Source organism: Meleagris gallopavo, chromosome 3 (genome assembly GCF_000146605.3).
Source record: "Meleagris gallopavo isolate NT-WF06-2002-E0010 breed Aviagen turkey brand Nicholas breeding stock chromosome 3, Turkey_5.1, whole genome shotgun sequence".
Taxonomy (NCBI): Eukaryota; Metazoa; Chordata; class Aves; order Galliformes; family Phasianidae; genus Meleagris; species Meleagris gallopavo.
Genome location: NC_015013.2, coordinates 68,628,563 through 68,688,011, shown reverse-complemented (window position 1 = coordinate 68,688,011; position 59,449 = coordinate 68,628,563). Strand labels below are relative to the sequence as shown.

Sequence of the window (59,449 nt, the reverse complement as noted above, 5' to 3'; positions counted from 1 at the left end):
GAGGGTGACGGAGCACTGGAACAGGCTGCCCAGGGAGGTTGTGGAGTCTCCTTCTCTGGAGATATTCAAGTCTCGCCTGGACGCCTGCCTGTGCGACCTGGTGTAGGGAACCTGCTTTGGCAGGGGGGTTGGTCTCGATGATCTCTAGAGGTCCCTTCCAACCCCTACAATTCTGTGATTCTGTGATTCTGTGATCTTTGTGGCCCTCCACTGGTCTCTTTCCAAGAGATCCCTGTCTTTTTTGAACTGGGGAGCCCAGAACTGGACACAGTACTCCAGATGAGGCCTTACCAGGGCAGAGTAGAGGGGGAGGATCACCTCCCTCGACCTGCTGGACACGCTCTTCTTAATGCACCCCAGAATGCCATTGGCCTTTTTGGCCACGAGGGCACACTGCTGGCTCATGGCCAACCTGTCGTCCACCAGGACGCCCAGGTCCCTCCCTTTCAACCCAGACCAGTCTATGATTCTGACAGGAGGCCAACTGACTAGGAACAATTTTATAGAAAAAGACCTAAGGTCTGAAGGAGAGAAAAGCAGACCAAACACGAGTCAGTAAAGATGTCCAATGTGGTAAGGAGTATCTACTTGCTTTTATCACACATCTAATAAAAATTTATAGAGAAAATAAAACCAGTCTCTTCTCAGAAGTACACAAACAAGTGCATGCACAACAAATTACAGTAAGAGAAATTCTGACCAGATATAATTAAAAAAAAAAAATTGCAACTATAGCCAAAAGTGCTGAAAAATAAATGTGATCTTGACTTCATCTGCAGTTAGAGAACTGACTAAATTAACCCAATATGAGGTGGAAAATAAGGAAGCAGAGATGAAACTTGTTATGCAACTGTTTTTACACTTTTGAAAACACATTCGGTGCAGGAGACCAGAGGTTGATAGAAACCCCTGGGACAATCAGTAATTGCCTTAGATATGCAGAAAGTCAAAGAGATTGGCCTGGGGCTGTATGATTAGCAAGGTCATTAGCAGCTTGTGTTGACAATCTAATTTAGGAAGCAATGAACAGTTAAGGCAATAGCCCCTAGCATCTAGGAAGAGAGGGAAACACCAGGAATTGATGTCTAGACATGTAAAAGGCAGAGCTTCAGACAGAATGGTTGTGAGCAAATGCCAAGGAAAGTCAGAATTTCATGGACTGAGGGGTCACAGTGAGTGTCCTGTTCCCTCAGGCTTATGGTGCAGATCTGTACTGACTGGCCAAGAGCTGATTTGCAAGTGTGTGATGTGAATGCTTGTAGAAAGTTTGTGCCTTTTTGGAACACAATTCACTGGATATGAATTCCTGGGGTCCAGGAAAGCTAATTGCTCCTCAAGAAGGAAGTCTTAAAGGCAGAGGACCAGGCTGTTCCCTGTGTCATAAGATGACAAAGATGGCAAAAGTCCAGCTTGAAATCGGCTTGGTAATTATTTTACTCCACTAGGCTAAAAGAGGGAAAGTTTACCCACTAGGGTAAAAGAGTTCAAAATACTTTTTTACAAATAGATTAACAGTAAGAGGAGAGCTAAAGGCAATCTCTATCCTCTACTGGATGGAGCAGGGAATGTGACCACTAAAGATACAGAAAAGACTGAGGTTCTCAATGCCTTCTTCACATCTATCTTTAAATGTCAGAACAATTATCTTTGGAGTATACTCTCCCCTCAGCTGGAGGTATGGGAGAAGGAGCAGAATAAACCCCCCAGGATTCAAGTGGAAACAGTTAGAGACCTATTACTCCACCTGAACTTTCACAAGTCCATGAAGCTAAATGGGATCCACTTGAGGGTACTGAGGGAATTGGTGGAGATGATTACCAACCTACTTTTCATCATCTATCAGCATTCCTGGTCAATTGGACAGCTTCCAGAGGATTGGAGGCTTGCCAAAGTGACTCCCATCTAAAAGAAGAGTCATAAGGAGGATTTGGGGAACTACAGGCTTGTCAACATGACCTCCTTGCCAGGAAAGGTTATGGAGGGAGATCACACAGCATGTGTGGGACAACCAGGGTATCAGACCCAACCAGGATGGGTCCTGTTTATGAAAGGTCCTGTTGACCACCTTACCTCCTTCTATGATTGAGTGACCCACCTGGTGGATGAGGGAAAGACTGTTGATGTAGTCTACCTAGATTTCAACAAAATCTTTCGACGCTATCTCCCACAGTATTCTCTTGGAGAAGTTGGCAGCCCAACTGTCTGAAGGTCTGTGCCCAGAGTGGAGGTGAATGGAGTTAAATCTAGCTGGCAACAGTCACAAGCGGTGTTCTCCAGGGATCGATATGGGGCCTATCCTGTTCAATATATTTATTGATGACCTGGATGAAGGGATTGAGTTCATCCTCGGTAAGTCTGCAGATGACACCAAGTTGGCTGGAAGGCTGCTCTGCCTAGGAAGCAGAGCAATCTGGGCAGGCTGGATTACTGGGCTGAGGCCAATGGGATAAAGTCCAGCAAGACCAAATGCCAGGTCCTGCTCTTTTGCCACAACAACCCTAGGTAATGCTACATTTCACGTTTGTCAGGCTTAGTGCTTATATACAACTGACTCATGTTCAATGAATCCAGCAAAATCTGGACATGAGATGGGGAGTAGAAACAGGTATATGAATAGCTATTCTTGTAGGATTTCTGGTGATGCTGAGGCACCAAATGCTGTAGTTTGAAGAATCTGGCTATTTCCAACAGTAGAAATCCTCTTCTTTTCTGTTCAGACAAAATTTCCAGATGGAAATGCAGAATTTTGACAAGGACCTTGGATGAAGACTTGTACATCTGTAACAAAATATTTGAAGTTCATTATTTAGGACCACAAAAATGATTCAAGGGATGGAATGCCTCTTCTACAAAGACAGGCTGAGAGAACTAGGGCTGTTCAGCTTGGAGAAGAGAAGGCTGGGAGGTGACTGAATAGTGGCATTTCAATATCCTAAAGGCACAACAAGAAGGAAAGGCACAGACTCTTTAGCAAAGTCTGTGGTGATAGGACAAGGGCAAATGGTTTCAAACTAAAAGAAGGTAGATAAATACTGGACAGAAGGAAAAGGTCTTTTACTTGAGGGTAGTGAGGCACTAAAATAGATTGCCTGGAGAATGATGGAAGGCCTGTACTTGGAGACATACAAGGCCAGGCTGGGCCAGGCTCTGAGCAACCTAATCTAGCTGTAGGTGTCTCTGTTCGTTATAGGAAAGCTAGATTATATGAACTTTAAAGGCTCCTTCCAGCTCTAAGGATTCTATGATTCTATGACTGCAGACAAATCTGATCAGTATTAGACACATTTTTACTCTGTCATCTACAGTGACTTCCCCAGAAGAAGGAGCTCTAAAGCAATGATATAATTTTAACAGTGATGTAGTTAATTTTTGTGATTTTTTTTTCACCTAAACTGGCTACCATGCTTCACACCTTATTTTAGAACATAACACATAACTCTCTTTATTTTACCTATATTTAATAATGATTGATTGACAATAAGCATCTGGCAAGAAGAGACCTAGGAAAGGAAAAATAGGTAATTTCTGTTCTGTCTTGGTTATAGCTGATCAGAAAATAAGGGAAGAAATGAAAACTAGAAAATAGGAGCAATATGGATGATATTCTTTTCTTGTTAGATCAATCCCTCTGCATTTGAGGAGATCAAAAAACTCTTTAGGAGGTGATGTCTAGGATATTTCATGAATGATAATGAAAGGATGTGGAAGATTATCTGTTCAGGACAGAGTTGAACTCAACAGTAACCTTACATTCTTTCAGTGTTATAGTTTCCTTGGTCCCATGAAGCTATGAGTGACGGTTTGCCACATTGCATATCTTGAAATGACATTAACATACAGAAGAAAAAGTCATATAACAATATGTGCCATAAAAACATTTCTGAGTAGCCTGTAAATTTCTAACCTTATTATAAATTCTTACACAGCTGTATTCTAATTGACTTAGAGCTCAGAACATCTGTCACCTTTAATCTGCTCTTTCTATGTCCTGGGCAAATCACTTTGTGCTTTGAAGTATTCACTAACAGAAGTGAAGAAAGCTTGTGTGACTGAAATATCTTGATGAAGAAAGTGAGTTTAAGGAAAATTTAAGGTGATTTATATCTAATGAGTTTTGATATGAATGAAGTTTTTATGAAAGAAGCTAGAGACCTGGGATGATAAAACATCACAACTGGTAAAAGAAATGTAAAGATTTCATAGAAAAACAGTTTGTATTTGTGGGGTAGATTGTACAGCAGGCATGCATTTTAGAGGGAAATGCTGACAGTGCATTTGAAGTTTCTTAATTTCAAATATTAATTCTAACTTGCACTTTCCTATCATTTAATGTATTCTGCTTCTTTTCTTTCTTTCACATTCCTATGGGCTTTTTATATCTGTCAGTTAATTCATTACAAATGTTATCCTCCCCTACAGTTTAGGTTAAGATGGAGTTTATTTTGCATTAAAGATGCCATTAGGTGTCTATGTTTTCCAAAATCCTAGAAGATAAATTTGCTTCCTCTATCGGTGATTTACAAGGACAGGAACAGCTACAGCTCTGGAATTCAAAAGGGAAGTGGCTGGACTAGAAAACAAGAATTACCTTAAACTCTATGCACATTAATATTCAGCAAAGCAAAATGCCATACGTGGAAGTTTCCAAATAAGTAATCTGAATCTAATATTAAAGATTTTAACTGCAGTCTATTTTAAAAAGTCTCTATTGTTCAGTCAGTTGCTTTACAGAAAAATCACCAATTGCTAGTCCTAATTAAGTCCAAGTACTGAAACACTGCTGCCTGTGAGATAAAAGTGTCTTGTTATTAGAAAATCTACCCACTGTGAATGATTTGATTTTATGCTCCTGAAACCATCTTAAATTATGTTGTTCATATGAAAGTGACAGCAGACAGAGGGTTATTATTTGGACAAGCCTCTATGAATGAAAATTCAATGGCCAGACTCATTTGTCTGCCTAAAGATGCCGTTATATTTTAGGTTCACTTGATTTTTGGAAAGTTTGATGATTATGCAGGAAGACAGCCTGAGCTGCTGTTTGCCTGGTGTATGGAGATCCGGCTTCCATCTCTCTCAGCTAGTGAGTGCCTAACAGAAAAAAAATGCTAAATACTGCTGAACAATGGCAATTCAAGGCTTCCTTGTAGAGAAACCTTAAGTCAGTCTTCACAAAATTTTAATGGAAATGTCTTATGCCTGACTGGTATTCAACTGCTACTCAGGCTGCTGGCATGGACCTGATTTTGATTCCTGCATCTTCCTTTCCTACTGTGGCAAGGAAACCCTTCAAAAAGACTTAGGGGAAGTGTTTCTAAAAAGAGTTAGGTAGGTTGTACGTGGAGAATCAAACACCACTGATTATGAAAAACACGGCCCTGAAAATTCATTGGATTGAGAAAACACAGCTGTGCAGACACCAGTTCCTCAGGCTGCACCGGAGATTATCAAGAAACATTCTAATGGCAAACAGCCATGTGAAGCACTCATCGTGGAATATGAAGTTTTGAGCAGTTGTTACAGATAGAAACTGATAATTGGAGACTAGTTTTCTCCAGATCAATAGTATGTGTTGACTGAGATATGCTGGCCGTGTTGGGATGCCATTTGTCTTTTGAGTGAAAAGAAAAAAAATACGCATGCTCCTTAAATTTTAGATATGATTTATTAGAGAACATTAAGAAATCGAGAAATTACAACTTCTTTCTATGTCTTCTACAAAAAAGATAATTTGGAGCACTTGGATGAAAGTAATAATTATGATTTAAACATTATGTGGCAGTGCATAGTTCAGCATGAGTAATATGATGTAAAAATAATGAGTAATATGTGTAGAAAAGCAATAACATTTGGTTTTCTGAGATGCACTGAATCAGTTAAACCTCTAGAGATGGTTATAACTAACAATTCAGCCTGGACAACTCTAAACAGTGGATGACTTCTTCTGGCCTGCTAGATTGCCTCAAAAGGGCAGATTGCTGCCAGAACCAGAACAGTGGGAAATGGGTACTAGCAGTGCTAGGTTGCTGCTGAAAGCAGAAGTAGTTGATGACACTGACAATTCGCCATCAGCTTGGCTTTGTCTTAAAACACCATGAGTGAGAGTGCAGTAATATTTTGCAAATATGAAATAAGAATATTTCACTGAAGAATCAATGTTCTTCCTGACTAATTCTGTTAGCAGATTTATGTTGTCTGACGTTATGCTACTGCATATTAAAAATTGCATTGTTATGGTTTTTCAGTATCTGGGATAGTCAAAGTAAACCTAACATTATAATTCCTATATTCCATATATTCCATATATTCTCTTTCAACAAGAACACTGAGCATTCTGGTCTTCTGTATTTCTGTGTATTAAATATTACATCATCATTTGTCTTCTTTTTTCTTCCCAGAACAGAAGCCTACAAACCAATCATAAGTAGTTTTAAACAGAAAAGAAGACCATTTATTCTTGATGTGGCCTAATTTAAGAAATTTCATCAAAATTCCTTCATTCACCTCTCCTGGCTCTTCAAAGCAAATCCTAATTGGAATGTACGTGACATTCATCACACAGTGATGCAGATGCAGTATCTGGGTCTCTGGAACATGTGACTCCTGTGAACATGGTACGGGTCAGTTGCCATTTAATTTCTGTTCCACTAATAATCATAAAGAATGCCATAGGGGCTTTTAACAGGCAGTAACAAAACAGTGGCTTTCGAAACACCACTCTCAAGTCTGAATGAAAGTGTCAGATAATTGTATTTAGCTATGTCAAATCTTGGCTTGGGTTTCCTGTGTTTTCATAGTGGCATTCCTCCATGCTTCCAGCAACATGGCAATTTCTATAGAGAGTGTTTGTGTGTGTAGGCAGGCAGCTCCCTGACAACACTTCTCTTTTGTCCCTGCAGTACAAAGCGGGATATATTACTCTGTCGAATACAAAGGACTAATTCTACTAAATCAGCTTCTGTGCTCATTAGTGGGCAGCAGTTTGCAAAACTTAATTAGCAAAGATTCACAATCACATTGCTAAATTTTAAGACTTATTAGTTTTCTTTATTGCATAAGCCATTTTACATAATCAGAATAATTGCTACAGATGGCTGTATATATAGAGCATGTTTTTCATTGCGATGACTTTCTTGTGCAGGACATGATGTTGGTAGAACATGCTAGTAATTTTTCAAAATCATTTCCTTGCATGTAAATTCACAAGAGTTGAATTCACCATTCACTGAGATTTTTTTTACAAGCACAATGCAAACATAGACACAGAAATGTTACTTACACATTTTAATCTGTTATCCTTATATAAGATTATGAATAGCTAATATTAAGTAGCTCATTACAAATGTGTGAAAGAAAACGTGATAATGAAATACTTCTGGTATCTCTAGTGCAGCTAGTGCATTGATAAACTATTTCAGATCCATGATATTCCAACCCTAGTTACTGCCTGGTATTTCCAAATACTGGTGTACACACTGAATCCTAAAAAAGTGATATCAGAAGTGAGATAAATGCTACTAAGCATGCTGCTATGCAGCATACCGGAGGTCCTAGCTCTGTACAAAATAAAGTGCTTTAAATATTTTGAATATTTGAAAAAAACCTGTTTGCAAGTGCTTAGAAACTGCACAAGAGCTTGGAATAGGCAAGACACAGCATCAGTTTGAGGTAGAGAAATTTTAAACATCGACATACTTGCAATATATCTAGAGTTTTTTTTTAATGTACGAAAACTACAGAGTTTTCAAAGTGTGCTCACACTTTGCACATCCAATTTTGGAAACACCTGGGCTACTTGAATCAGAAATGGAGCTCCTAAATAGATTTCTGACTAGAAGCTCAGATGCACTGCAGAGTAGGAGCTCCTCAACAAAACTTTTGCACTATTTTCCTGCCTATAGCATTGTTTTCTCTCAATGTCTGGCTCTGCAAAGTGAGATCTATGGATATTTTTAATGAACCTTTTTCTTATTTATGTTGTCTAGAGTAAACACTTCTGAAACTGTGCTGACCAAGGATAAAATTTGTGAATGACTTTCAATTTTTGAATTATTTTGAATATATCCTGTTAGATCTGTTAGCCTTTTTTATTTATCATTTAATCCTCTATATTAATTCTTATCTTTTAAAATGCTTTTCTATTAGGGTAACTACATGCTTGCCTGATTATGAAGTTCAAAGCACAAACAGCATTTTCATTTGAATAAGGCCTCACAAAAACGTGCAGAAGCACACTGAAGTCTGCACCTGGATATCATCAATACCCAAATGTACATGGAAGCCGAGATCCAGATTGTTTTCTGGAGGGTGGCAGAGAGTAAAAATAATTTTATCAAAATTCTTTTATCTCCTACATTATAATTGCATAAGTATGATAAATGTTCTTCATCACAGAGTAGGCTTTAGGGCATATTCTTGCTACCGCTGCCAAACAGTTTGGCATAGTCCCAGCTCCAGTTTCTTGATAACGATATTTCTGCTCTGAACATTGCCGGTTATTTTTTTTCCTTTATGGAAGCACTACCAGAACATAAAAGTTTTCCTCAGCAAACATTCTCTGTTAATAATTTCATATTAAATATAAGGCATTGTCAATGTCAATTTGTTAATAGGAAGTGCATACTTTTTGCTGCTACAAAAAGAGCTGTTTTAGTTAGTTTTGTGTGTGTGTGTATGTGTGGATTTCTTTGGTTTTGTTTTTAGGGTTTTGCTGGGATTTATTTTTATTTTTTGTTTTGCTTGTTTGTTTTCTCTAAGGGTTATTCTTTGTTTTCCTAATATATTTTTACATTTTCAATATTATTATATTAAAATTGTATTTCATATTAAGAGATTACATGTGCATATATATTCCGTTTACTTCTTTCTCAAGTCAAGGACAACAATTAAACAAGAATTAGAAATGGAATAAAATAAAGTCACTACTGAAAATACTTAAAATACTTAAAAACCCCAGCTCTTCCTCTGCTATGAGGACAGACTGAGAGAGTTGGGGCTCTTCAGCCTGGAGAAGAGAAGGCTGTGGGGTGACCTTATAGCAGCCTTCCAGTATCTGAAGGGGGCCTACAGGAAAGCTGGGGAGGGACTTTTATAAGGGCAGGTAGTGACAGGACGAGGGGTAATGGTTTTAAACTGGAAGAGTGTAGATTTAGACTAGATATTAGGAAGAAATTCTTTACTGAGAGGGTGGTGAGACACTGGCACAGGTTGCCCAGCTAGGCTTATTAACATATATATTACAAATAAGTTAGTTCTGACTCCATCTTCTTAGGCAAAAAAGAACATTGAAAGGACCCAGTAAATCAGAAAGATGGAAGAATGTCAGCTTATCCTTTCATTGTTGTTTTTGTGTTTTTAAATGGTGATTTGTTAGCAAGTAATTAAAAATCTAGCATACTGCACTAATATTTTCACAGAACCGTAGAATGGTTGGGGTTGGAAAGGACCTTTCAGATCATCTAGTTCCCAACACCTGTTTATAGGCAGGGATAGCTCCCAGCCAGATCAGGTTGCTCAAAGCCCCATCCAGCCTGGTCTTGAATGCTTCCAGGGAGGTAATTTCCATTAATTATAAAATGTTCAGTAATATCACACATTAAGCATGTATTCTTGTGAAATATCTTTTACATACTTTTTACATACATGGTATGAAAAGAATATGGTGAACAAAGTTTGTTGACAATCAGGAAATGTTTATTTGCATAATACTGATTTTTTGATATGCTATATCACGGACTATTCTTTCAGCCATGAAGTTTATTGAAAAGTACTACCCAAGCTATCATGGAGAAAAATTCATGAAAAAAAATTGTATTCCCTCAGTGCCAAGTCTTCCTGAGCCAACAAGAAAGCCTACAGAGGAAAACACAAAATAGGGGTAAACACCCACAAATCCTCCTCCACAGGTGGCTTGCTGAAAAGGCAGCCAGCCTGTGCTCCTGTTTGTAAGAAGTTGTACAGACAGCACTGTTGGGAGTAGTAGAAAGTTGCTCGTGCCTGGAAGGGATTGAAACCAACTCTCATGAGCATGACTCACTGCTTCTCATTGCTCACACTCAAGTAAAATGCTCTTGCTTTACTTGGGTATTGTTTTGCATCCACCCACTCCACTTGAAGTACAAATGACTGTATAAAAGGTTATTCCTATAAGTTTGTGTATAGACTATTTCACAAGCTGTGTGCTTGTGAAAAAGTCTTGAAACATAATTAAAAATATGTCATTATATTTATATAATGATATTTATATTTATATTATATTTTCATATATACTATATTTATATTATATTTATATAATTTATATAATATAATAATTTATATATATATATATAATATATATTATATAATAACTCTATATCCAGGGTTTTTTCTTGTTGTTCAAAAGAAATAATTCATCTATGCCAAAGTTTTAATTCTGACCACTGTCTTTGACTAGCAGTACACCATTTCACTGTGAGTGAGAGTTATTATTATAATGATATTAAGATGAAATAATAAAAAGCTTGGAGAAAAATATGTGAGCATCAGTCATGATGGCAGTAGGTGGGATGAGATAAACTGCAGAACATGCAGGATGCGAAGAAGTTCTGTCTGTGCTTCTTCTGTGTAACAACTGCAGTGGTGGCATTGGTGGCAAAACTGTTTTGTTAGTTTTGTGATTTTTATACTGCTCTTCTTTCTCTGGCAATGGGAAAAGACATCAACCCTGTTGCATGCTATTCCAGTACTATATTCATGCCGCACCAATGGAACAGTGTGTTGTATGTACTTTGTTGTTTCTACTTGGGTGCAAGATCATGAACAAATACAGGGAAACACTGGACTTCAGTACAAGGTGATCAAATACTTGAATTCTGCCTCTGATAGAAACAGTGGCTGCTCAGGTCAGTCACAGTAACCCTCTTGTGCAGTAAAATTCTCTCGTACTGTATTTGGATTTTAAATCAATAACTGCCCTGTAGCCAAGGTTACAATGACGCATCACCAAAGCTGGGGGAGAAACAACAGCAGAGCTGAAGTTGGTTAGAAAGTGGATAGATTTGCGACTCATTGGCTACCATAAGATATAATCAAGAACATGATTATTTTCTTGGATATGTGTCTATAAAATAAATAGGGATGAAAATATGATACTGTAGATGCAGATATATATAGGAACGGATAGGACTGTTTTTTACTTTCAGAATTTTTTATTTCTTTCTCCTTACATTTGCTTCCTGCAGTGCTCATCTTCTGTTTTATGTCCCTTCTTCCTTGCCAATTCACAAGACTACCTTAGATTTTACTGCTTTCAGTGTTTCATAGTTGAACCTCTCAAGACTGCATTCTCTGATGCTTTTTGGCAACAGAAACAAGAGCTGCTGTTCAGATTACCCTCTAGCTCTTGGTAGTACCACAACCATTTTTGTTGCCAGAGTTCCAGAGTGGACCCCTAAGTATTTCTGATTCTCTCCCACTCTTGCATTTAAGCGAGCCAGTGGTGGCATTCTTGTTCAAACAGTTTATCAGCCTTAAATGCTTGAAAATCTTCTTGCATTTCTTCCTCCTCGGGAGAAAGAGATGGAGATTTTTCTGTGTCCACTGAGATATTCTTTTCACAGACTTCATTTCATACAGAATTGAGAAAAACTGTGCTGGTTTTCAGATTGGGATATTTAAAACAGCTCTCAGTAACTTTTCAATGTGACATTTCTGTTCAGTACTTATATTTTTTGGAAAGCAGAAGCAGATTTCTCTGGGGGTAGTGTGTTATGTGTTAGAAGAGTTTGGAAGAGGTTTTTTTTTCTAAAAAAGAGGAACATGTGGTGCAAAACTATTCAACAGATTTTAGAAATATGATGAAGATAGTTTTGCTTCTTCTTTTCCTTCAGAGTTATTGGAAGAGCATCTTATTTTCTATGAAACAACTTCTACATGCTACCTGGACCTAATTTACAGTATTTCCTATATTGTTGTGTTGTCTTAAAGATACACTTAGAACATGTTTTTCACCTGATTCTTGGAGAGTGCGGGGGGAAGGATAATGCAAAAAGACCAGTGCATCGGATGCCTCCATATTGCATGAGGTAGAAAGAGGTAATACATGTCTTTGGGCTTGACTGAATAGAGGCTGTCACCCAAAAGAACTGCTTCAGTGCCAAATGTAGACAGTAGAAATAACCAGCCTTCAATTATATCTGAATTTGAGATCTATCTTCAGCTGTAGTAATTTCTACCTGAATTCTTTCAGCAGATGTCAATAGATGATACTAACAATGATTATCTGTTGTGTTTTTTTTTTTTTTAATTTAATTCTCATTTTCTATAGCTGTTGAAAAGTAGAGAGACCCTGTACCCAAGATACTGTAAAAGCAGCAGGGGTTTTTTTGGGAGGGAGGGTTTGTTCTCTTTTTTTAGTTTATTTTCTTCATTTTACCAAAGACACACAAAAAGAATATGTCTGTATCCAAACCAAAAAGAGCTCTTCATTATTTCCATAATCCTGAAAGGCTGCAGGATTCGAATAATCTGTAAAGGCTTTATGATACCAGGAGAAAAAACCTGGTAAAAGGCAGAATGCATCTGACTGTAGCAATGTGGCTGATGTTGCTTCAGTTTATTTCCAGAGGATGTTTTTTAGAAATTCTGATTTACAGTTGCCCCAATTTTTCAAAGCCATCACTATCATGGGGTATGTTGTCCGTATCTGTTAGTAGGTAACATGTGAAGGTGCATTTTGGAGCAGACCAATGTGAATGAATTTCTCTCCGTTATTTCCCCCTTTGAACAGAAGGGAATATTTAGCTTTTCATAGATTAGTTTTAATTTTATACAAGAGTGTCATTCAGACAGGTAGATATTAAGTATACTATTCTACAAGATAAAGCAACAAATTTATTTGTTTTGTCTGCTGTGACACAGATGTTCCCAGACCTGGAATTGTGTGACTCCAAAACAAGCCATGCAGCGGTGTGGAAAGCACAATGACTATTCCTTCCCCAACCACTGAGGAAGGGCAAAAAAAAAAAAAAAAGTGAATTCAGCTTTTCCTTGATATTTCTAAGGGCTTCTTTGCAAATCTCTCCCAGACACCAAGACAGTAATGACCTATTTCCTATTCCCATCAGCAAATTAGGAAATTTTATTCAGAGACCTATGGAGATAAGTAATTTGGCTTAACAGGTAACGCTTCATCGATGGTGTTGTTCATATCATGAATTCAGTGACATTTAATTTTTATCAATTAAAATCTTTTTTTTTCTTTTGTCACAAAAAAACACACAAATCAGTCAGCTGAGCTGATTCAAATTTCAATTCCTTGATCCAAGTTAAAATATCTCCAACTTTAAGATTGAATTGTATACGTAAAAATTTAAGGGCTTTTTATCTGTATTTTTTTTTGTGATTTTTTTTCTCATGTTATAAATCTGAATTGCATTCAATATCTTTTTCAAGTTAGGCTATTGAGAGAAATGCTGAGTACATACATAAAAATGTATGAGGAAACAAGGTAGTGGTGATGACAGTTCTTCTTGTCAAGAGGTCATACACTGAATTTTGTATGCAATATGTTCTCTGAAAGTAATGATTTCTATGCTATTATGTTGGCCCACAATGTCAGAGGCAGATGTTGGTGGTATTGCAGCAGAGCAAATTCCCGCCAATATTCTGTTACATTTCGTTGCCATGTGACAGATGGCAACAGAAGGGGCACTCTGACAATGAGGGTCTGCTGTGAAAGCGCAGACGAAGCAAAGATGTGTCACTGAATTCCTCCATGCAGAAAACATGGCACCCAGTGACATTCATCAACACTTACTGAATGTTTATGAAGACCGAACAGTGGATGTGAGCACACTGAGAGGTTTCGACTGTGGTGACAGCAATGTGGAAGACAAGCCATGTTCTGGATGGCCATGAACAGCTGTCAACCACAAAATGAAGAAAGTCAATGAAGAATTATCAAATCTCATCTGTGCAAATCAGCTAAGGATGGTGAATGTGTTGAAAAATAGCATCTTGTAGCTGAGAATTTGCTCTATCAAATAGTGCTATTCTGCTCTGTATATGTTGTTGTTTCCATGGAAATAAATAGGAGGCATTACTTTTAGAGAGACCTGAATATATAATAAGACACTCAGAAATAGGTATCAGAGAAAAGAAAGATGCTGTACCTCTGTAGTTCAAATGTAGCCATCACCTAACCTTTGAAAGTTTTCTCTCATAGGAGTTATCTATCTGTGCTGTTCCATTCAGTTATAAGTGTAATTATTTTAAACTAGACGAATTATTTTCTGTACTGTTGTCTTCTCAGATGGAAGTTCAGTGAGTAAATACTGAAATTCAACTACAAAGCAGAAAATGACTGAGCACCCCCTTCTGTTGCAAAACAGTTCATATCAGGTTCACTTTAACTACTGTGGGAGCAGGAAACTCAGCTGGCCGACAGAGATGTCTCAAGTCCCCTTGTTATGACAAGAAGCATTTGTCACATCATATACAGTATATGCAGCTTTATCTTTTACAGGATGTGAACTCCAAATTAAATTCAGTTGGGATGAACAAAACCGTCACATCTAATATGGAGAACATCATTATTTTAGTTTTGATTTGGCATATTTTCAAGAAAGCATGTGAAGTATATAAAATGCATAAAAGTGAAGTACATAAATAGCATATGGTGGGATACAGGAAAAAAAAAAGGTTTATTTTTTTTGGAACCACATAACCCACATATTCAAATCTGTAGATTTTTATTATGTGGGCCATTCCATGCTCTTGTAAAGTATACATACGCACTTGAAAGAAAAAGAAAAGTAATTCAATACTTTTGAACATCACCAAATTTTGGTGCAAGATTGATAATTCTCTTCATATATGAGCCAAAATTTCTCTTTGAGTTATTCTATACAGTCAGCCCTCTTCAGACACCCATGATAAATATGTTCATGTTAGCAATTGCTTGTCAGCCATATCTCTGTAAATTCAGACTTAATATACATGTAATAAACCACTGACAAAACACAAGTAGATTTGGTAGATGAAAGTCTGATTCAAGACCTTCATATTTAACTCGGAATCTTCAGGCTCCTTCATTAGCTCTTCAGTGATGCTGTTCCGAGAAACCTTTATTCTGTTTATTATTTTGCATTCCCCTGCTCTCATTATTATCCTCAGGAACTAGAAAGTCTTCCAGCTTTCAAGGAGCTAGGAAACACAGTTATAACTGAAGTGGTTCAGTGTGCTGCCACCCCCATTTCACAAAACCTGCTTGCAATAAATCTATTTTAGGAGATACCAGTTCCTAATGGAATAAGAAGGATTCTCCTCTTCTCTCCTCTCCTCTCCTCTCCTCTCCTCTCCTCTCCTCTCCTTTTTCTCCCTGACTTAGGATGACACAACACTAACAGGAATGGAAGAAAAAAACAACTACATCTACATTACAATGTGAGTGAACCGGGATGGCCATATCAGGAATAACTCAGCTGAAGGAGAAGGGAATACAAGCCAGGGCTTTTCTGTCTCATATAAAATATTGTGTAGAAATGGAGTTCAAGAACAAAAAGAACAAAGAAATAGATATAGAAACCAGTTTTACAGCAATAATTTTAGTGTCATCGACCACTAACTGGTCAATATTCAATATTCAACTGTGCTGCTAGGAAGTGCACGTAGAATTATTTACAGAGTGCCAAGTCCAAAAAAGTAACATGATGGGTGATATGTTGATACACACACACACATATGTATACAGCAATATGTAAGTATGTACGTAGATAAAAAACAGAGCTAACTGTATGCACAAGTAACTGTTAAAACCATAAACATGATCTGCTTAGTGATGCATTCTATGAAAGATCAGTGCTTTTGAAGTGACTTTCTATAACTGGAAATTTCTCTGCGGCTACAAATGAAAACCCATGAATCTGATATAGCTCAAAAAATTAAGGTGCTGTTTTCTCCTATCCACTTCCTAATCTTTCCTGATGTAGCCTGAAAAGGACTGTACCAGAACCGCTTTTGCTTTTAAGACTGCATAATGGTGCCATCATCCAGCTTGAGATACTCACTGCAAAGCCACTAGATGGCAATTTTCAGCCACTTTACTTGGCTACTTCTCCGTGCAGAAATGGTGTACGAAAGATATGTTGATTAGTGAAAAGAGGTGCTAACATATCAATGAAAATATTTTAAAAAGTTTTTTTTTTTTTTTTTATCTTTTGCACTTAACGTTCTAATTGGACCCATCATGGAATGCTGAGGTCTGAAAACAGGATTTTTTATCCTCACATGAAAAATTTCCTTCAGTTTCTACACAAATGGAAATGCAAAAAGCCTCCTAAAGTGCATATAAATATCTAAATATCGTTTTCTTTCCACTTTGTTAAACAGATTGCATCATCATTTATACCTTACCAGTGTCCTTCTATTTGGTGTATGACAGTTTTTCCATACAAGAAATCTGCTGATGATTTACAACCAACGCTCTCAGCTGGAAAAATCACTTTGAAGTACAGAATAGCAAAGCAATTATTTCTGCACTGTAAACAATTATAGTGACATGTTCTTATGTATTTGAAAATAGTTTAATGCAACGTATTTTCAGAGGCAAAGGTACATTTTGTTCCTAGTTCTAATTAGAACTGTGTGCATGAGATGTTGAATCTATAACAATCTCCTCTGTGGAAAAGTGTTGGGGGTTGTTAAATGTCAATTTTTATTTTTAGAAAGTCAGGAATACTATGTTTTCACATTGATTCAAATGTTCAAAGTTGGAGTCCTGTAACAAAATAGATTCTCTTTTATGTTGTTTGTTAAAAAAAAAAAAAGAGCTTATTAAAATATAATCCTAGTGAAGCTAATATTAAGAAGCACTGGTTTCTAAATCCTTGTCGTTATACTTGCATAAATATTCTCTATTACATGCAAATTACTTAGATAATTTCCAAATAATATGCTGCCAAGTACTGATTGTTTCTATGTAGCCCACTAGAAGCATTCTCTAAACTGCAATATTTTGTAAAGGTTAAACCCAAGATGAAGTTAAACAGACTCAGTGTTCACCCCATTTCTTCCAAGTTCATCCTGCTTCCACAGGATATCTTCACTACAGGATATCCGGCACTGTGTTGGAAAACTAATTTTATATTTAAGAATGATGATTTTTCATCTTAGAGAGTTGGGATTTCCTGAATGAAAGCACCAAAACTATTGAGAAAGGTACCACTCCATCCTTCCTACAGAGTAAAATTGGTATTGTAATATCATGACTTTCCTATGATTCAAGAACCAATAGCTAAATATGACTCCCATCCTTTTATCATACTGCTTGACGGGAAGTAATGTGACCCCTCAAGCAGGGACCACGTACCAGATGTTGGAAGTATTGACTTCTCAGTGCTATCACTCTCCTGCAGGGTTAATAGGACTTCACAGGATATTTTCGGAAATCGGGTTCTATATTAAAATTGCTTCAAGAAGGAAAAAACACAAATCTACAATAGGCTAGGAAATGCTTCATAGGTCTTACTGGAAAGTATGAGTGAGTTAAGTATGGTGACTTCAGCCTGATACTGCAGTACCTATGCTAGATTCTAATCAGCAGTGCTGGGTACCTGTATGAGTTCTGCAGCAGTAGTTATACCCGTTAGTGAGTTCCATGTAAACTTGTCACTGAGATATTATGAGGTAACCTCCCAGTTGGAATACAGAAAATAATTTGCATTAGCATCTGAACCCGCAAAGTCACTCAGTTTCAGTTTGCCTTTGTTATTTCACTCACTTCAGTATATTTTAACAAATAGAACATTTATCACTGAATTTTCTTTCATTTTAATTTCATTTCATTACCTTCTTATTCAGTAGGTAAAATTGAGATCTTGGAATGAATCATAGAATCATAGAATGGTTTGGGTCAGAAGAGAACTTTAAGATCATCTATTTCCAAGCCCTGCTATAGGAAGGGACACCTCCCTCCAGACCAGGTTGTTCAAAGCCCCTCCCAGCCTTGCCTTGAATACTTACAGGGATAGGGCATCCACAACATCACTGGGCAACCTGTTCCAGTGTCAAGATAACTGAACTTTTATAAATAATATGATTTAAAATCTTAAAGAATAAGCATTCTTCACAGAAGGAACATAGCACCTCTGAGCTGCTTCTCGTTCTGAAGGAAGACATGAAGCACCTTCAGGGGATGAATCTAGAAATAAAAAGTTTTAATTCTGATGGGCTTTAAAATCAGGGAGCAGAGTTATTGTATTATTGTACCTCTTAGCCTTACCACCTTTATCTGCCAACAAACTCCTCGAGGTTCTGTTGTTCTTTATCTTTTCTCTCCCTGACTCATCCAGGCCTTCCCTTCTTAAACTCTCCTGTTCTCTACAGATATCAATATCTTTTAGAATGTCTACATCACTAATATAATCCAGAATTAAACTCACTGCTATTTTTTTCGATCTGTGCTACATGTAAGTTTATAGCATCATACAAATATTCTGCATTTACCATCATCTTTCCCTGTTTTTCAGGTTTTCTCTCATACCTGAGAAAGTATCTCATGTCCATTCTTTGTTTGTCAGATAAGAGAAACTTGTCTTAACCTTCTTGGACATCTTTCATTTCACTCCTCAGAGCATTTGCAGAGAGGGAGAAGGGCAAAGACAAATACGTAAACGTGTAAGTACGACTTGGCACAAGAAGTGTGTTGTAAATGCCACCCTTTGCCGAAGTTCATAGTTGTGAAACAGGGTGTGTAAACTTTTATGGGAGCTATGTCTTTTCTGCTCTTAACGCACCACTCTCCCACATCTTTAGTACACATGGGCCTAAAGCATGGATTTTACAGCAAGAACTGAGACTCTCTCATTGCACTCATCTTCTGTGAGCAATGAGCTCAAATATTTGCAGACTTCTACGAATAAAATATGCATATGCCAAAAGAGTTTCTCTTTTTTTTTTTTCCATTACTAAAATCAGTCAGCAGTCAGCTAATGGATACATTTGAACCAACTGTATCATGCTTGATGTGAGGATATTTTTTAATAAAATTTTCTTTTGTGGAAATATTTTTAATCCTCCTTAATGATTTGCCAACAGGAAGGCTAAACTCAGAAATTATTCTATTCTGATCTACTGTGCGCTCCTTCCTTCCTTTCTCCCTCTGATTCTTTTGACTATCTTTATTTTTAACAGCAGGAACCCGATATTGAGCTGTACTACCTTCTGCTTTTTCATAAGTACAACAAAAATTGTCAGTGGGCTTTAAGCTCTGTATGTACAGCAGGTTTTCAGCATGATTCATACCTGTCTGCCAACTAAATGTATAAAAGATATCTAAAATGTGGTAAGATACTGCTTAATATCTTCTAGACTGCAGTTTTCAAGACTATCTCTTCTACAATAGAGGTGAAGCATGGAAGACAATCTCAATTTTAATCTTCCAAGGCTACTGGTGAGTATTAATGTTCTCAGTGACAAAATTAATTTTTACTGAACACAAACTACCGAAACAGTTGACAATTTCTTCAAAGACTTCATGTCTTAGACTGATATCCACTTCTCCCAGTGAAACTGCACGTGCATCGATTGAGCTGATTTAAACTGAACTGTAACGACTTTCTTGCAATATTGCAATCCTCCAGGCAGTTAATTTCATGGGATGCTTGAGAATGATGTAGGTTAGGTATTGTTCAAAGGATTTAGTGTTAAAAATTAGTGTTTACAGCGCTCTGCTCTATGACGAGGGGTCACTGTAGGCATATTGTGGCCAGAAGGCAAGAACATACTATTTAACTGGTATCTATATCTAATAACCCCAGAGATTAGAGCATAATTATTTTAAATAAGAAAAAAAAAGTAATCATTTCTATGAGATCGTCTGGTATGCTCTCATTAGGCTGAAAGAAGAAAGGAAAAAAAGAGGGTGCAGGGAATCTCTTTGCATGTATTTATTCTCTGGCACTATCAGGTTGACTGGGCACTGCTGCCTGCTTTCAGGAGAAGGCACACCAGGGAACCAGGGAGCAAGCACAATCTTGTCCAGCTCTGCTGCTAGGGCAGCACACAAGTAATAAGGTTCTTGAATTATGAATTAAGGAAACAAAGCCAGTGTTTCAAGTGTCTTTCAGGCTGCACCTGCAGGAGTGCACATGGTTAATAGTAAGCATGTATTGCCTGTTAATATTTTCTTTAAAATCTTGTTGTCTGGTTACAGCCACCATTAAGAAGATCTGTGTGAGTTTGTTGCTGTAATTCCTAGGCCTAAAGCAAGCCTTTCTGAGAGTTATCTTACATGTTTGCTGTTTAAATGATGACAGTTTTTACTAATTACAACAAAATGAGATTAATATTCCATTAGGGAGAAAACTACACAACTTAGACAAGTGATAGGAAGGTTAGAAGGTGACCCACTCTTGCAGTAATGTAGTCAAACTAGCTATGTTTGTTTTCCCTAAGTTATCATTTGTATTTGGGCTTGTGTTTTAACCCAAACCCTTGTTCTGACTGGCTTTTCACTCCTTATCATGTACTCTCAAGTCTCCTCCCTTTCCCTGGCTGACACTGATTGGTTCAGTTCTCTCTAAGGCTGGAGTGTTTACACTTGAAATTACTTTGTTTACTAATCATATCCAAAGTGCATGCAATTTAGTGCGAAGAGTGATAGAGCAAGGAATTAGTAAGTTAATTCAGACAATTGCATTGTCCAGTCTGGAGAAAAGGAGCCTAAGTGACCTCATTGCTCTCTGCAGCCTTATGAGGAGGAGAAGCATAGAGGATGGTGCCAGGCTCTGCTTCTGGGAAATGACGGTAGGAGATGTGGGAACAGTACAGAAGTATACCAGGGGAGGTTCAGACTGGACGTTGGGTAAAATTTTCAGTATGGATAGTCAAACCTTGGAATAGGCTTCCTAGACAAGTGGTTGATGCCCCAAGGTTAAGTGTTCAAGCCACTTGGACAATGCCCTGGTTAATATGCTTTTACTTCTGTTAACCCTGAAGGGGTCAGGCAATTGGAGTAGATGATCTTTGTAGGTCTCTTCCAACTGAACTATTCTAGTCTAGTCTAGTCTAAATAATATCTTAGTCTACTATAACTCTGTAGCATATAGAAATTCGCAGCTTAATGAGAGAAGAATGCAACCATAGCAAAGACTCTATTAAATTGCTCTATAAAATAGTCTCCTGGTAAAAATTGTTGTTTTGCTTATTGAAACTTAATGAAGACAGACTTCTTAGAGGAGATCTGCTGGAATCTCACTGAAGATCACCAAACTCAGAGTGAAAATGCAAAACCACCTTTGGAAATGACAAAGAAAATGCATCAGTTGTGGCTGGATGTGCTAATTTGTATTTTACCAAACCCTGAAAATGCATGTTTCACAATCCAGCTTCCTTCTTTTGGACGCTAGCTATGGGAAAAGCCATGCCTGTCTCCTGCAGTGCTAGTTTCTAGGCAGTATAGCCTAAAACATCTTAGGTCTATATTTTTGATGATAAAGAGGATGGAGCTCTTTTCATGATGAAAATGAAAATTCATGATGAATCAGAGAAGCAGATTTTGATAATTGAAAAGTGGCAACTTTCACAAGCCATAAATCTGTCCCCTTCTTTCCTGTAGATCCCCTTTAGACATTGAAATGCCACTATGAGGTCACCTCACACCCTTCTATTCTCCAGGATGAAAAGCCCCATCTCTCTCAGTTTGTTCTCGTAGGGGAGGTGTTCCATCCCCTGGATCATTTTTGTGGCTTTCCTCTGGATGTACTCCAACAGGTCTGTATTTCCTGTACTAAGGACTTCACATCTGGATGCAGTAGTCCAGGCGAGGCCTCACCAGTGCAGAGTAGAGGGGCAGGATCATCTCCCTTGACCAGCTGGCCAAACTTATTGTGATGCAAGCCAGGAAACAGTGGGCTTTCTGAGCTGCAAAGGCACACTGCTGACTCATGTCCAGCTTCTTATCCACCAGTACCCCCCCAAATCCTTTTCAGCAGGGCTTTCATCCTCCAGCTTGTACTGGTAGTGAGGGTTGCCTTGACCCAGGTACAAAATCTTTTGTATTTGGATTTGTTGAACCTCATGAATTTCACCTGGGACCTCTGCTCAAGCTGTCTAGGTCCTTCTGAATGGCATTTCATTCCTCTGATATGTCAACTGCATCTCACAGCTTGTTGTCATCAGCAAACTTGCTGAGGGTGCAACTCGACCCACTGCCAGTGTCACTGATGAAGGTATTAAAGAGTATCAATCCCAGCACTGACCCCTAGTGAACACCACTCATCACCTATCTCCATCCAGACATCAAGCCATTAACTTCCACTCTCTGAACTCAATCCTGCAGCCAGCTCTTTGTCCATTGAACAGTCCACACATCAAATCCATACCTTTCCAATTTGGAGAGAAGAATGTTGTGGCGTACTACGTCAAAGGCCTTATTGAAGTTCAGATAATGTAAAAGGGGTCAAAGAGGTTCTATGGAGACCTCTCTTCTCCAGCCTTTAGAGACAAATGAATGAAAGACCACTGAATAGTCATTACAAGTCTTTTCTAATACCAAAGGGAGTCTGGACTCCGTCTCTGATTTTCTGATGCTTTGGAACAAAATGTAGCACATTAAGATTCAGTTGCATTTAAGAAATTTACACTTTGCAAAATAAATTGCACTAATAAACGTTGCAAATGCAAGTGCAAACCTGAGGGAGTGTAACACTGGAGCTTCCTTTTGGAGCTCCCTTTCCTAACTGAAGATTTTGGGATTGCAAATGGGCTCCAGAAGAAAGGAAGATTGAGTTTTGAAGAAAAGAAGTAAAAAGTGATGGGACAGACATCATCCTGTGTTGCTTATAATTCATTAACACAGATATTTGAACAGTAATAAGATCCTTGCTTAGTAATGTTCATGATGAAAATCTGATAGGATATAACGCTATCAAAGTTGAGCTCTTTTAAAGATCACAGTTCAGTGAGCAACATAAAAGCTTCAGTAAAACAAAGCACATGAAACCCTCTATGCTAGTGTTCTGTACATGATAAACTTCAAATAGCCTCTGTAGAAATAATGGGTTATTATAACATTTATTCACATCTAGTTGCTGTACAATATTGTAGCTAAGGTAAAACATGAATATTTATTTGTGGAGAGAAATTTTAAGATCAGGTTTGTCACGTCACCTGATTCAGGGTCTCATTAAAAGAAAATCTGTCCGATGAAATTTTCATCTCCCACACTTAGATACTGAGAAAACATATGTTTGTCCTGACAGCAAACTGAATACCTGAGTATGGGAAACACGTGAATCCTGGCATAGCATTGCTTTTGATTAGGTAAGTGAAAATACAAACTAAAAATACATGATTTCCAGAACTTCCAGAACAGAGTAGATGTTTGAATTCGGAGCACAATGTGATACCTGCAGACTGTAATTAATTAGCAAATATTTAATGGCTCAATTTAATACCTCCTAGAAATGTGTATTTTTCTGGTACATGGCTAAACAATGCAATGTAGGTTAATATATGTATTAAAAAGTGTTGTCTATATATGACACATGAGAAGCCCCTTGAGCAACTTCAACAGCTGGGGTCGAGGCTCACCGCTGTAGGGATTTTATCAAGGTTAAACAGAGATAATCAGTTCACAACCTGGATTTTAAAAGGGCATTTGGCCAAAATGATGCTTGATACTTTGTGCCTTTCAAACATATAGAACAAAACATGGTGAAAAATTAGATGAGAATGGTTGAACAGATGTGGGTGCAAAGGTGAATTGTGTGTGCAGATGTTCAGGTAGGAGGGCACTATCAGTTTTAGGAGGAGGATACATTAGCTTGAGAATCAACAGAAGACATAAATAAGCACTACAGTACAGATGTGGTTGGAAGCATTTTGTGCTTTCTTGGAATACAAAAACTATTGTAACTATTCTGTAATTAATTTAATTTTGTGCTATTCTGTTATAGTTTTGTGTGGCTTTGGACAAAAGCACGAATTCAAAGTATTTGCAACTGCTGTGACAAGTGTAATCCTATCTTTGTCTGTGTGGAAAGATCAAATGTTGTGCCCTGGTAGCCAGAAAGGAATAACCCATGTCTGAATGGAGAGTAATATTAGAAGTAGGGTGGAGAAACAAAAGATTTTTCAGTGATCTACACAATTCTTTTCAAGCAGTTTTGTTGCATTATTATTTGATTCCATGTTCAATTTAAAATCCAAAATCATGCAGATGCCTTTTGATTGCATACACTCAGAGTGGGCAGTAATGTCCTCATATTTTTGTCATCACTTCAACAGATGTTTTAACATCAAAAATAGTTCATTATCCTCTTGCACCATATCTTCAGTTACAATTCATTGCTTCTCACTCCAAAACAGATTATTTTAATATTGTTTTATCAAAGAAAATACAAGTATAATATACAGAAAAGTCACTCAATTGCTAGCGGACTCCAAAATTTCTGGTAATGCTCCTGAAAGTCTGAGAAGACAAGATTAGATCAAAAGGGCTGCAAGACCAAATTTCCCCTTGCCCCCTTCTGTAGGCTGAGCTAATCTCTACAGGTCAAGGTTCAGCACAGGGGTACAGCAGGAAGGAGCTGGTGCTGGAGTGATAAGCAGGCAGTCAGACTCGTAGCTTTGAACACACTAAGAAATGTGTGGCCAGTAATTGCAAGCATATAGCTAAAGAAAAGAGAAATTGTACATACTCTCTTCAACACAAACAATGAAAACCAGTATCAAAAGAGATTTTCCTGCTCTTCTCCCTTATCCAGTTTTGCTTCTGCATTGTTATTATTTTTTAATGCACCTAGGACAACTAGCCATTTATAATGCTTTCACTACTTTGGACGAAGCTCAGCTTCTGTGGAAATTGTTGAGCAAATTACATTTTTCAATGAAAAGCAGAGCATGCTCTTCACTGAAATATATTTGTACTTCAACAGCAGTATCAATATTAATAGAGATTATTACTTAAATATTAATAAAGATAAAACATTAAAAGAAGAATTTTAAGTGCAGGTCACCAAGCCAGAGAATGTCTGTAGCTGAAGGAAGATAGCTAGCCCATAAAATTCTGGGTATTGTCAGTTAAACTAAAACATAGCAGAGTGGAAAATACAGAATAGGTTTTACAATTTATACTCAAAAATATATATAGAGGCAATATTCTCCATTAAAATGAGACCTCTCATAAAAATCCATACAGTGTGAACATGAGCTTTCATTTAGAAAGCAATGGCTGCTGCAATGTGATATATTTAAAACATTACAGGAGTTCAGGTAGTGTGCACTGATTTTATCTAATCAACAACCTTGCCTGCTGCCTTCCTGCCTCCTCAACTTCCTTAAGCTCTTAAAGGTGCCTGAGCAATTCTGGAACAGTGCCAAGGATGAAACAGAGGACACTGCAAGGTGACATGATGAACCAAATGCACAATCCCTGGTCACATAGGGAGAGAGGCAAGGGTATTTATAACTAGGAAAAGAATGCAAAGAATTACAATCTTTACCTTGCTGCCTTTTGAATTCCTTGCAAAAACATGAGAATATGTCAGAAAGATTGTGTAATATTTTAATATGAGAAGAAAAATCTGGAAGTCAAATAAAGAAGTCAATCTCCATCTAAGAAGTGTAGATGTGACATTTGAATGATGTTTTATGAAAAAGATAAACAGGAATTAGGTGGAGACAAAAAGAAGATTAAGACTGAATCCCCCCTTCAGAGAAGAAGTGGAAACGGTGGAAGATTTTGGGTAGTAGATGAACATGTCATGAAAGCTAAGGGAAGACTTGATGCCATAAACCCACCTTTGTTACTGTAGCTGTCATATTACTATGGATGATGTTGAGCTCTGGTCTTGTGGAAGAAGAATTTTTGTAGTTTTTGATCGGAGTGGTTTTGATGGACTGCTGAAGGACAGATTTCTTCAGGAACTCTTCAAAACACAGTGATGGAAGAAATATTCACCAATCACACCCAACCACTGCAGTAAATCCAAAAACATAATGTGCTTATGCTTTCAGTTCACAGATGTTCAAAGAGCAATTCTCAAATTTCTACAAATACAGGAGCCTGAAGTTAATTTTCACTCCTTCAGTTCTACACAGGCAAAGCACCACTTCCCCACCATGACCTTAGTCAAGTTCTGTTGTCATACAGCTACTATTTGCCAGGGAGCTAACTCATTTCTAACACCTTTTATTTATGCCCAGTCCAGAACAAACAGTACTGGCAGGTCAGAACAGAAGTCTCATAGAGCAGTACCAAGATTTGAATGACATTGTTGGATGTTGGATATGTTGCAATAGCAATCATATGAAAAAACAGAAATTTGCAAAAGGAAGTCTGTGTTTTGTGGACAGCCATTGCTTTTGGAGGATTAGATTAGTATAAAACAGATGGCAGAGTAGATATGGACTTGTAGCTTTAGGATAGTTCAGTGGACCTGTTAGCTTTAGGATAAGACTAAGGATAATTGTGACTGACATGGAAGAGGCAATGATCAGATCTCAGTTGTTCTGAGCCTGGGTTTGAGAACAGAGAGAGGCATGGGGTGAGTTGAGGGTCTAGTTACAAGCATAAACAGCAAGAGAACAAGCATGAATCTCAAAATCAAGACCTCGTGTTTGCTGACTTGTATGTTCTCCTGTCTCACTCCACCTTGCTGAATTATAATACTCATCTTGGAACTCACCAGCAATCTATCCTTCAGTTTGATGTTTCAGAAGTCTGATGAATTTATCTTGTTACTACAGAAAAGCAAGCTGTGGCAATTTTCACATTAGACTTTCTAGACTTAAAACTAGCATTGGAGAGGAACATCTGTAGACAATTTAGGATGATCCTTGTCATTAACTGCAAAACGATTTATGTCTTTGAGTTTTATTCCTAACAGTTGAAAGGAGAGAAAATATAATGGGAAATAAAGACATAGAAGATAACAGAAAAATTGAAAAGAATTATCATCATTTGTTATTTCTAGATGCTAAGCTCTCTTTCTACTCAGAATCTCTAGAGTTACCTTACGTATCATGATTTCTGTGGCTAAGGTATCTGCATACCTAGAGAACTTGTCTCTACAAGTTTACTAGTGAAGAAACATCTGCAGACTGATGAAATATTTGTTTCCTTGACAAAAACAGGCACTACTTGGTACTTGTATGACTAGGGAATCAGTCATACATCCAAGCTGTGAAGCAGTTGCTCTGTCAGCAAACAGTAAATTACACTGTATACCTGGCACATATGATTCTGTAATATTATCTCCCAGCAGAATTTCTGAGGTCTTAGGGCATATGAGTTGCTGGATGAGCTGGGGGAACTATGTATGCCAACAGGAATACCAATAGGGACTTACTCTGCAGAATGTCAGCTTCAGCATTTATCTGCTCCTGGGGCTATTCTTTCAGCTGCAAAATTCAGTGATCTAAAATCAGACCACTAAGGCATCAGTGACTGATTTCGTGGCAGCCCTCTGTACCTCACAGTTTCTGTATTCTGTGCTTTTCAAAGGCTAATACAGCTGGCCAACTACTGTTAGTGAGCCAAAGTTTATCCAAGATTTCCATCGTTTTCTTACAGTGAAAGTCTTCAACAGGTTTCAAGAAAGTTGTACCAACTGTAGTGCTTAGACAACCCTGCCAGTTTCACAACCTGAGAAACCATGAACCATGTATATTCGTCATTGTCTCATTGTCAGAAGTTTTATCGATGTGTTTGTTTTTTTCCATACATTTTTGCAGCCCTTCACAAAAAAAATACAAAACCAAATACAAAATGATCTTCAGTGGCACTAATTCTGTATGTGTGATTAACCATGAGAAAGACTTCAGTTATTTGACTTTGACTATGTGTGTTCTTCTTCAAAATCAGGACTGGAAGCCTGAAAGCCTAAACAAAGAAAATACATCAAAAGGGGGATATGAAGCAGAGGAAAGCTTTAAGAGAAAGGTAGACTCATATCCTTACAGACGCTGTGAAATCTAGTCTGCATTGAATTACCTGTTCCTTTTATGTAACCTATCTTCAACTTCACTGAAATGCGTCATTGTACCACAACAAGACCACCTACAAATGGCAGTGAGATGGAGGTAGAGCTTTATCTGGCCTCGGAGGGTATGAAGTAAGGAACCATGAGAACCACCCACTAAGGCAGCCAGTCTCTCTTCTGGTTTCAATGATTTGAAATTTAAATGACTTGGATATTGCTTCAAGAAAATTTTTGCTTGGATGGGTTCCTCAAGTCTGAGGTGCAGTGCAGATGGCAAAGCAGCTGTGCTTTCTGGAGACCTCATTTATATTTTCTGATGGCTTGGACAGCTGTCATACAGAAAATATATCAGAAAACACTAGGACACTGCAAACTGTTTCTTTTATAGCGTAAACCATTCCACGAATGTAGTAAAAATGTGATGATATCCAAGGTAAGCAGTTAATAGATTTGGGAGTCACAAAACAGAATGAAAGAAGGAAGTTGAATAAAACAACAAAGTTGGCAGGTTTTGTTTAGTGAGTAGCTGTCTCGGATTTCTACTAAAGCTGTTATTTCTGTCTCTCTGCAGACTTAGGTGACAAACACCGTGTATAGTTTATGCCACCCTGACTAGACTTCAGGGCAGGCCCTGTGCTGATTCATATCTAGGAAGTTTTATGAGAGATTAAGTTTTATGAGAGGGTCTATTTTTATTTCCTGATAAGACATAGGAAAATTGATGTGCTTGTGAGTGCTGTAGAGATCATAGAGCAATAACATTAATTGACATGGTTATTAGGGGTTTTTGCTTGTTTCTTTGCTTTATCAAAATGTATGTCTTAACAGAATGTGCATACCTTGCACAAAAATATCACAGAGTTAATGGAAACTTAATAGGAAATGCTCCCACCAAAGACTGGCTGTATCCATTAACTGAACCTAAAGGAGTCTGTGCAGTTTTAAAAGTTGCACTCAAGTTGCAGCTGAATCCTTCCTCAGGGTGAATCAGCATGAACTGAGCAGCTGGAAGGTTCCTCGAGAGAGTGCATCAGCTATGCTAAAATTAAAATAAAATGTTCTTTCTCTGTCTGCACCAACACCGGTTCATCCCATACCATGTGGCATACAGTGCTATGGATAAGGTCTGTATCTTAAGCTTAAGCTTAACAGAATGATGCAGCCAAAATCACCAAAACACATGGAAGGAGGGTAAGTATGAGCAGGTGAACAAGCTGTGCTGTTGATCCTGCTGTACAGTAGAGGTTTTATGGAGGTAAAGCACAAAGCCAGTGTCGGACTTGAGCTATTCAGTGGCTATTTCCGACGTCAAAATCCTCGCTTTCTTATTTTTAGGCAATAGGAAAAGTAGAAGAATTTGTGAAGTCATGATGAAGCCCAATAAAAGCTTTGATATGATCTACTGTACAACTGAGCTTGAATGTTAATATCTGGTGGCCTCACTCAAGAGGTCTTTGATTCCAGTGCTTGTTCCAGCAAGCATTCAATATGCAAATTCTGCAAATTATGTGGAAAATATAAATTATGTATAATGTGTAAAATATGTAAACTAAACAACGCTTTTGCTGGAGAAAGGGCTTGTCATCAAGATTCCCTTGCCAATTCAATTGATCTGATCATTAAGAACCATTCTTTTTCAGGGTTAAAATTATTCAACTCAAATCATGACAGCTGCAGACTGGAAGCTTAATTTCCATTTCCTCCAGCAGGCTTGAGGTTACCAAGCTCATCCCAGTGTGGCCTGGTTCAGCTATAAGATAGAAAGGACTAGATAGAGGCCTGAAGCCATGGTCAGATAGAGCTGACTACTCTTCCCCCAGAGGGCAAATTAACCCCTCCTGCTCCATGCTCTATGTGTCAGAATCAGGAGAAAGGTATGTGTACACCAGTTGAGTGCAACTGGTCCATCAGCCTGTGTCTCTGTTACATACAACCTGCCCAGCTGCACTCGTAAGAGCTCTGCTACAAGCACATCACCAAGGCAGTCAGACTGAATTCCACAGCATGACTCAAGACCTGCTGGTTCCTTTTGCTTCCCTGTCAAGCTCACAGGATCTGTTTCAAATACCAGATGAAAATACCAGATGAAAACTTTAGAGGTCTGCCATTAATATTTTTTTCATAATACTTTATTCAGGACACAGGATTCTTTCTAGATTTTCAAGGATGCAAAACCTCTGACTACAGGCATGCTAGTTCTCTCCATGTCTTTTATAAAAGAGACAAGTACAGTGTGAGGGCTTTTATTCTTCTAGAAATACACGGAGCTGACTGTTTACAGAAATGAGCAGTAGAACAGAAGAATAATTTGACAGATTAAAAGACATTGTACACCGTGAGAATTATTATTTTTTTAAGAATAAACAATGTGATTAGGTGGAAAGAGAATGATGTGTTACTTGATTTGATGACGAAGAACAGAAAGATATTATTGGCTCTTTGAGGCAGAATTATTAGAGAGAGAAATAAAAATGAAGAATAAAAGATTAGAGTCACATCTTGTTTATACAAAAATCCCTCACAGTTTTTTCCATAAACAAATATTGTACAAGTGGCAGATTTATAAAAATAAATGAAGTTTAATTAAGAGAATGCATTAATTAGGTTGTCCAAAAAGTGTCAAATAGCTCAGTTAGCAATATTAAAATCTCGTGAACAAACATATGTGCACTTAACTTTATTTGGCCATACAAAGAGTGAAGAAATTGCCAATTAATAGAGTAGTATTTCCAAGGGGAAAATAAACTGTGAAGTATAAAATGAAGCAACAGTTGATAGAAGATCAAATGGAAACTACTTTTCAATTATCTTCTGTATGAATTCAAAGTAGTATATTTTTCAATTGTAGAAACAGCTGAAACATTCATAACATGTTTCTTCCAGCTGTCAGAATCATGGCCTGGGTGACATTTAGTTTATAATTGTTGTTTAGCATTTGTCTTTCACACAGTAAATGGCGAGTTAATTCTTTTACCCTCTAAGTACAAAGGACAACCTGGAGCAATGTCCAGAGCCCTTGTGCGTTTGTTTTGTTTTTCATTTTGTTATGCAGTCTAACAAAAAGGCTTAAAAAAAGAAAAAAAAAAAAAGGAAAAAGAGAAAAAGGTTTATTTTGACAGTTCTTATCTGGGGACAAATGCATTCCCAAGGAAACAGATGTTTCTTTTCACTTCTGTGGGATGGTAATGGAGGTGACTATGCAACCCGCTCAATTTGCTTGGGTTAAAGGCCAGCAGCAGGCAGCTGTCTTCCCTTCTGCAAGGGGACAGGAAGGGACATCGCAAGTAAAGAAGCACCAGCACCACACATGCAGTATGGCACCACACAGTGCTCTCAGCTCAAACAGCAGAGCTACAGGCACTACCTGGTTGAGAGAGTAAAGCCCAGGATTCCATTGTTCAGCAGCTAAATGTAACTTTTTCCTTAGCATCATTAGTGTATTCTTCGTATCATTTGCATAGACGCTGTTAACACTGCAGAGGTAACTATACTAAAATATGTTATTGGCCTGGTTCTGTTTTTTTCTGCAAGCAATCAGCACTGGAAACCTTGAAAGAAATACTTCAGGGAAGCTCTAAGAGGAACAGCAATAGACACTTCAATCTCTCTTTAACTAACATGGCATGGCTTCATCGCTGCTTGATGAAGATGTAAAGAAAGAAAAAGCCAATGATTTTTATTTTCTAATTGAATAAATTATCTTTTCTAATTTAATAGAGTGGTCTTGTTAGCTACAAAAATGCCTAACGCTTTAGAGTTTGCTGGCTTTCATGTCTTTTTCCATTTGTTTTAACCTAGTTATCATAAGCAGACATGAAATTTAACACCCCCTCATTAAAATAAATGTAATGTTGTGACATAAACTGACAGAAGCAAGTAAGTCCCAAGACAGTGTTCTTCTCAACCTCCTCTCAATACTGCCAAGATACGATATAAAACACAAATTTTCACTCACAGTATTTAGAAGCAGCAGGGTTAACACAAAAAGAGGTCTAAAACTGTTATTATCCTGTTTTTAACCTGGAACTCCATGGATGACTAGCACATGCTTCAGGATACCTGCAGGGACAGCAGTGATTGTGACTGGGGTGGCAGAGTGGCTCCCTTCATTCCTCTGGGACAAAGGTCTCTGGCAGAGGTGGCATTTTAAAATGGCAGCAAATTAACCTGACAACAAACAGACACCAAAACCAGAAGGAAAGCAGAAACAAATTTACTTATGAATTTTTAATCTCTTCGGTTACATTTTACCTTGTTGATATTATTACATGGCTCTTTGATATACTTAAAATGTACTATACTTTTAATAGTCAAATGGAAAACTCTGCAAGATTTTATTTTCTGTTGTCTCATTCCATTGTGCCTCCCTTTACAAGATAAATGCACAGATGAATAGTGGAAATAAATTATTATTCTTTGACAAGAAGCCTCGTTAAACATCCATAAACACTGTTTCCAAAAGAATGCTCAATCTCAAGCATGTAACTGAAGGAAAAAAAAAGTACATTTGTGTAGAGATTATGCTCTAATATTTACCCATGACATTTCCCAGTAAATTGGATTGGAATATATTTTCCAAAGTAAGGTAACATTCCAGTTTTATTTTATGTGTAAACATACTGACATAAACCACATCCACTTACATTCTCAGAAAGTTTCACTCTCTAGAGTGTGGCTCAATTTGTGGGAAATAATCTGTACAGAAATCTGTGGCTTCAAAATAGAGTGCATATGTGGAGTTTAGGGGTAAATGGGCATATCACAAGTGTTAGTGATTAGAAAAAGAAAGGAAGGACAGATTGTAACGTCTTTGGCTCAAAAATAAATCTATATCTGCATAAGCAACAAACTGGAGGGAAAAACCTAGGCATTTTAGTAACCAAGAGGTGCTAGGACTTTATAGTTTATTTTTCTCATACAGAAAATTACAGTATGTCATTGAATAGAGAAGGTGTGTCTGGGAGGATTTAGGGTGGGATATCCAGCAAATCTGTGGTCGTAATTGCAAAAAACTTCTTGCCTCAACTTTGCAGATTTTCATCACAACTTTAAAGCCTTATAAAAATACAAGAAATGAAATCAAGACTTTGCATTGGCTGCCAGAACAGGCAATTAAATCCCTAAAAAATGCTTGCTGCAGTAGCTTTCCTCAAATTCATCCTCCTTGAAGACATTGCTAAAGAGTGACGATGTTTCACACTCATTTAAGACCAGTTTATAATGCACATAATTACACCACAGACATAAATGGTTTGAAATTTGCCAAGTTCAGTTCAGTCCAGATGACATCAAATCTGAGTCTGAGTAGTTTGACTTGCCCTGCCTGGTGCAAGAATTCAATGCAGAGCTACAAGCCAAGTAGGAATAAGCTTCATGCATTTTGATGTACTCAGAACTCTTCATTCAGCTTCAGTTTAGAAAGCTTAGTCAGACCCTGGATGGCAAGAAGTTCTACTCCTCAAAGGTTAAAACTCGTGTGTGTCCACCACTCACTCACCTTGGTCATTCCCACCCAAATGTCCCAGTGATGTTATTCAATGCTTGGCTATCCCAGGCTAGCAGGAGATAGTATGCTATACTGCATTTTCAGCCAGACATTGAAGATTCATGGAGTTTGAGTGGGGACTAAAAGAAAACTATGGCTCAATAATATTAACTTTGTTTAAGAAGAGTGTAGGAGGTGGATGTTCTGGTTTCATGTCCTCTTTTCTTGTATTGCTGCTTTGTTGTAATGCATTGGCAGGACTAGGACAAGGAGGAATGGTTTTAAACCAAAAGAGGAGAGATTTATATTAGATATTAGGATAAAACTTTTCCCTTGGAGGATGGTAAGGCACTGGAACAGGTTGCCTAGAGAAGCTGTGAATGCCCCATCCCTTGAGGTATTTGAGGCAAGGTTGGATTGAGCCCTGTGCAGCCTAAACTAGTGATTGACTACTCTGCCCACAGCAGGGGAGCTGGAACTAGATGAAGATTCTTTCCAGCCTAAGCCATTCTATGATTCTATGACTTTGCAAGATGATATCCTACACTTCAGTCCCAAGGAATCTGGTTATTCACCTAAACTCAGTCTCTACTCACAAATTCATTTCCACAATTCTGTGTTTGTGGTATTAAAACAATGGGCTGCTTGTTCTGTATCACTGAACAAATACAAGGTAGCTGTGGCATGATACCTTGTCGGAGTGGCCCCTCTCTCAAGGAGGAAGCCAAGAGGCAGCACTGCAGCGGGAATTTCCCAGAGGGAGCAGAAAAGCTGCAGACAAATGGAGCCAAAGCCCTCCAATTTCTTCCTCCTGCACTATGTGCAGGGAAGCTTTATGCTATGATATTTTAATGATTCTTCACTGGAAATACAAATGAAGTAAATACATAAACCATGGAGCATTTGAAGTTTGGCTTTTAGTGTTTTTTTTTTTTTTTAATGTTCACAAATCTGTATGCTTGTATCTGTCAGATGGAATCCCAAGAGGTCCTGAGAAAAGTTGCTTTAGAATTCTTAATGCTAAGCAGTGGCTAGAAACTTCACAATCGACTTCGAGTGCACTTGTGCCTATGCAGTCCCAACCCAAATCCCACATCAGACACGTTCAGTTTTGAAAATCTTTGTGACTCATCTGCACTTTCTGCACTTAACAGGATAGAAATTCAGATCCTTCAGATGTTTTCTTGACAAGCTTTACATAAAGCTTTAACTCAGAGCTGCAAATATTTAGGAAAAAAACAGAACAACAACCTCCCTCTGTGCTAGATTTGTTGAAGGACATTGTTCATCTCTTACTGACTAGAGCTTGATTTAAACCTCATTAATGAACTAAATACACATTTTGCATTAATCAGTGGCTTTTGACAATACATGCCTTCATGTTAAAATTTCTAATCTTAAACAAACAAGGGTAAATTCTCCATGGTGAATTTTCAAGACTTTCAAGACTTTTCACTTTTAAGTGAAAAGTCAGTGAAGACACATTTTGTAAGGAGTAGACAGAATAGCAGTCCTCACGAACTAAACTAACCACATTTTTTCAATTGTAGGATACAATATAAATTTGAACAACAGACAACAGCTCACATTAATTCTAAGAAATACAGAATCATGGAATTGTTGAGGTGGGAAGGAATCTCTGGAGGCCAACTGGACCAACCTCCTGCTCAAGCAGGGTCACCCAGAGCAGTTTGTCCAGGACCATCTCCAGGAGGCTTTGAATAATGTAGCATAAGGATTGCCCACATCTGAAGCCTGAGAAACCATACACATAACCTCTGTATAAATTTTGCTTCCAGCAGCCTGAATAAGGTGCATTGCTCACTGAACCCCACAGCAGTAATAAATCTCACAGACTGCCACTCCTTTCCTTCAAAGCACAGAGATTACCCTAAGCAACTTTCTTCAGCATCAGCTTGTGAGCGATTCAGCTTGCAGTGAGCCTTCCTTCCTCCTTGTCTTCTGCTTCTCTTCCACCCTTCCTTCTTTCCCTCCTTCCCTCCCTTCCTCTCTTCTTCCCTTCCTTTCTCCCTTTTTCCTTCCCTTCCTTTCCCTTCCCTTCCCTTCCCTTCCCTTCCCTTCCCTTCCCTTCCCTTCCCTTCCCTTCCCTTCCCTTCCCTTTCCTCCTTTCTTCCTTCCCTTTCCTCCTTTCTTCTTTCCTCTCTCCCTCACTTGCCCTCTTTTTCTCTGACAGGTCTGCATGAGGTGTGAAGAAGCCCTCACTACTTTGAGAGTAAAGAGGCTGACAGGAAGAGTAGCAATGCCTTTGTGCAAAGTTGGCTTTAATCTCAGCTGGGTTTTAGCTTGCAAAGCTGTAGGATTTTTTATTTTTATTTTTAAAGGAAAGATTGCCTCCCAGCTGACATTGATATTTCTGTATATAACACATGCTAGAAACTAGGTCTTTCTTTCTACACATTTTCTCCATTTTTAAGAAAAGTTAGTAAGTCTGTCAGTCCTGGAACAAGGAAGTAAAGAGAATTGTGTGGACTGATATGGCCTGTGAAATGTGTTGATTAGCAATACTGTGAATTCTGTCTGGAACAGGGGCAGCAACACGGCCCAACCTTGACACAGCAGGATAGCAGGCAGGGAGTTCAGTCACCTGCCATTTCAGCCCTAAGTACAGATGGTGAGACTTTAATCATTACTGCTAATTATGGCTCTGCTGGGCTTTGAAATTTGATTATCAATCCATGATAAGTGGTACGAGCAGGCCACATCTTCTTTTGTGAGTCACTACAGAGCTATCAGATGTGAGCAACTTTCTTCTTCTCAGCTACTGACCTGAGAAGTTCAAAGCAAAGACCCAGAGCAAAAGGGAGATAAGTCCTGTGATTCTCTACTCAACCCAGTCTTTGATATGGCTTTCAAACTCCCATTGCCACTGCACTTTCTCATCAGGCCTAATTGGCTATTTATTCAAGAGCAGACCAGCCAATCGTGCCAACAGTCAGTCCTGATTTAGATCAGCAGAGAAAAAAGACTTTTATGAATATAAATACTTTAAGTTCAGTGATGATCTTAAAACAGCTGTGAAGGCCGGAGAAAGAAGTGCAGAGATTCTGAAAGAGAGGATCAGAAGTCTTCAGATCTTTGAAAGTGTATCTGACTTGCTCTGAGAAAAGTTGCATGCTGATACAGGTTGATTTGTTTAGAGCAGAACTTCTCAGCCTCTTTAGTGCTTGGAGACTCTTTAATCTCTTCAAGTCCTACGTCAAGGAGAGCAGTATTGTGTGATGATCATAGAATCACAGAACGGCCTGGGTTGAAACCCTCCTGCTATGTGCAGGGTTACCAACCACCAGACCAGGCTGCCCAGAGCCTCATCCAGCACGGCCTTGAATGCCTCCAGAAATGGGGCATCCACAACCTCCTTGGGCAACCTGTTCCAGTGTGTCACCACCCTCTGTGTGAAAAATGATAACCAAATTGAGGATTTTTACTCTGAACCTTTTTTCCTTATTATTCCAATTTCTTTGTGTGTTGTGTGTCCCATGCAACCTTGTCAGTGTGAATAACTTGTTATATAGGAAAACTTTGTTGCAAGGAAGTTGTCTTCTGAAGAGCCAAAATATGGAGAAAAGACAAGTACAATTGTCAGTTTACTACTCATGAGATTTCTGTGTATTCTTGTCCGAAACTTTTCCTCGTTCTCTCATATTTCACGGGCCAGACTCCTGAGAATTAAACAAGTAAGCTGCAAGTGAGGAAATAATCACTAATAGCAAGTAGATTCTCAGTGATTCTTGCCAAGAACAGTCCTGTACTTCAGCTGCTGCTGTACTGGCAACAGTAAATAATGTCAATCTTTGTTTACTGGAACATGATTATAGGCCTAAATCGTGCAAAAACATGTTGTGAAAATAACAGAGCTGGCAGATGCTGATTTCTCTCACATTAAATGTAATCCAGGAGTATATGAACATCAAGAGAAAAGGTCTACAGAAAGCCAAGTGTAGGCACTGAGGTCAAACTTGTCCCCTGAGAGCTAAGAGGCTATATTACAAATTCGCTGAGCTGAGGAACTGAAAGAGATGGGAGAAGAAAAGCTGAGTGAGAGCTGGTGGAGCAGGACTCTGCTGTTAAGAGTATACAGTATAAGAAAACACAAAGAAATTCAGTGTTGACTCCTTGATTTGCCCTGGAAATGGCACAAATGGAATAACAAAGTCCTGAGTTTTCCAGAACTCCTGGACTATAGGAGCTAATGCTGAGCTGATAAACACTGTCCCTTTGGACAAATGTGCTAAGGAGAATCATGGAATCACGAAATACCTTGGGTAGAAGGAACCTTCATCTAGTTCCAACCCACCTGCTGTGGGAAGGTTTGCTGCCTACCAGATCAGGCTGCCCAGTGCCCCATCAAGACCATCAACCTGGTCTTGAACACCTCCAGGGATGGGGCATCTACAACTTCTCTGAGCAGCTTGTGCCAGTGCCTCACTGCCCTCTGAGTAAAGAATTTCTCCTTAATATCAAATATAAATCTCCCCTCTCTTAGTTTAAAACTATTCTCCCTTTTCCTGTCACTGTCTGTCCATGTAAAAAGTCTGTCTCCCTCCTATCACCTACATCATAACCAAAAGCACTGTTACAAGGTACTGTGGCATCCATAGGGCTCAGTGATGAGCAAGTTGCTGCAGTGGTAGATACCAGTGCAGGATGGGTTGATGTGACAGCACACACAGGTTACGAAGGCACTGCTATGGATGTTAGTGGAATATTCTTTGTTTCCTGGACATTACTGTCATTATCTCACCAAAATCACATTTAGTATGCGCTCTTACTTGGCTTTTTCTATAAGTGTTTTAAATGAAAATGTTCAGCATTGCAACTTAATGTAAATAGCAAAGCTTTGATTCCAGCATTCACATGTATTTGCATAGTTTAGGCACTGAAATAAATAATTAGCATACTTAAATACTATAAGTTTGTGTTAAAAGAAGAATGTAGGTGCCCAGTAGTAAACTAAGAATCTATATTAGACACATATCAATTTATGTGGTTATGAAAATGGGACATAATTAAAATCCATTCTGAATACTTTGTGCTTTTGTTTGTTTGGGGAATTGATTTCTTTAATACATTGTCATCTCTCTGAGGTTTTACTGCAGTACTTACATTAAGTATCTGATCTCTGTTATTTCTGGAAAATGTAATTGATGACATGGAAATTCTATATTATTAGCTGCCTTTAAAGTTATCTCCCTTCCCCCTCAATCTTCCTCTTCCCCTCTTCCCCCCAAAAAGAAGGAAAAATAATGTAAACCACAGCAAAAAATCAAGTTTTGTCAACTCAAATTGCAATATCTGGTGTAACACACCCAACACTTTTAGCTTGTTTTGGAAAGAAATGCATCTGTGTAGAACCACTGCACTGCAGTTATCTGTCTCTAGAGGTAAGAAATAGATAGCAAGTTTTATTTTAGGCAAATACAGAAAAATAAAGGAGAAGCCTCATTACTTAAGACTATAAATGAGAGCTTGACAGTGCTCACAGGAGAAACAGCTTAAAACCCTTTGCCCTTGTATGCCTTATGAGTGACTGTATTCCTACAGACTGATCAGTGGTGTCTCATATTTTGATAGATGATCAATAAAAGATTGACTTTTCCTGTGTCATCTGAGATGCCTTAGAGCATTTGAAATATCTGTGTGGGTTTGATAGGTGTGTCGCACAACCTTCAGAAGGCATATGCCTTTCCAGAACAGCAGTTGGAGAGCAGGTGAGAAACCCTAGTAATCTTTATGGTAAAGAACTATCTTCAGGCAACTGTGACCCATGGTTTCCTTACTGACAGCGTTGTATATTTTAACATACAGCTACTTCTGAACAGATGTTGAAATCTAAAGATGACAACTCTATTATCTCTGCTAGTTTTTCTCTTTGGATACAGTAAAGCCCAATGTCTTTTTGATCAGCTTTTCAATGTCATCACACTGAATTCAGGCAGACTACAGCGAACAGGTCTGCAGGTCCCTACGTGCTGCTCCCCCTGTGCTGACTCTTACAAGTGTGACAGGGCTCCAAGGCTGCTCCCTGGCAGAACAGGTGCTGTGCTATCTTAGTTGTTTTAACTGCTGTAAAAGCATTCATATGAAAGTGTAAACACAATGAAAATTCATAGTCTAGTTTACCTACTGGTTAACTTGTTCACAGGCCATGTTAGGGACCACTTACCTACTGTTTGACCATCTCCTAGACATAAAATCTTCTATTTACTCTGAGAGTAATGGTAGCCAGATTGCTATAACATTTGTAGGAATTTTGCTAGAATAGAGGCTCCCAAAATGTTCACCATAAGTGCAGATATCACAGTGCATCTAGCTGAACGCATATAGAAAACACAAGATAAAAACCATTAAGGCCAAATAAAACATTTGCAGTGGCTGCTTTTACAATCATTTTCTTCTTTATTTCTAAGGAAAAAATAGTGGCAGAAGGTGAGTTTGAGATGAGTCACTTTGTCCTATCCTACATGACATCCAAAATTTGTAATTGCACATTTCACCAATAAAATAAGTGCTGTCTTTTTTGGGATATGAGGTCACCAGAGCAAGATCATAAGTTTTGCAGCTATTTTTTGCTATTCACAGCAGGGCCCATATAATATCTTGTAGGTTATTTGGAGATATTCAGTCATATTCTCCATAATCACCCGGTTAAGCTTATTTGAGATTGTCTAAAGTGATCTGGAACACACACAAAGTGCCTACAGCCAAAACTGGTACTATGTCTTCCATCAAAGACATAAAGTAATAGTGAGGGGAAAGCAAGTATTGCCTGCAGTCTGCATACTTAATTACAAAATAATCATCTGCCTTCATTCTTAATCAATAAGAGGCAGAGATTTCAGCACATAACAAACACATTCATCCCGGTCTCCGGAAAATCCGTCATATTTGATGACTTTGTATCAAAATATCTGTACAAAGACAATAAATGTTCAGATTTAAAAAGTACTCCTATAATTAATTGTATCAGCATTCTCAGTCCATAAAACACCACTAAACATTTTGAAAATATTTTGAAATGCATTGAAACATTTCAGTACTCAAGAGTTTTGTTGCTAACAATATTTATTAAATACTTAAATTTATCCAGGCTTTGCTGACTTGGTTAGCAAATGTTCATTTCCATAAATAAAGAGAATATAAGGATTATTATAGGAGAAAATTATGATAAATAATTTCCAACATTAACAGATCACTTAGAAATTTGTGTTTGATTGTTAAAACTGGTGGCAAGAAGTAGTAATTTTTCAATATATCATTAATAAAGGACACTAGTTAGCCATGCAAGTGGTAACTGGACCAACAATATACGGTAGACTTCTGCTTGTACACCTGGAAGATGTGAGTCTTACAGATGTGGTGTCTGCCCATACATTTTTCCCATGCATTCAAGAAACCTATTCCCAAGGTAAATACTGCTGACACTGTAAGTAACCTTAATGATTTCTAGAGACTCTGTGTAGGAAACGGAATTACATTTCCTTTAAAATAAACACACGGATATTTGTCTTGCCATTATGCAACTAAATAATTACTGTCCTATACTCATGCAAAAGATAAGGTTTCCTTATTTTGAAATATTTCTTTGTAACTATGAACAGCTCAAATGAGTAATCAGGAAATATATATTGTGCTAGCTAAAAGTACATTTTCTGCCACACAAAGGCATACATCTTTCTTGCGCAAATAAAAATAAAAAGTGTAACATTTTCTATAGTCAGTGCAAAATGAGAAGAGACCTTCTGAATGATTTGCATTATGGTTCTAGCGGGTCTGTGGATGACCCTTGTATCACCGCTCTAATCCTATATACAAAATGAAGATAGAAAGAATTATCCTTTGAGATATATTAGTGTATCAGAACTAGGCACTGCAGCTACTATATAAATTAAGAAACTCATATTTTATTTCCAAACATGTCTAAGGGGTATGCTTTTTGATCTATCTTGAGGTCTTAAGTGCTCTTTGGCCATTGTTTGTCTGGATGCCAGCCCAGTTCAACAGGAATTGTATTTGAGTCTAAAGGTGTATTTGATAATTTGAGTAATTCAGAAGGAAGCCCAGATGGCCAAATGCTGCCCATATTTATTTCTGAAGGAGTATGTGGACTGAGGATAGACTAGGAGCAGTGACAGATGTGTAAGTAAGTCATTCTTTGGCAGGAACTACCTTAACCACAATTTGTTTCCCATATTTTTTTCTTGTTCTTTCCTTCTTGTCTGAACTTCTGTTCAGACTGGACTGAAACGTAATGTGTGGTGAGATGATCTATGATTATGATAACAATGATTATGAAACAAATCAGACACAAGAAAAGATCAGCAATGTCTTAAATTGCCTTAAGTCTACAAGTGCCACCAGCTTAAAAGATGTAAACTGTTGTTTTAACACTTTGGATGTTTATTCAAACCAAACGTTCTGATACTGTTTGCTTATTGAGGAGTGATTTCATATTAACTCTAGTTGTCTGTAATATTTACATCACATGGTACTCTTTGGCTAAGTGCTTTCTATGTAATTATCTTTATTACTCTTATAAGTAGAAGAGCTATTGTCAGACAGTAATATCCAAGTTTATAAGAATAGAGTTGGTAGAAATCAAGATATTGAAAAAATATTTAATTCTTTTCCTTTCTTTTTTTTTTAAATCTTGTTCATCAGATGAAATATTATAATAATAGAGACCAATTCTAGACAACAGGAAACTCTTAATTTTTTTCCCTAATATTAGGGTTTATGTGGCTTTTCAGAATGAAACCAACTATTTAAAAACATTTCAAACTATATGTGTTCCTTGCCAAGAAAGGAGAAAGTAAACTTTTTTTGTGTCTATGAAATAAATTATTAAATGCGGCCCTAAATAAGCTGCTAGAATTAAAGGTAGTGTTTGAGCATAAAGAGATTGTTCAGAGTTGGTAGTCATAATGTTTGGTCTCTGTTGTTAAGGGAAACTAATATTTTAGTCAGTAGGATGAATGACTTTTTTTGCCTTTATGGGGTATAAATTCATAGAAGTTATGGGGTAAAAATTCATAGAAGTTACAGTGATTTCTATAGAGGAAGAATGGCAAAATAATTTGGTGCAATCTGTTATTAGGATTTGAAACTGTCCTTTAAACACCTCTTGTTGATCACTAAAACTATTTCTGTACTGATTGCTTCGTGTGTTAGAAGAATTAAATCTTATTTGGAAGAACCAATATAATTTATTATTTATTTTCTAAGGATTGTTGGTCATGATTTAATTTGACAGTAATCTACATCATAATAAGATTTTACTGTAAGATTAGTTCTATTGAACCCACTCAATATGATGGATCCTTAAGTTAAATGCCAGGAAATCTGTTCTGGAAAAATTATCGTATTGCAACAAAGCCCTATTGCTATTGGTTCTATTAATTACAGAGTCTCTTAGATTTTAATATCTCATTACAGATAAATAAAAATCCATATAAATTGTAAAGGAGATGGTAGTTCTGCTATTGCATTTACTGAAAATATTTTGGTAGAATAACACAATAATAACCCAATGGTTTGTGTATTACTATAGCATATTAAGTCATTCTTCTCTTTTCAGAAGAAAAGATTTGTAGGTAAAGGAGAGTTAACTCTGCAGACCTTAAAATGTGGGTTCTTGATATGCTTTTTTTTTTTAAGGTTTCCTACTTCTGATTTTGCCAGTCTATGATTTTCCCATTTCAGGACATTTTAGCAGAGTTCAGAAACTTTTCCCCTACTGACAGCACAGTGAACATGGATTGTATTACCTACAATTTTCATTTCTAAGTAGCACCCTCTGATATCTTTATACATTCTGATGTAAGTATTTTTATTGGTTTTATTCTTAGAACGTAGAGATTACAAGAGCAAACAACCAGTTTCCATTGCATTCTCTCAATGCAATTTAACTGTAAGACTTCCCTGCAATCATGTTGATTTTGATTTTGATAGAGGAGACTGATCATGAGAGCCTTATGAAATATCAGTTATGGTCCTTTGGAAGACCTCAGATACTCTGAAGTATGTTATAATAAATGTCATTTTGGTGGTTTTGATGAGAAATCACCCAGGCTTTACTTTCTTTTGTGCTTTAGACTGAAGAGGAATGATAGATTCTCACCAGTAATGATTGAAGTAGGATGCCTACAGGCATCCCAAAAAAGTCTTTGTAAAACCTGAAAACAATCACTTCTTTCAGTACTGTTCCATATCAAAGCTTACATTTGATCAGTAGTCTTTGCAGACAGAAAGAAGAAATAGGGAATTGTTCACCCATGACTTAGACAACCTACTTTGTAAAATCAATGCATGTTTTTGTTTGACTCAGACTCTTTTCTGATTCACTAATGTACTGTAAATTTTGCTTGGATTTCAGAAGCAAATGCAAACTATACCATTGAGCCTATAATCAGATTAGTAAGGCCTGACTATTACACAAAGATGGAATCTCATATACTTTAATTAAATTCTGAATGTATTCTACTTTCAAATATACTAGAATAAATGCCGGACTGACCATACTTTGAAATGCAAATAACAGATAAACAATCTAAAGCTGGAATTGCGCGTCCCACTAGAAATGCTATCCTTCAATTCAAAGAGCCTAACTATGCTTTTAGGTAATGTTTTCCTCTAATTGTTTGAGATCAAGTGTTGGAGGCCTCCATGCTGTCTCAGTGAGCAACCAGCCCCGCTTGTGTATGTTGGGTGTCTGTCTGCCTGACTGCTAGCCAGGAAGTTGATGTTGACTTCTTTTGAAGTGAAAATTCACAGTGCACAGAACTCCTAGGACACCAGTGACACTTAAAATACCTCCTATATTTACAACTCCTCAGATGATGGCAAACAGGGGAAGTCTGGAAACACACCAGAGAAATAACATTTGAACAGTAATTATCCTTTAACTGTACTGTGAAAAAAACTTAGATGTTTTTGTTTGGTTTGCTTTGTTTTTTTTTGTTTTGTTTTGTTTTGTTTTGTTTTGTTTTTATGGAATTAAGGTACTAGCAGACTGCACTAGAACTGTCAGTGGAGACAGAGCTCCCATAGTTTGAAACTCTGTGTAGTTACTCAGAAATACAAGAAAAAACATTGGAATATACTTGGTGGACTGTGAAACTTTTCTTTCGCAGGTTTTTCAGGGGTGTTGCAAATGTTGCCATCTGAGTTTTGGTACTCCTTCTTGTAATTTTTAATAAAATCAGATAGAACGTGGTTACCTGAAAAAAAGTTAAGAGAATGTGAAACCTGAAAGAATGTGGATTTGGAATACCATTTACAAATTCCATGTGAATTAGAATATGGCTTAGAATATGGCTACTATATCAAAGTGATGTTGTTTTTCAAATGACAGATTAGTCAATTTCTGAATCAAAAAGCTTTCCCTAACCTACACGAAAAATATCACCATGGAAGATGTGTTCTTTTTTGCAATGTCTATGGAGAGAGACAGACTAAACTGCCCTTTAAGGGTGCCTGTCTCTTTCTGAAAAGAGATTCCTGATGACAAATTAAGACTAGGTGTTCATTTTCTACACAGCTAAGTTGGGCTAGTTTAATTTAAAAATGCTACTTTATGGAGGAATGTAGAGGAAGGTACTGTAGGGACTGAAAATACCTTTGTCATCATCCATGTCTGACCCTGCAAGAACAGGAAATTCTTGAGTTATGCCCTATCTGAGCTACCACATATCTTTCAAAATCTATTATGCTATTTTAAAATAGCATGGAAATCTATCACATTGTTTCTTTGTGTTTAGTTGCTTCACTTCTGATTTCCTTTGTGATCTGAGTCTCCTGTTAGATCCATAACCTACTACCAGTAGCTTCCAGTATTATGAGCTGGCATTCAACTTTAAATTGAAGGCTTCATGATTACCAGCTATACCCCCCTATGAAAATAGTCAAAGTAAGAGCCTGACTGATGAAGCTCTGAAATGGTTGGTATTTTACTACTTCAGAAGTCTCCCTTCTCTTCATTTCATGCATATGCAACTATGTTGGCCAAGATCTCCTTTTAAAAAAGAGACCTCATCACAGAGATCAATGTGCAAGAGTTTTATTACTCCACATTCATACTCCAGATTCATCTCCAGTCCAGCACAGTTCAGGTGCATTTTCCTTAAAGAGTAATCTACTGGAGTCTTCTATTTACACAACATCATGCAGAGAAGACTCTGTAAGAGGTCTTCGTATGTGAGAAAAGTGGTATTTGATGTGCTGCAGTATATTTAAGCATATTTCAAACACTTATTGTAGAGATCCTAGAAACTTAAACTCTGAGTGGACTTATGTGTGGGTGTGTAACTCTTTTTTAAATAATAGCCTTCTCTAATAAGAATGAAGGTATCAAAGGGGAATACTTTTTGTACCCTTTTCTCAAGGAGAACTCTCTATACATGAACAATGAATTTCTTTTTATCAAGGTAAAGAATCCATCTTCAGATACCAAATTCACGATTTACAAATTTTTTTGTATTTCTAATTATTTTAGAACAGAGCTTGATCATGACAAAAAAAGACAAAGAATAAAACAAAACAAAACAAAAAACGACAATAATAATAATTAAAAAAACAAAAACAATAAACCTAGCAAATTTAAGTAGAAGTTCGGAGATATTTAAAACCAGGTCTTGATTTCTTGGTATAACATAGATACATCTACTGTGATAAATTGGGAATTTGATTGTTCTTTTGTACTGGCACAGAACAGATATAGCCACATTCATAGACAACATCTTGCCAACCAAGAGTTGGCTTATACACATCCATGAACCATGGCCAGAATTACTCTTGGAGGCTACAAACTGGCCTATGTGAAGCATACCAAGATCATGGGATCATGAAATCATGGAATCATAGAATCAAAGAATCATATTTTTTTTTTGTTGGAAGGGAGGACCCTAAAGATCATCTAGTTCTAGAACCCTGCCATGGGCGGAGTTGACACCCATCAGGCTGCCCAGGACTCCATACAACCTTACCCTGAATGCCTCCAGGGATAGGGTATCCACAGCTTCTCTGGGCAATCTGTTCCCATGTCTCATCACCACCTTTAGTAAATAATTTCTTCCCGGTATCTACCTTCCTAATCTAAATCTACCCTCTGAGTTTAAAACCATTGTTCCATGTCCTGTCACTAAACTCTCTGATAGAGTCCTTCTGCAGCCTTCTTCTAGAATCCCTTTAATATTGGAAATCTGCTTAAAGTTCTCCCCAGAGTCTTCTCTTCTCTAGACTAAATAATGCCAACTCTTTAAAGCCTTTCCTCATGGAAAAGGTGCTCCAGCCCTATTATTAGACACTGACAAAATCAAGTGCCCAGAATCATTCCTCCCCAGTGCTTAACCTTCTACAGGCATAGCTAAAGAATATTAAAAATTTACCTATTGATTTGAATACCCTGATTGTTATTATTTAAACAGTTCTATCTCCCTCTCTTTCTTTCTGCATAGTGTTTACATCCCTGTGATCAACTTGGTCTCACTGCTACACAGTAAGCCCCAAATTTAGGAGAAACTTTTGAAAATGGCGAAGATATTATCCAATATTTTACATAAAATGGCCAAAACTGTTTCTATCACTTTAGAGTGAGAAAGTTTCAAATAATGGGAATAAAAAATTTCTTTGTTTTCAGCTCCAGCTGGCTTCCTAAAAATCATTCCTGTTATACCAAGGTAAACACAACTAAGTAATAGCTAGTTCCCTTCAGGAACTAGTCACCACAATGTCTGTATCACCAGCAATGAAGTGTAACTTAACGGAAAGTGAAGGACAAATACACTGCCTATTTTTTTTTAAGAAGAAAAAAAGTACTCCGGGGATAAATATAAAATGAATTACTAAGCGAAAATCTTGTAAGGTCTCGGGGAACAGTACAATGCTAAGCATCAAGCAGTATGGATGTTAAGAACAAAATGTATCAGACTGTTCCTCGAATTGAAATTGAGCCAAAAATATTATGCCTTTTTCAAGGCAAACAAACAACAAAGGTTAATTTTAACTCTTAGTTAATTAATAAGTGTTGTGTGTTCTATCTAGGGAAAAAAGTGAACTCTGAAAGACATTGGTGAGGCCTAGTTCCTAACTTCAAAATCATATAGGCTTTTATCTACTTCACTGTGAAACTGTGTGAGGGGAACTATGTATAAGAAAGAATGTATAAAACGTGAAGAAAATTGGAAAACATGCTTGCTTAGCTTAGGAAATAAAAAGTATACAGTGGGAAGGTTCTCTCATGTGTGTAAAGAGCTGTTTATAGAATGGATAGAATCAATGGTTCCAAACGTTAACTATGGAGTAATTGAATAAAACAATTTCATATTTGGATGTTTTAAAATAATAATAAGATTTTTAAATATAAGAACTTTGAAGTGCTGGAACTGGAATCTTAAAAAGGCTTTAAAGAACAGCTGAGATAAACATCTGTCTGGGATGGTTTAAACATGTTTGATTTGGCATCCAAGGAGTGGCACCACGTTAATGAGCTCTCAGGCTACATCTGCACTGCTGTACTAAATAAGGGGCCAATACCTGACTCCAAGGCAAATTATCACCAAGTGATGATGTTTGTCTTCTCTTGGACTAGTCCCTTCTCTAATCTGTCTTGGAGAGACTAGTTGATGCAGTGCAAAGAGAGCCTGGGAGTAACAAAAAAATAGAAGGAAGTTCAACTTTTGATGTTCAGCTGTCCTCCTAACAATACAAATAGAGTCTTCAGAATCTGTATGTAGCCTGAAATATGTGTGTGGTTCTTTTCTTAGTCAGTGGACCATATTGTGTGCTCATAAAAGGAAATTGTTATTCAACTAATAAAGATATGTAAAGATAGAACATATTTTCTGTTAAATTGATTTTTTGAAGACTAGAAATTTGTTGCATTTTCTAATTACTACACTATTAATATTATGATATGTCACCTCTTGAATTTATCTTAATGAATAGACTTGGTGAAAAACTATGCAGAAAATTACTTTCCTCATCTGCAGTTCTCTGCTTCCCTGTCATTACATTTAATTTCCAATATGTTTCCACTTCAGTGTATTTCACTTCTTCTGGACAGTCACTGAGTAGCAGAAACATCTCATCAGAAAGTAAATCAGTGCAAACTGCTTTGTGCTGTCAGAACTAAGATAAAATTGATCAATAGCTAACTCAAAAAACCACAAATATCTGGTAAAAATATATCAGCATATATAGACAGAGAAATCACTATACATTAGCTAAGAGCAGTTCTGCCTTCTGAAAGTTGTTTGAGGTGATATTTAAACCATATATTGCACAGCCATTAGAGATGACTTTCTAGGGAACTGTACAGAGAAGGTAAAAATAAGGAAGCAATGTTCTTTCTAAGAACAGGTTTGACTGCTAATTTGGTTTTGTAAACTTGCTCCTACTTCCAGCTATGTAAAAAGAAAAAAAAGTAGTAATGAAAATTTGCAAATACTGGATCATCCTAAACGTTATTTTTAAATGTAATTATACAACTCAAATACACAACTCAAATATACAACTCAAAGTTTGAATACACGTGCCATCCCAATCTGTGCAGTTACTGAATATGAAATTGTACACCCTGCTTACGTGTAAAACTGCTGAGTCCCCATTGAAGTAATCACTCGAATTACACGGGTCTGAAATGAATGAATATCTGTGTGAGAACTATTTATGTGGGAGGGCAGCCAGGTTCTCCACACAATACTTCAGATGTGCTTCCTTGACCATTGTTTCTACTTCTTTATGATGTCCTTCTGTTGTAACTGATGCATTCACCATCATAGAAATGAAAACATCCCACATAGTGATCATGCCATCGGTCAGCTAAGCTGTTACAGACACCGCTTTGTTTCCTTACCACCACCCACATGTCAGAGAACTGCTCTGGTTAGGCCTGCTGTGTAGAATTCACTACACTGGTTTTGGATTTTTACTTGAATTATTTTGATGGCTCTGTTCATTTTGTCATATGTAGAAGCATGAAATGAGTGAGGTACAAAATATTCCTCACAGTTCCTTCTCTGATCTTTACTAACTAAACCTAGCTTAGTTAGTAAAATTCAATTGCATTTCGTCTGGTGCAATAGTCCCTTGGATGACCAATGGAGTGAAAAAAGGCATGGGCACATAGGTAAACAATGGAACTAGAACAAACTCATTATCTTGGTTCAATAATAATGATAGCAGCAACTTAATTTTAATCTATGAGACTTTATGCATGATTAGTTTTATTTATCTATTTGCAGCCAACAAAAATGTGACAAAACACCATGTTGTGTGCTCTGAGTAGCCGGATAGAAATGTGATTATGTGTTTATGTCTGATCTAGACTAAATCTATACTGGCAGGTGGTCTGCTAATTCACAAATCTAATATTAATGAATGTAGAAGTAAGGCTGCAGAGTTCATGACTACCTGCCTTCTTCTTTATCGGCTATTCCCTGAAATGTGGGGGTTAGCCTGATTGGATTACCAGTTAATGTAAGCAGGTGACTTTGGAAGAATCAGTTCATTAACTGTTAAGCATGCATTCCAGTCACATAATTAAACTGAGTGTTAAGGAGAACAGCATGTGAGCTTGCTTGTTAAATAATAACTGTGTTTACTCTCAAGTTTAATGCCAGTTTATTTTTTTCATTGAAGTCGTTAATTGGCATGCTGTGATGGTGTATTTTGTTTCATAGACAAATTTTCAACTATTAATAGCAAATGAAAATACATTCAGGACAACAGAATTACTGAATACAGAATTCCGATGGCTGGTAAAAGTTTGACTCCATCTAGACATTATTTTGCTTTCTTAAATTAGTTTGATTGACATTTTTTGAAATCAGTTGTGATCGAAGCAAATAAATAGCCCTGGTGAGACCACATCTGGAGCCCTTTGTCCCGTTCTGGGCTCCTAGAGAAACATGGAACTAATGGAGACAATCTGATGAAGGGCTACAAAGAAAATCAGGGTATGGGATCATCTCTCTGAGTAGAAAAGACTGAGGGAGCTGGGTCTGTTCAGGGAGAAGAAAAAGGATCAGGGGAAATTTTATCAGTGTTCCTCTGGGCTGTTTTAAGGCCAGTAGCATCTAGGGTAAAGGAAGAAAACTTGACAGGAAGTGAAGTTCTTGCAGGCATGCAAGTAATGTTTCTTTTTGGACAAGGATGAACTTTACCAACTCTGACCATGAGAACTACCCTCCTGCCTTTCTGCCTGTTTGGAGCCAGCATGGACATAACCTGCCAACTCTGAATTCTTTCTGTCTTTGCAGTGCTCATGGATAAATTTTTTTGCACCAAGGAAAAGCAACAAATTACAAAAAGAGGACAAAAGACATACGGGAAACATGAAGATGGGAACTTTACTGGAAAACAAAACAAAACAAAACAATGAGTTAATTGTTTATATTGCTCTTGTCATGAGAAGACTGCTCAGAATTACAAGGCTGACCTAGTTTAGAGTTTGACATTCTTATTAAATGCTCCAGGGTAGGTACATTTTTTAAGCAAGATGCTTTTATTCTGCTAGGGTCCATCTATAACATACTGGCTGCCAGTACTAATATTTCTTTTAAAGAAGATGGATCATATGTAGCATTAGAACAGAAAATGTTCTAATGCAAGAAAATGTCTGCAGGGTTAAGGTACAAGAGTTGCATACCCACTCTACAAAAGTAGTGCACGTTCTTAATGTTGCAATATTTGAATGCTTATTGGTATAACTTTTATGTACCAACAGCCTTCTATTCACTGGGAGTAATTGAAATTAGCTAAAAAGAAATTGAAGAGCTTTCTCAAATAAATGTCTTCAGAAAACATTGATTTCCAGCTAACTCCATTAAAATCAACGTTGATAAAACTCTGTCTGAATTTCAGCAATAGTTCTTACTATCTGGGTTTAAACATAAAGTAATACTTGTTTGCAATTCAATTATTTGTGTATTGAAAGTGCATTTTAAAAGACAGATGCATTTCCCCTTATCTGTATCATCCTCATTAGGAAAGGCCTAGTATTCTTAATAAACAGCTGTGTGTCTTGTGAACTCTATGTATTTATTTGTTTCATTTTGTTTCTTTGGAAGATAATAGAATACACAAGAGTAACTCTGGAGAAACACAGATTGGGTAATATTAAACCAAGTTTTGTTCTGTAGTTTTTTAATTTACTTGTATGTTTGTATAGTTTTCGACTGAAGAGGAAGCTGAAACATCACGCTAGGCTAAATGAGATAAAACTCAGTTTAATTTAGAAGAACTTCATGTTGTGCGAAGCACTGCGAGAGCTGAATCAGACCTTCTTGGACACTTCATTTAAACCCTATGATCTGTTTGATTGCACTTGTCGCATGGTGCTGATGAGTTGAGCAGCTCTAGCTAAAGGGTAAAGTTTTCCCTACAGTATTTCTTTACACAGTTTTGTTAGGGCTGTAATACCGATTGGTTTTGTGTAAAGGGAAGGAGGGAAAAGCATAAAAGGTAGAGGTTATAGTTCATTCATATTATGAAGTAAACAAAAAAGGCATGACATTTCAGATATAAGGTCATGTTTTGACCTTGAGAACTCAAATACTGTCATCTTACTCTGTACTTTTGAAAACAATTTCAGCAGGGGTTCATTTGTTTCACACTTCTGATCTTATTTTAAGTGTAAATATTTTGCTCATAATTTTGATGACTGATTTCATAAATCTGTGTCTGCAGTATGTTCCCAGTAGGTTATTGCTCCATGTCACACCCAGGCAGAGCTGAGATACATCCTGGTAAGCAGAGTATGCTCTGAGGAACCATGTCACACTGCCCCATATGTTTCTTCCTCCTGAGGAAGTCACGATACCCTATCAGAAGTTTAAAAACCTATCAGAAACTAAATTTGAGTAGTTTTGGTTGACAGATGCTGTGTTACACGAAGAAAAATGGCATTGCATAAAGTAAAAGGACATAGTGCACCAGCATTCACATGCTTAGTACTGTGCAGAGTATTTTCACTATATTAGTCATCTTTTGGCCCTTACTTTTTTTTCTGTATTGGTTTACAAAATCCTATTTTCTCTCTGCAGTCTCCTTTCAGAACTGCTGTTTGCTGAACAAATACAAATTTGCCATGTTAAGCTCTTGCTATTACCTGGAACTGGTAGAATAAATAGAAAGAGAGTAGTGAAAAGAAATTTTGAATAAGATTTGAGTTTTCATCTCCAATTTATCTACATGACCTGTGCTATCCATACAAGAAAAAAAGTAACTGAAGCCAATGTAGAAAGCTGAGCTGATTAAATGGTATGATATCTGGTTCTGTCAAAGTAGATTATTTCAAACCAGAACACCAAAACCCATTTCAGAGCTCTGTAGACCTTCCCCATTATCTCTGTTCCCACTGGTGATAATCAAAACTATTGTTCCTTTTGCAAGGCACTTAAATACCAATTTGATTACCATTCACTTTCTTTAGTCCTTGCCACCTGTTTTATTTAATGGTTCACTCATAGTCATATGAGATAATGTCTCAAATGTTATTTGTACAGCATCCATTTAGATACACATGTGTAGTAATATTTTATGTACATGTATTTTTTTTAATGTATAACATATTAGTATGCAATTAAATTGTAAGGGGATATATTAGAGATAATAAATGTTAGGACCAGACAAAAAGGGAATAAAAAGACAGCCGGATTTCAGCTCTATGGTCAGTTTAGAAGATTGAACCCATCCACCTCAAAATTTAGTTCCCAGTAGAATTCAAGGAAAATCCTCTTTAGCTATAAAGAAAATCATCAAGTTAAAAGTAGAAATGTGTAATACAGAATCTTGGAAAGAAAAAAATTGTAAATAATTTATAACTTTAACAGTGCTGGGATCAATTAATTGACAAGTTACTACATCTGGTAATGCTAAGCACTGATATTCACTTAAATGCTCATTATAATTCTATGACAGACATGACTGAGTAGAAATCTCTACCTATCTATTCAAATTATTGCTGCAGAAGTTCGCCATTCTGTTACAGATTTCCAAGCAGTTGATTTAATAGAGAGATGACATAGAGGTGAAAGTAGCACACTTTAAGGATAGATATAGAGCAGAGATGCAGAAAATGTGAACACTGAATTGAACTTTTAATTGAAGCTTTTCCACAAAGGCCTCAGCTGTAGAAAGGAGGTAATAGAAAAAAAAATATTTGCAGTACAAGTAACGAACTTTGAATACCTTAAATTTTCTACAGCAGAAATAATGTTAATTAAAAGCCTTATTGTTCAATGTATTGAAATCAATGCTGAAATCTGCAAATAAAGTAAGTCAAAAGCTCAGAGATGGGGTTAGTTAAATAAGTGTCAGCATTGAGCTCTGGGATATTTAGTTCTCAAAAGAGTTCTGTTGCTTTCTAGTGAGCCTCCTCAATACCAGACCAGTATTTATAAAATACAAAATTTATCTTAGTGCTTTGCTGAGCTCAGCAAAATTTTCAACAAATCCCACAGTGCATGAAAAAAAAATTCCAAATCACAGCTTTATGAAATGCCTGGGAAAATTCTTAATGGAAAAACATTACTACTCTGAAGAGCGAGCTCTATTATAAGAAAAGAAAAAAAGAGCAAATACATTACTTGTATGTCTGACACGACATTACAGGATGTTCTTCAGAGCCAACTAAAGGCAAACAGCAAAATAAGCAGTCATTTGTGCCATTGGTTTATATCATGAGGCATTACTGCTCTACCTTCTGTAGAAACATGCTTGAAAGACCAGTGGGGTCCATGTTGCTCTCTGTAGTTAGGTCTGTTTTGTTTTATTTCTTTTAATTTTGCTTTCTATTTAGCTGCTGCTTCCACTGGCTCAAACCCAGACCAGAGTGGGCTTACTCTCCTCTCCCACATATATGAGTAAAAACTGTGAAATTAGTTCTTTCCTCCTGGGAAGTGTAATCATCAGAGCATTGCCATAATGGGAAAATGCAAAGCTAAGAATTCTGTAGCTCACAAAACAAATATTTCAATTATGAAAATACCCATTGTTTGGCTTCAATTCCAAAAGCTGATGCAACATGTAATTCCATTGAACCTATCTGATTCTAGGAGCAGAGTTCATAAGCCATGCTTCATAAAAGATTTTGTTCCTGTAAAATGAGTTCTGCCAACAAGCTCATGTAGCCTCATCTTCGCAGGTACCAAACTTTGTTTCAACAAATCTCTGCACCTCCCACTTATTTCTCATAATTCCCAAACAAACCCCGTAGCTGAACTGGCTTCTGCTCCCACCCAAGCCTCAGCCAAATGACCTTTCCCTCCCAGTTATTCCAAGTAGTGACTTGTTAAGCTTCCTTCATTAGTGCTCTGATATTATCTGAGAAATGAGGAAAGAGACATCATTGCTTTTGAAAATGGCTTACCACATAATTAAAAATAAGCAAAATTTGCCAGGTTTGCTAATGATGGTTATTTCAAAGCTATCTCATACTCCTTACAACACAATAGAGAGTGTCTTCGTGAAGTGCTCGTGATGTGCATGACTCTCATGCTGAAGTGCGTGACAGTGGTCACTCTAAGGTGGTGTGTTGTTTGAGAGAAGACTCTGGGGAGTCATTTTCCATCACATGTCACTGAAATGTATCCCAGTGTTTGGGAAGGAAGATATTGTTCTCATTCTTCTACTACCCTAAGGGAGAATAAATTCCCTAAAAAATTAAAGATAACAGAGTTAAGCAACAAAAGAAGATTCTGCATCTGTGATCAGAAGGAGGATGTGCTGCTCTCAGGATATAATACAGAATACATTCCTTTCTAATGCCGAACCTTGGAAAAAGAACAGCAGAAAACTGTTTGCAAATATGCTGGATATCGAAAGCTGCAAAATTGGTGTTAGAGTGTCAGCTTTAGTGCACTGGCCACATTACAGTCTGGATAATTACATGCTGTATACTCAAAAAACCCTGTAGTTTCACTTGCACATGATATTCCTCTCTTCCTATCCTGAAATATACTACAGAACTGCTGTGAGTTCATTAACAATAGACTACTTCAAGAGTAGGTAATCCTCCATTCTGTCATACTGTTTGCAAATTCTTTCAGAGCAATGTAGGTGTATATAAAATGAACAGCCTGGCACAGTTAGACCCTGGCATCAATGAACTATTTCAGTGCCAATGACTTTAAATGAGATTACTGTGGCTCCTTGTTCTTTTCAGAAGGTCACTAATTTTACTTATGATCTGAATTCCCATTTTAATCCTGTTTAGAGGGAATATATTAGGGTTGTTTTTTTTTAATGTTTGTGGAATTTACTAATGTAATTTCGGGAGTTTTTCATTTGTTCTGTCACGTATTCTGAGAATTAGAGAACAAGAAGTTCAATTTGAGACTAAAGCATCTATTCATTCATATTTATGTTATCCAGTAGGAATCTAAATTTTCATAGTAGCCAAAGACAACACATTCATTATAATACTTCAATTTTCAGTCAACCATCTATCAGTTGTTGACCTTTTGGTGCTTTCATGATTGTTTTCTGGACTGCACTTTGATTGTGATGGCTTGGGCTGTTAATTGCATAGATGTTACAAGCTGTGTGGACAATACAGAACTTCCACTGACAAACCCATGTGTCTCCCCTCTGTCCAGAAAGCATTCAGTTAAGTTCTGCCACCACTATCAACACTCAACACCTCTGTTGATACATTGGTTTGATATATGTGCATGAAGAATTGAAAATGAGAGTAGAAATTAGAAAAGTTGGAAGTAAATTGAAGAAAAGTGTAAAGTAGGAAGGAAATAGAGAAATGGTGGTGAGGATGATTATTATTCTAGATACCACAAATGTGAAGTAGGAATGGGGACAGCACAGGCAGAGTATGGTAGGAAGAGGACTGTTACATAAAAAGCAAGCCACGCTGATCTAGGACATGATATAAGGAGATCATTTTTCTGTTAAAGTCATCCTTGCTGCATGTACTCATTATGTCAGTGAGTTTTTCAACCCTGGAGGCCAGGAAGAGCAGCAATTCTACTAACTCCCCACTTCTGCCTCTGCCAGTGGAAATCATGATTCTGCCCTTTGTATTGTCTTGCATTTTGGATGGTGCCAAATCTCACATTTTTCCTTTCCACTGGTGATTTCTACAAACTAAAATCTGACTGAATCCATTAGAATGATTTTATCTCAAGGTGAGAAAAATTATTTCCATATTTATATATTTTATGCAGGTTTTTAACATAAAATGAGGTTAGGGCTAAATAACTCTCCTATACTGATAGGCTTGCAATGTTCCTTTTCCATTAAATATCAGTTGCATAAACACTTATGTGTTTATCCAAATGAAGACAAACAAGTTCCTCTTGAGAAAAGCTTAGGGTTATAGAATCAATTTATTGTACTGATTAATGTCTTCTGACTTGGATTTATGCCTGGATTTATGATGATTTATGTTCATCAGATTCTGGGCATATATAAAAGTTTGTATCACTGAAAGTCCATTCAGAAGACAACACAATTTATCTGACTCAGAGGCAAACTCAGAATTCTGTTTGATTTCTTCCTAAGAGAACTGGCTATTACTATAGGTTCCCAAATGGAGAAGTCAAAAATCAAAATTGCTAATTCAGTCTCTGGCCTCCAAGGGGAGGGCATGTGACTCCCTGAAGGATGATTGGCATCTGGTATAGTTAGAGCTTTGGTTGTTCTTTTTTATCCTGGAAATTGTAAGTAAAGGGGGAAGGCATCTGTTCAAATGCTAGATTTTCATAAGTAAAACTACAATTGTCCAAACTCCTTTTTTGCATGTCAGTCTGGACTTAGATATAGTCTGGAATGGGTCAGAAGTCAGCAGTTCAGATCAATTTTTTGGGTAGAATAAAGGCTAATCTGTAGCAGAAATTCTGAGACATTGCCTGTTGTTTTTAGAGAACTAGGCAATCAGAAGGTAAATATTTTCTTTCTGTGACCAAAACCACACATGACTGAATCAGGAGTATTACAGGCTACTGGGATTACTGTACTACTTCTCACGAACTGGGTGAGTTATAGGATGTTTGAAAACACAGGAGTCAACCAAGACTTTCCATGGGGTAGCTTTTTGCTCCTCACTGCCCTATTTCACCCTCTGTAAATTGCCTTTGAACTACATTATCGTTTACTTCTGCAAATGGAAGACATAGGGAGATAAAGCTATCTCTTGGCTTCTTACCACACAGATAAGTGTATGTGACATTCTCTAAGAAGCATAATCTCTGTACCATTAGAAATAACCACTAAAAGTGTGAAGAAACTCAGTTGTTTGTGTTAGAAGTTACTGCTGTCCTCTCCCCGTGATCTGTTTGATGGAAAATGTTTCATGAACATATATAGCAGAGAAAAAAAGAGAGATTTATTTTAATGCATCAAAAAGAGGGGGAAAAAATCAATCTGCTGCTTATTAATGTTTTCCAGCTAATACTTCTGGCTTTGGTTCAGCAAAGCCTTTTATTTTAAGTTAAATTCTGCCCTGAGAGTTTCCGCAACTGCCTGTGATTCACAGACCTTATGGGTGAGCACTGATGCCAGAACAAGTCTAGCAGCACACATTCTGAGTACATTCGCCATCTTGTCACTCAGATTTGACATCAGCAAAACCAGAATTTGTGAATATTCACTCCATTGCTTTAGATCTGAGAAGCAATTTAACCTTCCTAATCTGAAAAATTCTGAAATCACTGTGGCAGCCACATTTTCACCACAGTCTACAGAGGAACAGACATCTCTAAATGTCAGGACTATTTCCTTCCTTGTAAGAATACCCTGTATCAGCATTGTTAGTGATCTGTCATACCTCTCAGAACAGAATGTGTTTCAGTTGAAAATATATCCACTTGTACCTGTAAAGGAAAATGACAGCAGCTTCCTTAATGGAAATAGTGGAAGTCATGGCCTAAGGAGTAGTAGCAAGCATGAGTCTCAACAGACTGTAATTATAAAGGAAAAGAAAAACAAAACCAATAACAACAAAAAAATGAACTAAAGCTTAGTTAAAAAAACAAACAAACAAAAACACAGGACAAAATTTCATGCAAACTTCTAGTCTGTGGAGATACCAATTTGCAGTGTTTTCCAGCAGCCAAGGCAATGCATATACGTGAGTTATTTTTTGTTCCTCTGAGGTGCACGTTTGCCAGGGAAAGCTTCCTCTTTTCTTAATCATCTTGATGATGGAGTTTACATTTCTAAGGCTCAAATTTACACTCATCCAGAAGTCAACCTATACCATCCAGATTCTTCTCCCTTTCCAGTGACATTCCTGGGACTCACTCTTTGGTGAGCTGCACAACACTGATCTTGTATTGCCTCTACATGTACAAACCTGGACTTTATTATTAAAGTGGAGGATGCTGCAGATCCTCATGGTAAATATCCATCCCAGAGTAATCTGGGCTAGCAGAGGACAGTTTTCTGCTGCAGTGGTAATACTGTGATTATTTCAGTTACCTCTAGCTATTGTCTGATCTCCAGACACCAGCACTGAATCCCAAATTAAAGTTCTATTGAAAGCAATTGAAACATTTGTTATTTTTGAGGACAGATTGGTTCTCATACAAGTCAGGAACTCCTGAAATTCCTGAAAAATAAAATAAAACAAAATAAAAAGGAAAGAGATATAGAAGAGAATTTAGATACTGTTATTGCACTTTGCACTAACACTATAGTGAAAAACTCTGTATGTTGTGATGTTTTAGACCATCTTTGTTGTATGCTTTGAGAAATAACAATGCATTTTCATTCATTTTTAACCTCTCATAGCATCTTGGTGAAATTCTTTCATAGCATTGATAGAGCTGTAAGTATATCCCCTTCTCTTTGGCTCATGATGGAAGTTTCCTGTGGATAGATGAGAAATTATGTCAGGGCCAACAACACAGATAAAGCGCACCATGCCTAGCCACACGATAGATGTTTAGCCAGATATAATTTTCTAGACAGAAACTGGTCTTTATTCATAAGCAAAAATAAGTACACCAGTCCTGTAATTAAAAAA

General features: G+C 37.3%; 1 long non-coding RNA gene across 2 annotated transcripts; it reads left to right on the top strand.

Annotated features, from left to right (window-relative positions):
* The first annotated feature begins 20,623 nt into the window (after window positions 1-20,623).
* LOC104910389 lies at window positions 20,624-50,991 on the top strand. Of its 2 annotated transcripts, none has more exons than XR_004159296.1 (3): window positions 20,624-20,784; window positions 23,241-23,301; window positions 50,727-50,991. It is a non-coding gene; the product is annotated as an uncharacterized LOC104910389 (long non-coding RNA). The 2 variants fall into 2 exon arrangements; XR_793025.2 differs by lacking the exon at window positions 50,727-50,991 and adding an exon at window positions 27,848-32,406.
* The last annotated feature ends 8,458 nt before the right edge of the window (window positions 50,992-59,449 follow it).